This window comes from Tubulanus polymorphus, chromosome 8 (genome assembly GCF_964204645.1).
Source record: "Tubulanus polymorphus chromosome 8, tnTubPoly1.2, whole genome shotgun sequence".
Classification (NCBI taxonomy): Eukaryota; Metazoa; Nemertea; class Palaeonemertea; order Tubulaniformes; family Tubulanidae; genus Tubulanus; species Tubulanus polymorphus.
In genome coordinates, this window is record NC_134032.1 from 4,197,634 (window position 1) to 4,269,722 (window position 72,089).

At 37.1% G+C, this 72,089-nt stretch overlaps 6 protein-coding genes across 6 annotated transcripts; 4 read left to right on the forward strand and 2 right to left on the reverse strand.

The window, feature by feature from the left end:
* Positions 1-374: 374 nt before the first annotated feature.
* On the reverse strand, positions 375-1,388 carry LOC141910062 (allatostatin-A receptor-like). The gene has a single exon (XM_074800773.1). The coding sequence runs from the start codon at positions 1,386-1,388 to the stop codon at positions 375-377; it is 1,014 nt and encodes a 337-aa protein (XP_074656874.1).
* Positions 1,389-11,405: 10,017 nt separating this feature from the next.
* LOC141910063 (uncharacterized) lies at positions 11,406-19,257 on the forward strand. Its single transcript, XM_074800775.1, has 7 exons — positions 11,406-11,420; positions 17,426-17,463; positions 17,557-17,632; positions 18,091-18,188; positions 18,806-18,896; positions 18,990-19,177; positions 19,252-19,257. The coding sequence occupies exons 1-7, from the start codon at positions 11,411-11,413 to the stop codon at positions 19,255-19,257; spliced, it is 507 nt and encodes a 168-aa protein (XP_074656876.1). The 5' UTR covers positions 11,406-11,410.
* LOC141909902 (P2X purinoceptor 7-like) lies at positions 13,206-14,247 on the reverse strand. Its single transcript, XM_074800586.1, has 2 exons — positions 13,887-14,247; positions 13,206-13,629 (listed from the first exon to the last, which is right to left on the reverse strand). Exons 1-2 carry the CDS (start codon positions 14,150-14,152, stop codon positions 13,206-13,208), a joined length of 690 nt encoding a protein of 229 aa, XP_074656687.1. The 5' UTR covers positions 14,153-14,247.
* An 11,522-nt stretch (positions 19,258-30,779) lies between the features above and the next one.
* On the forward strand, positions 30,780-35,801 carry LOC141910064 (uncharacterized). The gene is made up of 2 exons (XM_074800776.1): positions 30,780-32,279; positions 32,403-35,801. The coding sequence occupies exons 1-2, from the start codon at positions 30,780-30,782 to the stop codon at positions 35,799-35,801; spliced, it is 4,899 nt and encodes a 1,632-aa protein (XP_074656877.1).
* A 3,090-nt stretch (positions 35,802-38,891) lies between these two features.
* On the forward strand, positions 38,892-46,440 carry LOC141910267 (uncharacterized). Its single transcript, XM_074800993.1, has 6 exons — positions 38,892-38,943; positions 39,663-39,748; positions 40,448-40,618; positions 40,962-41,179; positions 41,692-41,807; positions 45,445-46,440. Exons 1-6 carry the CDS (start codon positions 38,927-38,929, stop codon positions 45,473-45,475), a joined length of 639 nt encoding a protein of 212 aa, XP_074657094.1. The 5' UTR covers positions 38,892-38,926; the 3' UTR covers positions 45,476-46,440.
* Positions 46,441-58,652: 12,212 nt separating this feature from the next.
* LOC141910065 (FMRFamide receptor-like) lies at positions 58,653-59,633 on the forward strand. The gene has a single exon (XM_074800777.1). The coding sequence runs from the start codon at positions 58,653-58,655 to the stop codon at positions 59,631-59,633; it is 981 nt and encodes a 326-aa protein (XP_074656878.1).
* The last annotated feature ends 12,456 nt before the right edge of the window (positions 59,634-72,089 follow it).

Consider the following 72,089-nt stretch of genomic DNA (forward strand, 5'->3'; position numbering starts at 1 on the left):
TGAACGGGCATCGGGTGCAAAAATTAAACTAATAGGGAATCTATTCTGGTGAGCTTCGAACTCGCAATAATTCGTACAGCAGCGTATCGCCTATACCACCCGAACACCGGGTCCAGTCAGCAGTAGTGATGATTGGCGCTTTTATACATGTATCGCGTGTGTCTTATATGCCTCTCATTTGTTGGTATTACCCCCAGCCTATAACTCTAAACACGTACGCATCAGTCTGAGTTCGATTCGGATGATTCGATTTTTTTCTGAATAAGCTACTACTTCCGAGGTAACAGCCTCTATGGCACTTTATGAACGGTGCACATCCGCGATTTTACAGCGTCCACTAACGACCAACTTAACAGGCGAATGCGACGAATAGATTATCTTTTCGATGCATTACAAATAGTAGTTAAGAGATCTTTTCTAAACTGTTCGCTACTAGCCAGATAAATAAAACCATTCAAAACATGATTCGCCCTATATAGTAGAGTTGCACCCACGTGGCCAAAAAGTACAAACCAAGCGTATGAGCCGAATAGTCTACAATTAGGGACATAATATGTGGTGGTTTCCTCCAACGAGCCTTTCTCCAGAACTAACGTGTCAAATAGACACATCGGGAAAGTAAAACACAGGAACGCTAACGCTGTTGTAACGACTAAAGCTGTGATCTTATTCGACGCTCCTTGTTTTTTATAGGATGCAGTACCTTTGGCGACAGGCAGTTTAGCTGATTTTCGAACTGATGAAATTATTATCCAATTAGCTACGGAGATAACGACAAAAGGAACATAAAGGGATATAGTATTTGTAGTTGCGTAGTAAGCAAAAAGTACATATTTTTCTACAATTTGACAGTTTGTCCAGATTCTATATTTAATTGACTCAAACTGTGAACACCAGCCGAGATTCTGCACCGTCAATAAAACTGCCGTAACGAATAGCAGTTTGCAGCTGCGTTTAATCGTACAGATAGACACTGCTTGTAGGGGTTTAGGCACAGCTTTAGCGCGATCTATAGTCATCAACACTAGAAACCATATAGCGATCTGACTTGGCCCGATCTTGTGGAACTGCTTCAAAACGCATTCGACATCGTTGAACGGGTGTCCGAAGTAGTTCATCAGATATTGAGTTTCAACCGATACAATAGCGTACAGATCGGCGACACCGATGACCAACATGTGGAAATAACTGGTACTAGACGCCGAGCGTTTAAAAGTGCCCAAAAGTACGATACCAAAGTTAACGCATCCAACAGCGGGAAAAACGAACGCCAAATACCAACGCATGTCTCGACTGATATCGGCCGCGTCGTTAAACAATCTGCGTAAACGTTTACGAGCTTGCCTACGAGCCAACTTACTGGACATAAGTGAATCCGTTATATTCATCGTGGTATTGTTGATAAGTGACGCACGTCACAAAATCCTCAAATAGCACGGAAGAGTTTAAAACCATGGCGGAAAACCGACACTGCTCCCAGCAAAGATACTAACGATAATGATAATTTCCTTCTTACATAGCACTTTGAATATAAAATCATTACAGCGCTTTATACCAAATTGGAAAGCATGTCGATCAGAATGAACTGCCATCTCATAATGTTATTGAACTGAACATGTCTCCTCGCATATCAGAAAATCAATTCCGATTTACTACAAGGGATATAATAGAAATAATTTAATATTCAGTCTTTTATATTACAATCACAATTTCATTTGCAGGATGTATTACTTACAGCTAATTGAAAATCAACTCTCACAAACCTCACACAATTTAATTAGATAGGCCTTATAGCAAGCGTTTGTGAATGTGTAAAATATAAACGCAACTATATTGAATATCATTATTCTTTGTCCAAGAATTCATCATAAATTGTGAAAGTAAAACTTCTGAACTGGTTGGAAAATATATTCATCAATTATATACGGGGACACGCATGTCGAAATATGATCAGCTCATTAGAACCACGTATTTATAATCAAATCCATAAGAGAAACAAGTGTTGTGATTACTTTATAGTACAGCCCTATCAATGATATTAGTCATAATTAGAAAAATAGATAAAATGCATGTACGAAGATCTAGTTATTGAGATCCAGAGAGAATATCCAGATTAAGCTATGGCACTGACATGGGACATGCAACCATACGGACCTGATCCGACTGACGAGAGACAACCACAATAAACAACGTGCATTGGAACTAAAGTATACAGAAATCAGTATCAGTTATACTAGGAAGAAACATGGTGAAATAGCATCACATTATCCGGTTTGCTCGACTACAGTAGTAGAAATTGGGCTTTTCATACCAGAGGTATGAGGCATGTTGTAAGTAGGTTTTGGGTAAAAATACTATGTAAAATATATTAATGGTTTTTGCTGCCTTGCGACAGCTTATAAACGTAATTTTCAATTCTGTCAGAAATATAACTCAGCGCCTGACGATTTCGAATTTGCGAATAGTAATTTATTATGAATTAATCCAGCGTAATTACCGGGTCTAAACAGCGACAAGAATAACGCAAAGAATCGTCATCCATTGATAAAAGTGCACCACGAAAAGCCTTAAATTTACCGGGCGACCTTGAGCGTCAACTCAACCGTAAATCTCGGATTCGAACTCCTATTAGTCCGGACACGTCAATTCTCGCTATCTGATTCATATATGAGCGATTCAAAACGCCTCTATTTTGTTTACGCAAATCACGTAATCGGACTGATATAAGTCCCGATGCGTCATTTCCCGTTTCTGTTTCATATATCTCCACCATTTTGTACCATCATCCGTTTGGCAGATGAACTCAACATTATCTAGATCGCTTCAAAGACATCGACGCAGTTGATGCCACATCATGTTCGAATCCATCCCGACATCGCTATGATTTTGTTACCTATAATTCCATATTGAAGTAAATTAATGTTCATTGAGTATACGTGGTTAAGTTAGTTTTCAAAGTAGATTTAGTTCAAACTTATGTGCAATATGTAAACTGATAAATGGAAACAAAAGCAACTTTTTAAAAAATCGTTGTTTATTTCTGAATGCAAATTCCTCAATGAACAATTGATGCATAAAGGTAGATCAACCTAGTATTAACGAAATTATCGAACAAAACGCGCAAGGAGAGCATGTGCGACGGACTAGTTCATGCAACTGCCACCAGGGGACTTTGAAAAACCATATCTTGGGTTAAGCCATTTTGGTACATCGATACTTTCACGCGAAAGCCCTTATATGTAGCTGGATCCACATTATCCAGCATATTGTTGACCCAGGTTGCGCTTCTCGGAAATAAGTCATATGTTATAGACTGTAGAATTATTTCGATGACACTTCCCAGTGAGATAAATGAACCAGTTAGGCAGAAACCCGCTATTGCTGCTATGCAGCTATATTTGGTTAAGTTTTATCTATATAAATGGAGAATGATAATGCAAATCGTTGGGGCTTCATACCAGAAGTATGAAGTATGTAGGTAGGTTTTGGGTAAAAATATTAAGTAAAATACATTTGGTAAATTCCTGCTATTTGAATGCAGAATGATAATGCCCTTAAAATTTCTAAAATTTCAAGAATTTGTAAATGTTGTATTGAATTTAATAAATCTAATTCCATGTAAGAATATTTAGGTAGAGGCACGAGAAAAAATACACGTTTCGCACCTAAAAAACAGAATTTTCATCTAAAAAATTAAATGAATTATCAGAAGACGGTGAATATCATATAGATAGATTAGAAAAAAAATTGATATTTAATATGGAAAAAGAATAAGCGCATATTTAAGTCATACAGGATTAAATAGCACACATAGATGTAGACCTATATTACCTGAAAGATACATTCAATTATCAGATGAAGAATTAGTTGATAATAATAATTAATAATAATGTTTATTTAGGATATAATAGAAAAAGGAAGATGGTTGTCATTTAATAGAATTCATTGAATCGGAATAATATTTAATAATTAAAAGAAAATAAAAAAAACAAAAAAAAATTGAAATCATGAAACCAAAGATATATTAAGCGATTAAAGGATAAGATATGATTCATTATCAATAAATTATCTGGACGGAATTATTTATTGCTCTGCATAGATAGATAAACATAGTGAGATATTTAATCACGTGAATATTCTAAAGTATTTATAATATATGTATTACAGTAGTCTAATTGTTTTTTTTTCAAATTGAAAGATGACAGTACATAGAAGAACGTTTTGTTTTAATTAATGCACATTTAATTAAAACCATTTATTTTAATCGATAATTAATTCAATTTTTAATCAAATCATAATTAAGCTGAAAATCCTCAATTCAATAATAAGTTTTCATTCTTTCATTCTTTTTAATCGAAATAATATAAAATCTCAAATAACGTTTTCCTAGGAAACAGAGTTAATATTGGTTTCGGTGTTTTGAGCTAGTATGTATACATATATAGTAATCTGTTTCACTTATAAAATTGGCTGCCCGGTCTTGCAGGGCTACACGTAATAATAATTAGTATACCTTTTAGAATAATGTAGATTTAAAAACAACATTGAATCGGCAGCTTCTATTCACTACGCCTAATTTACAACTTGATCGTCGAGTTATTTACCTAAGGTGAAGGTAACTTTTTCCTTCATGGAAGTCGGTATTGAAATAAGTAACACATCTTCCGAGATATAATGAGAGGTCATCTGTTGTTTTATTGGACTTTTTCACTACTGAGGGATGCGTGTTTACTAAAAACTACGAGATGTTGAACCGATTTAGTGGGATTCAATAATGGTAGAGGTGAACAAAATAGTAAAATCTTGAACGAGTAACCGAATCGGGAACAAGTTATACGTATTTCTTAATGGAAGGTATCATTTGAACAAGTAACCGAATCAAGAATAAGAAACGAGTAACTTACTTCACTTGGGTTTTGTTTTGGTGACAAATCGCGGATTTATACGAGCAATTCACGAAGCTGAAATAGGAAAAAACAAATCGGTGATATTTTGACTGATTTTCAAAAATATTCTATTGCTCATAAAGGCTAGTAAACGTTAGTAGAGAATATCACAGTCCTACAGTTAGAAACAAGTTTTATTGGTACCACATTCAAAATTGTAGTCGATAGCTATCAGGGTGTGATTTGAATGATGATAGATGTTTACAGAATGGTGACAGAAAGACCACTAGTTGTACGACTTATCGATGCGAAACTAGAAATGGATACATCATCCACTGATTAATTTCAACAGATATATGAAACATGTTACTGAGGGTCTTACTGTTGATTACTGATTAATTTGAACAGAAATATGACGTATGTTACTGAGGCACTTACTGTTGATCATTTTCTTTCATATTCCAATGAAGTTCATGAATATAGTCAATTTGTTACTGATAACACTATTCAGCCGTTGAGACTGTTCATAAGAAATAAAAACCCCGTAATATCACTGAAACTATACGATATACGTAGGTCTAGCAATAACTATCGCCTAAACCTGTCAATGACACCAACGGTTTCGATGTTTTTCAAACTTTGTAGCGGCTCGAATTAAACTTTATAGATAAATTCAAACCTTTCTTTTGTCCATTTTTATAAGCCGGACATTCTAATATATCTGAATGCTACAAGTTTCAGCTTTCAATGTTCTGTCGCCCACTGATTAAATTATTCATACTGTTTATCAATTCAGTTTGCATGGCTCTGATACAAATTGGTTGGAATTAGAATAAATGCGAGTGTTTCAGTTATTGCAAAGATAACGGACTCACAGAACTGCTGCATGTCATGAAAAGAATGCACCGTAGAACAGACAGCGACTGGAGCTAGCAGGGACAAATACCTCAGATAGATCTTTTCCCTTGGTCTTATTGATTTGAATGCGGAATAAAATTGAATTTTCTGAAATTTGCTCAATTAATAAAAATGGATTTGCTGTCTAACCTTGTTCAATAAAGTAAAATTGAATTGAATTGGATTTGTTTTTTTTGCAGAATAAAATTTCATTGAATTTGTAGTTTGAGCACATGGCTAATTAGCATATCAAGGTCATCCACCCGATTTGAGAAAAAGCTATTTTTCCCGGAATTCTGTGGTGCTAATAAAAATATTCCTCCCAGAAACCAAATCAACTAAAGATTTCACAGAAATCGATATTGAAATATAATTTTAGATCATAAAATGAAACCCAGAATTAAAACGGTAGACAATACCGCGGGTTCACGTGAACACCTGCTGATCTCTACGGCTAAGCCAATCATAGAGGAGTCTTTGCTTTCTGATTGGCGTTTTTAAACAGATATTTTTGCGATCAGATTTTTCAGATCAGAAAAAGCTCATACAAATTTTAACGAGGCCTTCTTTCATGGATGATAATGCTTAAATGAATGATTTGTATGAATATATGCCCAGTTGCACTGTCAAAGAGCCTCATCTGGAAACCATGTCATTCAAATTTGCTCCATTTGTAAAGTAATAGTCTCAGCCTACGGCCTTCCTTTATTGCACACTTGCACACTCACCCTGCCCCCTTTTTGGTATAATAATGTAACTTTATTGTTTATGTCCGGCATGTGCATTTTGGTTTCGTTCTTTTTGTAAATTTTCCTAAAATGTGCATTCGTGCGCGGTGGCAAATCATTATGTAATGTATATAATTTCATAAAGGTAATAAACTTATGCTATAAAAAACGAACTGATATATACGGAACTGACTCTGTCAACACTCGTAAAAATACGTCAATGTTACATAAAAAATCTTTTGATTTCTAGTTCTTCCTTTATGTTCTTTATAAAAACTTTACTGAGATTCAGTATTTTCTTGTTTACTGGAAGTTTTCTAAGAACTCGCTCTGGTGAGCTTTGAGATCATATTGTAAGCAGGACAGACAATCTTTTATTTGTTACAAGAAAAGTCTACTTTTCTTATCTTTTTTTAGATTCCGAAATCATAAATCCGAAGCAACGTCACATAGTGACTGGTCGGTCGAGATTTTGTTTAAATCAAAGTATCTATTTGTAGGTGTAGACCTTGCCGAGACATCACTATCGAGTCCGCGCATGCGCTATGGAAGTTGAAATTGTTTTGAAGGATTCAATACCATTATTTGTTAAAGGGTAACTGACACTTTTTTTTTATTTCAAAATTCGATAAGTTCTATCGAACTAAGGAAGACTTTGAAATAGTTCTGTTCAAAAATGTGTAGTTTCCGCGAAAATCGTGATTTTGTAAGACAACTTTTGACCTCATTTCGTTGTATACATCGCGTTAGAAATCATCGGCAATTTCCGTCGATCTCCGGCGCTGTGACGTCAATAAAGTGAGCACTGAAAATTTTCTTCTATGAGATAACGTTGCGTTTTTACTACTCGGCGTGTTTTCACTGCTTTTTCTCAAATGCCAAATCGTTGTGTTTGCTTTGGGTGCGATTATTCGGATAGGGGTATATTTCTTTTTCCGAAGAATCCTGTTCTTCGAGAAAAATGGGCTTCTTTTGTAGGTTTAAAGCGATTGAATTGGAGCGGCCCAACGTCGAATAGCGTCGTGTGTTACCGGCATTTTACCAACGATGATTTCGTTAATAAAATGCAGTATGATTTCACAATTTGCAAAGAGGTAAGTTTCATTCAGTCATCTTAACATTTATTCGAGACATGGTTTGAGAATAATTATTGTATGGGCTTGAAAATCACTGTTAAAAGGGTCGCATTTTCAAGTCCAATTCAAATCAATAAAATTTATTTTTTGCACGCGCGGTATCCAATTCATAATTTTTTATGTCAAAATGCCGTTTAACTTTTGTTTGCTAAGCGTGATTGTAAAACCATGCCTTCTAGGTCAGCTTACATCGTGTGACAATAGAAACATCTTTTCATTGAACTACTACTATAGGCCACAGTGCATTGGCCATCGTACAATAGGCTTTTATTGTCATTGTGAGTGCCTTACTTCACTCACTAACTACAATAACAAAATGAATATTTCACGAGCCTTGTGAATTAACGGTTGCCTTTTGCTTGAAATAGATTGTTGCTGAAACAAGGAGCCGTGCCATCGATCCACACTGTGATAGAAACCCCTGAATCTACATCTCAACCAGAGGATTTCTTCTCGCCACCACGAAAGCCTGGACGAAAAGTGTTTGAGAAGAGGGAGAGACGGCGAGTCATTGCTGAGACTGAGAGCCAGGTTTTGCATAATCTTCAACCAAATTTGGTTGAAGATTATGCAAAACCTGGTGAAGATGACGGCGGGGAAGTGTATGCGGAACCCGGTATCAAATCAGAGTTCGAGGCGACAAGAGAATTTGCTGTGCAGGCTGAACCGGATTGTAAATCTCGAGGTAGGATTTTCATGATGGTATGGTGTATCATTGTCATTCAGTTTTGAATATATCACTGTAATCATTGAATTTCATGTTATTTAATGATAATTTTTTCTAGGGATGCAAACGCTGAAAGAAACTGCACAGGTGAAGACCAAAATTGTGTACCGCATCAAACCTAAGATTATCTACAGAACGCCATTTAAGGCTCAGCGTTCAGTTGGAATCCAGGAAAATGCATTGAGTGAGTATTCTTTATTCAGTCTATATCGTATTATGGTACGGCTTGTATTATGGGGTTTTTTATGATATCATCTATTCTCCCTATCTATTTAATCCTACTACTGTGATTGGTCTGTTTTAGCCCGAAACATTGGTATTCAATGTAAGCGACCTGCTGAAGAACTTACAAATACCTCAAAAGCCATTTGTATTGGAGAAGAATCAGATTTAGGGAGTGACAGTGAAGATGATGACTATCATCCAGATTCGGCAGAAGAGTCAGAGATGGACAGTGACTCTGAGGATGATTCTGAAGGCAGAGTTATGTTTGAAGAAATGAGGTTAGTAAAGTATAATATTTTAATCATGAATGAACGTTGTTAAAAGTAAGTTCAAAAATTCTTTGTGTAGAATTTACATATCACTCACGGAATCAAAAATGAGACGAAATACTAATTTTTCATTTCAAGGTATAACTAAGAAACTAGAAATAATGTCAAGGAAAAAGGAATGTGAAGAAATCAAGGATTGGATAAAGTCAATAAAATGTCATTTGTACTGGTGCGCTGCATCATCATCACCCAGGGATAAAGAAGGCATCAGTAAAAAATGGTCATCAGCAGTCAAACACATCCAAGACAATCATGAAGACTGCAGCCATGAACCCATAACATCAGAAAAGAAATGGCTTTATCCAGGTAAGATATTATCTATTGCAACTACTGAATCAGAAATTATATCTAATTTCATGTGATGAAACATTTGATGTACTATTTACAGGATCTTTGGTTGGTGATTCTATGCAAAAATATCTGACGAATACACGGGTTATAAATAAAGTGAAGATGATGTCACCATACGGCCAGACCAGTAAACTGGAGTGTCTTCACAGTTTATTCAATCATTTTGCCCCGAAGATGATTCAGTTTTCTTACAATGGAATGACAAGCAGGTAAGCAAAGTATATAACAATTGAGTGATTTCTATTTTTTCATACATATGTCCCTGCTAAGACTTATATCAATGTCTTATGTCTTCTCTTAGGTTACAAATAGCTGCCCTACATTTCAATGAGAATAGTGACAGAATACAAGGCACAAAGATTGATGGGACAAAAAAATATAGCATTGTCTATCCAAAATACAAGGACACCCACACATTACGAAAACTACTCACTGATGCCACTTATGGTGAATATTAAAGTCATTAACTAAACTTATGTAAATAATTCATTACCAAACACATTGTTGGCTAACAGTGTTTTTTATTTCAGAATATGTCGACATTTGCTGGAACAAGATACTCGAGGACGTGGAAGAAGCAGATAGGCCGAGGAAAATAATCACAGTACCACCAAATCTCACATCAAACAAAGAAAAAATCACCAAAGAGGAAGCCATCGCAATGCACAGGACAAGATTCAAAAAAACTAATAGATGATTGAATGGTAAGTCTCTTGACATTTGTATTGAAGGTATAATTTCATTTAAAATTGTAATACATGCACATGAAAACATGACAATTATATTGATTTTCTTAAAAAATACATTCTTTTTAGGTCTGCGGAAAAAATGATGACCCGAAGTGATGATTTAATTCGAAAAATAATGTACGAAGAAATATATTTGAAATTTGGCAGTTCAAGATACCGAGTGCGTTTTATTTCAACATCAGGAATCATGATATATCTTGTATTCGTTTTATAATTCAACCTAAAATATTTTTCATGTCTTTTTCAGGTGATAAAGACAAAATATCTACATTTGCATGGGAAGATTAATGGTGAAACTACAAGTCTAAGTGAAAGTTGTAGACACCAGTTCACTCAATAAATGATCTGTAGAAAATTGATAGGAAACTGAAAATAAAATTATTGATCTGCTTAAGCATAACAAAACTGCTCCTTACTTGAACAATTAATTGCGATCAGATGTTTAAATTAGAACTCAATGGATTGAAAGCAAAACGTTTTATACATTATAAATATGCAATAAAATTTATATTTTATATCTAAGCGATGTCATTGTTTTATTAAAATATCTGTAAGAAAAGCACAAGTTAAGAAGAATATATAAACATCGTTAGAATTTTTAAGTTGAATTCTTCTATTTTAATTCATTATGGTCCATCTGTGACAGTGGTATTATTGAGTTTCAACAGCAGTCTCAATTCATAGGCAGTGCTGCCATCTTCTAACGATATCATAAACTATTCCGCATTCATTATCCAACTCATTCAACAGTGCCATCTTTCGTGATAAAACTTTCGAACTTTGTTCCAGCGTCAGCTTTCATATAACTTTTTGTACTGAGATTGAACCTTAGGAAAATTACGACTAATGCGCGTCAGTTGCTCGTAAGTATTTGCTTCTGCGAGCAACGACTGCCGCTGAAGAACATAATTCAAAGTTAATGTTACATTTTTCTGGGAAGCTGTCACGTATAATGTCCTTTTGTAATTATTTCGGTTGAATAATGATATTTTTATGGGCAACGCTGTTGCGCTAACGACAAATTAACGGGCTTTGGCAATGTCGTTCGCTAATGAGATGGGTTGGAGAATTGACTATATATACTGGGGTTTTTTGGACCGTGGGGGAGACCGCTAGAAATTTTTAGATCGTTGAGATCAGTTCGTGAAATAAAAGTAATTTTGAAGACAGGAACTCTGTGTGTTGCGACTCGTTTATTCTTGGACGTTTGTTAACATTCTATCACTCAAGTGGAATTCAAAGATCCCGATAGTGACAAATGGTGGAGAACCTGGCGGGCATTTTACTTGAGTGAGGTATCGAGCTATTTAACAAAACCAACGGAAACAAAGATAATTCACTGGAACAATACACGAAGTAGGAACTCGAGAAACGCACGGAAAATGGATTTTGGTAAATATTGAACAATACTTGTTATTTAATTTTGATTTCGTCGTGTGCGTAGAACAATTTTCTGTGGATAGACCGAATATTTTGCTGTCTCCTCCGGTCTATCGTACATTTAATTGACTTAATATTGAAGAACCTAGAAATTATTTGATTGAATTTGTGTATGCCGGTCGAAACGAGGTCTGGAATGGACCGCGCTTTGGCAGATAGACTAGCTGAAATGACAGCCAAAATTGACGATAAGCCAATGGGCATGACTCGTCTACAACCGCCACAGTTTACCGGTACGGTAAGCGAAGACGCTAATATTTGGTGGCGGCGGTTCACCCAATATTCTACTTTCATGGGCTGGACCAATGAGAAGAAACTTAAAGCAGTGGGGCTGTTTTTAGATGGACTTGCTTCGGCTTGGTATTGGACCGTGGTCGAGGCAAGCAAGTCAAAAGACGCAACCGTTAAGACAACGGCGAATAGTATCTTATCAGATATTGACAACTTTGAAAGGGAATTCAAAAAGAAATTCGATTCTGGATCAATGAAATGGGTGCGTGAGCAAAGTTTAATGAACAGAAAACAATTACCGGGGGAATCGTTGGACGTCTATCTTCAAGACATCCAAATACGTTCGGCGGCTCTTGAAAAGAACGATCATGATTTAATGGTCCTATTTATCAATGGCTTGGCGGACAATTTGAGAGCGTTTGTCGTATCTAGATCACCAACAACTATGGACGAAGCCGAACAATACGCGCGCTTGTATGAATCCGTGTTGGCGCTGCAGGCGAAACCGCCTCCAATTGCCGGCATCATATCATCCACTGAGAACCGAAATGAAATTTCGGATCTCAGGGATGAAATCAGGAATTTAAGCCGGGAAGTCTCGAGACTTCAGGTACAGGTCCGGAGGCAGGATAATAACCTGCCGCCACGAAACTTCAGATCTGCTTCCGGATCTGTAGTTTGTGGTAGATGCAATCGAGTTGGGCATCACGAACGTAATTGTTTTAGGCAGAACGGTAGTTATCGGCCGGATAGACGGTTTAATAATTCTAACAATAATTTCGGTAATCGTTCCAACGATAATCCTAATAGATTCAGGCCGGGAAACAACCCCAGGCCCGGATTTTAGGGGATGATTCCGAGCCAAAACATTCGTTTACAAAAGGTTGCCTAATATATTCATCAGAGATTTTACTGTTTTAATTCCTGCTTTGTTTCTCGTGTTGTTGTTCCTATTCTTTGTACGTGAGTCTGTCACGATGTCGTTAATCGTTCATCTTCCACGCGTGAATGGAGAATTCGAGGCAGGCATAGCAGCCGGCGTCGATCCCCGTCTCGCCGACACTGACAAGCTCCCGATACATAACGCTGGAGATCACCAGGAAGCAAAGTCCATCGCCTGTGCATGGCTCTACCACAAGTATCGAGCATCAGCAAGCGATGAGGTACTTGCAGTTTTGATGGGAGGAGTCATAGGTGGTCTGGACCTAGGGCTTTTCTCTAATGCGGATGGAGACGTGCTTGTGTCCAACCATGCTACTATATCGGCAACCGCACCAGAGCTGGAGACGTTTGTTAAGGATAAAGTTAGCATGGACGCTGTCCGTAAAGGAGTTACTTTGGCCATAGCTACAAAGGCAACTTGGTGGGCCATGAACCACCACACAGGCCAGGGCCGAGCGCAGGGCTACGCGAGAAAAGTGATGAGCACCTTTTTTGGAGAATCCAACGTAGATGGCAGCACTGCCTATGAATTGAGACTGCTGTTGAAACTCAATAATACCACTGTCACACATCAATCGACACATTACGAAATCCTTTATATACATGGTCCTCCTCATAACCGTCCTCAGGGAAATGTGCGCGGATGCACGAAACGACACAAGCAGGCAAAATTCTCCTATTTTCCTTGCCCAAATATCCCCAACACCACCGAACAAATGATCTGTATGCTACATGTCTTAATTTCGCATTTGCTGGCCCTTCAAAACTTTTCCGTCCGTACTGCCGTTTAAATTCGGTCCACATCAGCTGCAGGACCCAAGGGTTCAAACAGATCGAAGCGAAAGCTGCTGTGTCCGTCATGCAGGTCTCTTCATTTTGTCCGGACTCCTCCCAAACCCATTCCAGTCTTCTTTTCACGACATCAATCTCCATACAGCACACACACTCTTGCTCCGTCTCTAAGATCTGACAGTGTCCACATTGGCACCTAAAAAGATTATCCATAAAAATATTTTTAAGGTATGGATATAGGTATCTACTTGTTGTAAGCCTATGCTGATGCAATGCAGTGCAAGAATAGTCCAGCAGTGCCAGCACAACGACGTTGAATCGCACTGAGCTTTTGAAACGAACATGATAAGATTCTCTCAACTTCGCCAACAAAGCTCAAAAACCCATAATTAAATCTACGGCTTAATGAATCTTAAAATATATATTTTTAAGTTAATTGTTATATGAACATACCACTGATTCAGATTATCCAGCTCCAAACGGTTTATTCGGCCTTCGTCGTCGTCTCCCTCTGCCTCCGGTCTGGGTCCATCGCCGTTTCGCTTCGGTTCTGCCTCTGGTTCGTATAAATACGGCCCGATCATTAATTCCTCTTCGTCACTTGTTTCCTGCCATTCAAAATCACTAAGCGATTTATCTGAATTTGATGCCGAAGTGGCATTAAATTCAGATGAATCGCTCCCATTGTCCGATTCTCTATTCATTTCTATAGACGCCATTATTGAGTCGCTGCCTTTAATGACGTAGTTCTATAAATAGCCCGCAGTACACGTGTTTTTCCGGAACGATGTAAACAAAACGAGGCGCGCGAAAATCAAAATCATCAAATATCATTATAAATTGAAATTTTTTCCGATCTTTCAAATTGTCAATCTCAATAGTATACTATAATGAATCATTTTATTCCAAAAGTAGAAAATTCTTGAAAAAGTGTCAGTTACCCTTTAATTTGTCCCTTGTTCAATGACATGCGCGCAGCGCACGTTATACCTTAAAATTGGACCGAGTCATTTAAAACTCTGCCAACTTGTAAATTCTACAGGAAGAACACTTTTAGATCGATTGTTATACTGCCATCTTGTTGAAAGCAATTTTCGCGAATTTGTACTTTTTGCTCGACGCAAATTATTTTTTTTTGTGCAATAGAATATGAATAAATGAATGAACCGCAAATATTTCAGCTTTTCAACATCGATGGTTTTGCGTCACCGTTTCCATCGTTTGCTATTCAGAGGTAACACTTTTCATCGTCGAATATATTTGTATAGGGACAGGGTGGACCTATCCAAGGTTTTTGATTACTGCTTAGCTGCGGAAGGGCACCTTTGTCATAGAAAATTTTGGGGCTCTGAGAGGCAATCTGAATCAATTTGGGGCATCATATCCCTTGTCTGCATCCACTAAATATGACATTTTGACATGTTAAAGACAAATCATTGATAAAAAAAGAAGTTTACCCATTTTCGACTGTTCACATTTGTAATTTTAAAATCTATTCTACCTGAACTTCAAAAATAAAAGGACACTTCTTATCTTCAATCATGAGTACCGTTCAAGCGGTAGTAGCGGTAGGCTGGATCCGTCACTGAGGTATTATCCCCGACCCTTGACTCCCATTCAGTCTGTTACTTGACGAATTTTGTTTTGTAATGCTAAGATTTCATATGGGGAAGTACCCGGTGTAGGTTATGATTCTTGCGAGAAAAGTGATCGCTGATGACATCTATATCAACTGCTGCTAATAAAGCGAATTCATCCTGTCAAATCAGAATTGATTTTGCTCTTTGCTGGCCGCGTGTCATTCGATCGAATCAGATTTGCACAGCAGGATAAATTTTACGATTTGTTAAAAACGACGGACAAGAAAATACTGTCCCTGATTTTCTATTATTATTACTAGTACGGTATTTCTATTCTATTATTACTAGTATTTCTACTTATGCATACAAATCTATATAGTTCTATCTATTTGATTCACTTGTATTTCATCTGATGAGGGGATATGATCTCGAAAACGTTCGTGTTTAATAAACCATTTTTACTCATTAGAAAATGAGGTTTTCAACGTTACCGCTTTTATGGTTGTTCGGATACTTGAACTCTTTACCCATGATCAATTTTCTAATACCGCGTGAGTATCAGTTTCACTTTGAGTTTTGACCATTCGGATCAGTTTTACAAGTTGAGCTTTTCATGTTTTCCATTTGACAACCGTAAACCTTTGTAAGTACCTAATAACCCAGATCACGACGAACTAAGACGCACTTAAATATCCCTCCAGGTGATATGAGTCAATACTGAGATATTGAATTCGGTTTCTAATGACTATTGAAAATATGATCATCACGTAGTTATAATTGTTGTCTCACTCGGCTGAGATTCTAACAGATGGTTTATATGGATCTTTAATCAATTAAAACACCGAATATTAATGCAATCATCAGCGCACAGGGCGCGGATGATTAGTCAGAAGTCCCGCGGTATTCGATGAGAGAGGAGATCAGTTAGGAGACCGAAAGCAAGTCTAACTTATCAAATTTCGGAGCCGCCACGCATCCAGACTGTTGTAGCTATAATGAAATCAAACTCAACGATTGATTTTCTCATAAAAGGTGCGTCAATTTTTTCCACTGTAAAAACCGTTATTTATGGTGGATGGCATGTAAAAAAAAATGTTTACGTTTGCTGGTTTTTGTTCTCACCCGAGCATTCAAAACTTTTTGGATTTCTCACACGAGAATTTGAAGATAATGTGGTTTTCTCGCGCGAGCTTTCGAAACTGCGTTTTCTAAAAAAGAAAACATAAACGTTTTGTAATTTAGTAAATGATATCATTTTTTGACGCCTTATAAAACGTTACCATTATGAAACCTAAACAATGATAACCATTCAGCGTCATTTTACAAACGACAACCGTAAATCGATGTGCAAAACGTCACAGGTTTATGTGTACACATACAAGCTATTTGGCAAAATATTATTGATACAGATGTAGAATGGCTCCCTGGGATTATATAATGACCTCTATTTGAACGTCGAAATGTTATATCGTATTGAATATCATGAGAAGACGTATTGTAATAGTAAAGGATGTATGATTATATCAGGGGCGGCAGGGATAAATAGAAATGATAAGTTAATCGGATTATTCGGTTAAATGGCGGATGTATACACGATTTGGAAGTCTGATATAAAAGTCAGACCCTGACATGGGGATGCTAGTGGAATGACGAAGCTATCTACGATCTGAGTTGGGCCGGCGTGAATTTCATCGGCGGCTACAAGCGGTCTATATAAAAACGTGTAAACATATAATTTCAATATTCAAATGTTTTAGAAAATATGTTCGATATAAGACGAATGCAGGTTTCATGAGATTAGCAATTTATAATAGCATAGCTGTCATATACGGCTCCGCATCCACTGATGGCATGTGTATAAGGTGACAATTAAATTCAATACTTTATTGATCCTTATTACATTGAAATTCCGGGATAAAATTCCAAAAATCAATACATTTACAAATTTTAAAATAAGGAAATACAAGACACACGGGTAATTCATACAGAATAACATGAATAAGTTAATTATATGACAATGTCTACTTCAACCCAGACTCAAGTCTAGGATATCAAGTGACAGCCAGACCGGGCCCCAGGACCGGGCTGGCTGGCTACACGATATGCTCAAAGTCATGATGAAGCAGACATCAGAAGAGCTCTTTCTTCAACCATGGAGGCAATGAAGTTTCAGACCAGCTTAGAAGCAAAAGTGAATCGAAGTCACAAGTTGACAATTTTTTGTTGTTGATTAGACCAGTCGAAAACTGTATCATCTACCCAATCGCCAAATCTCATAATTCCCGAAATTTCTTAAAACTTCGTTTTCAAATTTGCAATTCCACATTAGCTTATACCAGAAATTCTACATTTTTCCGCAGGCGTCAAATAATTTATTAAAGTTAATTTTCTTGTTTCCATTTACCTCCAAAGTCTCGCTGACGGCTGGTTATTTGATTGAAGCGATTCGGGTAAGAAACGCAATCCGTATAGTGATACCTGGATGATTATTCGAATCCATCAAAACTACGTTCTAATGAATTGTCCACGTGACTGGTTTTTAGGGTACGACTTGTGATGCGCGATTCGAACGTTTCGCTACCGATCACGCCATGTGTCTGAAAAGAGGCGCCGACTCAGGTAAGAATACCGCTAAATCGATAAAAACAGAAAATTCTGTAAACTCGACCGCCGATTCCACAACTATGTACTTCTGTAGGCCCCTACTTCGAGATTTCCGATTTCAAAATCAAACCCACTGTTTCGCTCGCGGCAGCAGATGTAGTGGGTTTGTAAGGGACACCAAATCAAATCAAATCTACGAATCAAATGAATCAGAGGGTCAATCCTTATTTTCAGAACACGTAATAATAGCTTAAATGTTTAGAGTGTTTTCCAGATGCTGTTTCCAGTTGTGATGAACTGAAATAGCGTCAAAATAATAACGAAGATTGTAATGTTTGCAAGATTGGAATTTCAGATAGATTTTTATTTCGGATATCCAATTGATTTCATTTAATTGTTCCTTTTCTCGTCCTGTCTAAATTTCGATGAACATCCTCCGGGATCGAATCCCCCCCTGTCTGGTTTTGTTTCAGAAATGGACGGCGCCTCACGAGACGTTTTGCCAAAAATCGTCAACAGTTTTAGAACTCTGAAAATGACCCGCGATCGGAACAGATACATGTTCCGTATGGTAAGCTAGTAGTAACAATGACAGAAAATATAATAATGATAATTATCAAAGCGATTTATAAAGAGCTTCACCAGAGCGATTCACATGTTAAAAATGCCTACACAAAGAAAGCATTTTAACTGCTCCATCGATGGAAGTGACTGCCCGGCTGTGATAGGAAACTCGTCCCACTTAGGGGCACTGTTGGAAAATGCACGACCACCATTATACTGTGACTATGAACAACTTCGAGCAATTATCTGAAAGATTAGATAATTGCTCGTAGGAACAACTAATGAAACTTGATTAGCTGATCGAATTGCACGTGTGTGCTGCTTGTTATAGTTGGGTAGTCAGTGTTAACTAATGATGTTACTCGCAGGTCCTAAGTAGAGCCGGTTTTTGACTCTAAGTGACATGTTTTGTGCTGGGTGTCAAATCCATTGCATATGGAAGACAGACGATGGAAGTCAGATCATGTGGACGTAACGCTTAAAAATGGGCACATTTCGCGCGCGTTATGAACAGCCCCCGATTTTGTTAGGAACCATTTAATAACCGGGAGCCAGACACTTAAATGATAATTTTCTCTTCTCATTACACGTAAAATCGATATTGCCGATGTTATTGTGTTTCAGTATTGGGATACTGTATTGAGTCGTATGGCTGAAAACTACGCGTCCACTTGTCCCGATACCGTCATATCCGAAACGAGGAACTATATACCAGGTAATACACAACCATCCAGAAATAAAACAAGAGACCTCCCTCCGTACAACCCTAATGACGTCATCATCCAATAATATAATCTATACGATTCAGGTCGAGGTCGCGTGGATCAGTTGGTGTTAGTAATGGCGGATGAGGTGATGAACGTCTACCGGAATTACGTCACTGCGGCCGAGTCACGTGACTACGCGGGTATTCTCATGGATGTGGCTGGAGAACTCAGTGACGGAACGACGAATCAGTTTCTGTCGATGTTCCTCTCCCCGGATAATGCCGTGAAAGTAAGAGCTTATAGCACCTCCCGTCGATTCGAAAAAAAAGTTTTGTATTACCAAAACAAATTCGTTTATTCAAGAACTAATTATCTTTTCAATTTTTAAAAGTTTTATTTTAAAGTTTTCCACAAACTCAAGATGTAACGCGCTATGTCAATCATGTCAGGGATTTGATTCTAAAAATGGCTTGATTTCTATGATTATATTTTCTTGTTTCAATGTTATAGTTTGAACATGCTACTGCTATGAAGTTGGGCTGCGGTCTGAAGGCGTGTTCACCGCAAAAGAACGTGCTCGTTTGTAACATAGCCCCCAGGTATTTAGCATTTCACTCAAGTTTAGAATTGATCATGGAGTCACCCGCATGGAGCTTGCAGAATTGGTGTCTAATGTCAATATCAAATTGCTCCGGGTCGGGTTCCTGCTGAGCTGTCTTTTCAGTAGTACATACCTGATAAAGTTGTTTAGTAGGGCAAGCACAGATGAGCAGCTTAACTAAAAACATCGATCATTTCATTGAAATGTTACCGAAAATTCTCCTTTAGAATTGGGTTGTCTTCAAAGAGACTTTTTGGTAATCCCTCATTACAGCATAAAATGGATTTTAAAGGTTGATGTTTCAGTTCAGCTGCCTCAATCTGTGCTGGTTCAATAAACACCTATCAAGTTTGTTCCACTAAAACTGGCTGAGCTAGGCCACCCAACTGACGTCCTCTCACGCAAAAGTTTAAACAAAAATTTACTAAACGAATATTTGAAAAAATCTCAAGAGCTTTAAACCGACCTAATAAGCAGATTATCATAAACAGGCTGTCCCGGGTTCGAAACCGAGTTGATTCCGAGTTGGTCTCAGATGCTGAATCGATGATAAGAGAGGTCCTAGGTTCGAACCCATTGATTGTAAATTCTAATTGGTTCCTAATTAAACATAAATCATTAATTCGGGAATGATCCTACCTTTTCGATTTTCGTTTAACTTAACAATTCCGGACATTCAGTAATTTTTGGAAAGTTCCAAAAGATGGCGAGCTATGATTATGGTCTTTTCGAACAACATGTCTTTAGTAGCTCCATCGGAATTCAGTCAGTTCCGGTAAATTCTGATAGATGACGATCCATGATTCCAGGAACATCTGCAAATTTTAATTCATCCTGATTATTTTTGCTTTACCATAGGAAAGTTCGTCAAAACAGTGAGCGAATGTCGAGTGCGGAACCTTCACTGGATTGTCCCGACAACTTCAACGCAGAATATCAGTTATGCGGTGAGTTTCAAGTAACGCATTGGGCGGGGGAATATAAAATAAATGAAGGACAAAGACATTATTTCTTATGACTGGATGATTCTTTGGTCGTTTTCCTACTCCGATGGACAGGGGTAGGGGTAGTTCAATGTAGACATTTATATGCGGTCATGGGGGAGGGAGGTCAAAACTTTGAAATTTAGCGTGGACGTCTTTTGTTGAAAAACTCCTTAAGTTGTTTCAGTCGGTAGATCACCATTATAAACAACAATTTTATTCTGGTTGTTTTTATTTGATTGTTTTCAGATTGTGGTGACAGGAATGTGTGCAGTTATAACGCTTTGCTTTATCCGGTCACCTGCAGTTGTTGGTGCGATAGAGTTTTCATATATTCCGTCAAACCGTACGTTAACAGAGACGATTCATGTTCGCGTAAGTGTCTCGAAGGTTCTCACGAGATCCCGTCGCGTTTCCCGAAGTTTCAAGCGAGGATCTCGTATGTTCCTCGCGAGAACCTTTGAGAAACGATACAGGATCTCGCGAGATCCTTCGAGAAACGATACGGGATCACTAATCGTTTCTCAAATGTTATCGCGAGATCTCGTAATTTTCTCGAGGGTTCTCGCAAGATCCATCTGTACAAATACAATATTATCCTTAACATACAATTTGTATCACATAATTCGTTATCGACAACATTACGAAATATGTTTTATTTTTCAAGGCGTTGATAAACTTCATTTTCTCGTTTGTTCTGTAGTAAATTGTACAAAAGTGAGAACGGATGAAAGTGTGACGCAACAGTTTGACGGGATCGATTCTAACCTGGAGATGAAGGATTTAGAAGCGTCTTGTATGACACCGGATACATCTCCAACAACTCCAGCTCCAACGACTCCAGCTCCAACGACTCCAGTTCCGACGACCCCAGCTCCAATGACACCAGCTCCAACGACTCTCGTTCCAACATCAACAACGACTCATAATTCGAAGATAACTTCGACTCCAAGTACCAGGACTCCAGCTCCAAGTGCGCCACATCCAGACGAGTCAAACGGTAGGGTATCTCTAGCAGCCAGTGAAGATAGTCACTGAAAATTTGTCAAATGCCTCGTGAAAAAATTCGCTCAACACAACCATTCAGCCGGAGACCGGGTCTCTAGTCGACTTTCCCAAGTGAACATTCAAACTAAAACGGTTTTTCGATTTGTTTCTAGGACGACAGAAATTTGTTATCTGCAAGATACGTTTTACAAAGAAAAATGGCCGCTCTCCGGCGCGTCGCCGCAAGAAGAGGAGATACATGTGTAGGCGGCCTACAAACTCCAGAATATTGAAACATTTATTCGGGCGACTGGCAAATAACACCGCACAGGTGAATATAGCGCCATCTAGTGGACGACTCCGTGACTAAACAGGCGAAATCAAATGTCGTAGATTTATTGATGTAGGCGTATGTATGTATATATGCATATGTATGCCAAATATAGCAAGAAATACATGAACTGCAGCCTACACAAACTATATTAGTTTGATTTCTTACAATGGGCGACTCGTAATCAGAGAGGGTTTAGGTACTGCAGTAACCATAGAATGAGCGGGCCGTACAAACGGCCAACAGTCACCATGCACCAAGTCACTTCATCTGACTGGTCACTAGTCACTTCAATCGCTAGACAAACTTACAAACTTCGTCAGTCACTACTGGTCTATGGTCGAGTGATTAGCGTGCTCGTCTGGCGCGCGCTGGAGGTCGCAGGTTCGAGTCCATCTTAAGGCGTATTTAAGGCGTATCTTAGGGTTATCGGCATTTTTTGTCGTTTATTTTATTCTCGTGTTCCAACCTAGTCACTCTGGAAGGTCTAGGATTTTTAGGAGATTATCCCTCATGAAATAAAGAAGCGTCTTTAACCATTTCTGGTCGTTGATTTTACAACTTATGACGTTATTCAATGAAATTAATTAATTGCTAATTTCACCGATCGATTCCGGCGCCCAATTAGCGACAACGGGACGAAAACAAAACAGGGAGTCGGATCACAGGAATCAATTCTAATTCGATCGCAGCAGCAGCAGCAGCAACCTCCTCTTATCGTCGCTTTTGTTAGATCTTCGGCGCGACTACGCAATCTATTATCGGGAGCGTTAGATTGGCGGCAGCTCGTCCAGTTATATATAATTGCTGCGAGGTGACACTAGTGCAGATAATTGAAAAGAAAATTAGCAACTCGGGATGCAACACTGTTTGTTGTCTAACGATCTGGAGCAGGTTCTTCACCTGTACCACTGAAATACTGTTCGTTCAGAATCGTCGGTGATTGTCAAACTCTCTGAAGTCGTCATCGGATGAGTCACGTCGATTGAAATCGTTTGTCTCATCGCTCTTAACTAACTGTAAGTCGTATTTTCTTTTCTCGATACACTCAAATTCACCACTTCTTCCAATTCAATTTATTAAGTGTATGTTATACGCATTTGGATTAGTCGTCATATTACTGAAGTCATCCGATGGGTTTCCACCGCTGCCTGCGCGTTGCAGTTTTGGCAAGGATGTTATTAATCAAAGAGATATTGACACCAGAGATATTGTCAATGGCATTTGTAATTTCTGACTGGATATCCGCAGCAGAGGGAGCAGTTATATATCTTGCGACATCAGAACAAGGCTCACAAAAAAATCCAACGGGTAGGGCGTTGTCCGAGATGGAATTGTAAGCAACCGTGAGGGGGATATGGAAGGAACCAGTTTAGATTAGAGTAGATAGCTTACAATGGATAGAGTGCGCAGATGTTGGATTTATATACAACATTTCAACATTACAAAATATTCTCCCATTCCAACTAAATAACCAATTGTACTTGGTGCACGCACCATGGTGGTTGTAACAAGCAGATTTACCCGTTTAGTCAGCTGAAACACGACCATTGGTGATTCTGAAGTTTTACATAGATCTAGGAGCTTTACCCCAAGAGCATCAACAGCATGGTTGCCACTTGGGTTTCCCAGTTAAGAGGCTATCACACCCAACCCATAAACTAGATCATTAATACTATAATTTAATACGATACATGAATTGTCCATTTTGAAAATTGTTTATATCTGCCAATTAAAAAATTTTTGCAGATTTAAATAATGGTGAGGTATGGGCTCTAATATCGGTCTTAAAGATAATGCGGAACGCTTTCTTCTGGAGAAGTTCCAGCTTTCATAAGTTTGAGATGGCAATAAATGAAAGAATAATACAACTGCAGTAAAGTTGTTTTTGACAAAATTCCATAAAGTCTACCCATTATACAAATGAACCGTAATAGTTTAGTACAGATGCCATTCATTTGTGACTTCCAAGTAAGCTGGTCGTCAACTTGAACGCCTAGAAATTTTGTTGTCGAAACTTGTGATATAGACATATTGTTGATTTTGATAGAAATTGAGTGTTTATGTTTAGCACGGCTGAAAAATATGAAATGAATCAAATTCAATGAAAGCCTGTTTGCCCGAAAACAGATATTCAGTTTGTGTAGTTCTGTATTAACTATCATAGTTAACTCGTTAAAATATTGATATGAGAAGTGAATACACTGGCATCATCAGCAAACATGATAAAATTAAAAACGCTTGATGCGTTTACAAGGTCATTTATATATAATAAGAAAAGGATCGGCACCAAAATAGAACCTTGGGGCACACCACATAATACATGATAGGTAGTGGTAGTAGTCTCTTTAAAAAGAACAGTCGGAAAACGGTTTGAAAGATAATTTCTAAACCAGAGTAATGGCGTACCTCTGATGCCATAATGGCAAAGTTTTGACAATAAAATTTCATGATTCACTCTATCAAATGCACGCGAAAGATCTAGAAATATTCCTATAGTAGATTTGCCATTGTCTAAATTATTGATGATTTTATCTATGATAACAGTAATTGCCATGTTGGTGGAATGGTCTTTCCTAAATCCAAATTGACATGGAGATAGCATTTTATACTTGTCGAAAAAACTTTTTTGTAAACTACTTTTTCTAAGATCTTGGAAATACATGGTATTGATATTGTTTAGGTCTGTAGTTTGAAAAATGTGAAACATCTCCCGATTTGAACAAATGTAATATCTTTGATATTTTGAAGCATTCAGGTACTTGCCCATTAATCAAACTTAGATTTAAAATATGAGATAACGGCAGAGATATAGCGTCAATTACTCTCTTGAGGATCTTTTGATTGATACCATCATGACCAGTGTTATTACTATTTTTAAATTTTGAAACAATATTTTTAATTTCTAAAGAATCTGTGAGAGAGAAAAAGATATCATTTTGTTGTGGCGGACCCAGAAAAGAGAAAAATGTTAGTAGGTAAAATATCATTGGCTAAATTTGGACCCGCTTGTGCAAAACACTTATTAAATTCATCGGCTATACTAACATTATTTTTGTACATCACACCATTCTGTTCAAAACATGCGAAAATTTAGAATTTGACGATGTTATATTAATAAGCTCATTAATTAGGGTTTCTGCTGCTTTCGCAGAAACCCTCTTGTAATTCTGTTGATTATTATTATTATTATTATTATTATTAATTTTCCCCTTTCCAGCCAAAAATTTTTCATAAAATGTAACTCCTCTCAGATTCGACTACTAGCAGCTTATAAACCTAATTTTCAATTATGAAAGAAATATAACTCAGCGCCTGACCATTTCCAATTTGCGTATTATAATTGATTATGAATTAATCCCGCGTAATTATTTGGTCTAAACAGGAAATAAGAATGTCGCAAGAATCATCATCCATTGATAAATGTACATCGTGAAAAGCCTGCAAATTACCCGACGACCTTGAGCTTCAAAATAAATCACGGATTCGGATTTATAAATCGGTGTTCGACCTACGACATCCATTCAATGTTTTCAGATTTCGTGCGCATGCGTCAATTTAGCTCGGACGCCATTTTCTTTATTTTACAACGTGCGACGTCACTCTACGTTACTTGCATTTTTACGACTTTGTTGTGTGTTTCTGTGACCAATCTTCAGAGAGGTATGTATATATAACGGTTAGGCCTAATATGATGTATTTTTCCACGTAATCTGACGACTGGTATTAAAAGCCGACCGGAATTCGTCTTGATCCGCGCGTTGTGGTAGCAGTCGGGTCTGGTTGGTGTGAGATCGATATCGAATCCCGCATGACTTACAGATAGAAGTAGCTTTTAAAAGGCCAAATTTGGGCTAGGTGTTAAGGTTGACCCAATGCGTATGATTTAATAATAGTGTTTGTGGTATGGGTAGAAAATATTTAGGCCTATATAGACAGCAGCTTAAATATTGAATAATGGGATTTGAACTGCACTAGTGTGTGTGTGTCTGTGTGCGAGAGCAGGGAGCACTCCATCTCCCTGACCCTGTGACTTATGATTAAGCCACCCGATTCTGCTGAATGCGAACAAGTCATCAGGTTTTCGTGAATGTGAATAAATACTATAAGAAGGGACTGCCAATTTTAATGAACACAGAAATATCTTAATTGAAATCGTATGTCAGCTAATTTCAAATTGAAGGCCTATTATACATAAATTACAGTACACTCCGCCCACTCATGTCAGACCATTTGGGAGTGTAAAAATGTATCCTGCTTTTCGGATCTGATTCAAGCTTAAGTCTACTGTTTGTATATTCAATCTACCTAGGCCCATAGGCCTAATTGTGCCTGCCTAATTATTGGGGAAATCGACAATGTCAGGTTCTTGAATTTCTCGACTGATGGCGCTAGTTAGAACTGGATATTGGTACCTAAATCTGCCATGTTCTAGTTTATTTGCAATAAAAATCTGGCCTCTCAATTTTTTAGTAGGCAGTAGTTATTTTACTGGATCTGGTCACTGACTTCTGAACGCTATTTTGCCAAATATTGTCTCTAAATTGGCTGATTTACTACGCACATGCGCAAAGAGGTGCGCGGCTTAGATAATTGGAAGGAAGTGTGGAGAACAGAGTTTACCCGGACCAGTGAATTACTAGCCTAGCGTCTTCCTATTAGATCACAGAGCTCATTGAAAACCATCCGAATGTTTTAGCTACATTTAGCCTCACCTAGCCCTAACCCTATCCCTACTTGTGAAATCGAACCCTGTGGACCCTCTTCTCACCCTCTTGACACTAACCCTATCCAAACCCTTACCCTAAACCCAATAAAATGATTTAATTGTTACATAATAAATGGATTTGGCAAAATAGCGTTCAGAAGTCGGTGACCGGATCCAGGTTAAATATGCACTTCCTTTTTAGTAAGTGTATTTTACGTACATACATCATCACGTTTAATCCTTTAAGTATGATATCCTGGAAATCTGTTAGATTGGACAAAACGTTACCTCAACTGTCAAAAATTTTCCAAAAATCACAAATTTAGTGAAAAAAAATGCTCATTAAAAACTTGAAGCGAGAGATCTTTATTGCAAATCAACAAAACAAGGTGGATTTAGGTTCCAATTTCCGGTTCTGACTAGTGCCATCATACGAGTAATTCCAGAACTTGAATTTGTTGATATTTGTATTGGCATCATTCCTTTTCTAAAACGGAACCTGACGACCAATTATTCAATTTCCTATTTATTTATTTTTTTAAACAAGACTCATCATGCAGGTATTCCCCACAACAACAGGTTTCAGAGGGAAGACCACCCTTTTATTTTTGTTTCAACCCATCTTAAAATGAGCCACCAATCGGTAATCGGGCGAACCATAATAGTGTTCACTGCCTGTTTTAATACTCGTCGTTGCACATTTGTTCAGGATACTACGTCTAGCCTATGTGGGTTATAGGGTTTATTCCAAAAGTTTGCAAACAAAATCCAGTTAATTTGTTTAGTTTTGGAGACATTTTTGATGCATTGTTTTCAACACATTTTATTCAATTTTCTTCCAATCTTGCCATCAACCAAACCCAGCGGAGCTATCACAGCTGACAGGCTGCTTGTTTAACACACCATACCTATTTGTAGCAGGTGTCACCTATTGTTTCGAAATTTTAGAGAAAGTTCCTACAGGCTGATTAATAATGCTGTGATAATGTTTCTTTTGTGATAGGTCACATACTTGATACTTGTTGATACTTGAAATAGGATATTGATCAGTACATTACTCATCATGCCTAAAAGGAAAAGAAGAGCTGGTAGCTTTCAGCCGAAGAAGGTAAGACCCTCTTTTCATAGGCAAATGTTAATCTTCTAGTAAGAAGTATGTAGGCCTTTTTTCCGAGTAAAAAATTCATTAAACTGTTCATCACATGTGTTAGCTGCGCAATATTTTGGTGCCTGATTTTGGTATTTTATCAGAAAAAACCATATCAGTAAATCATAAACCAGTTGCTTAGAGGGTGTGTAACTGACCAGTGTCGTATCATCCCTGGTTCTTGTTGAGATAATTATAAGCTATTGAATTGAATTGAACTCATTAGAAAATTCTACGAACGTATAGTGAATGAATTTTTTTTCTATTTTCAGAAGGTGGAGGTGGTTGGAGTTCCCTCAGCCCTAACTGGACAAAACAGAGATGAAAAAAGGATCAATGGAAAAAAATTATGAAAAATCTCAATATACACAATATACATGAAACCTCATCGAAAATGAAAGCTGACTCATCTATTCAACCAATTTCGAGTATGATTTCGTGTAGAGATTGTGATGGCAATTTTGGTAACAGTGAGTCATGTTTAAGTGCTGAGAATATGAGATGTTCATCAATTCATGGAAATTTCCACCAGGGTCATCCAAAATACGGTATTCATTCAGGTAAGCAATGTGTAACAAATGCATTAGCTGCAATGATTCATGCATCAAATAAAGCTGTATGCCTCATGATATTGATTCAGTATTGAATATTGGAAATGATTTATACGCAACATTGACTAATATGAATACAATAACAAATATGTATTTATTGATCAGTGAGCTACCAACTGCTGTTGAGATTGGAAATTCCATTTATAATGTGACTGTTGGATCCCCTCAAGTTGCTATATCTGAATTATCTGATGAAATGAGAGCTGGAAATTTTGGAATTATCAGTGAACTACATGAATGTTTGCACAATAATCTGCTTAATTACGACACATGCTTTATAACATTTGCTGGAAATACAAATACACGTGTTTTAAAACAGGATGACATGTACTGGGTATTTGATTCACATTCGAGAGATGCATCAGGAATGATGACCGCTGATGGACATGCTGTATTAGTAAGGTACTCTTGTGTTAATTGTATTGTCAAACATTGTCAGAATCTTGCAGCTTCAATGAATCAGAGGCAACCAATACAGTATGAAATTACAGTGGCTTCTATCAACCATGAAATTGAAACTACTGTAGAGAATAGCATTATCGAAACAACGACTACATACTCTCCAAACTACCAACAAACAAGTAGTGAAGATGAACTGCCCTATACAAACCCAAAAGTAGATGAATGCGATGTAATTGTTACTAGTGAATCCGTGCAGCATGATGATTTAATTTACAACCCACTAGAAAAAGGTCAGTGCAAAACATTATGCTCTATTCTAGGTATTCATTGTCGACCCTCAACTCTCGGATATGAATGTATGCCCAAATATGATGGACAACTCTACTCTCCATGTAATACGCAGAAAATTAAAGGCGATGGAAGCTGTTTTTTTCGGGCAATTTCATATTCAATCTGTGGAACTGAGCAATATCATCGGGCTATACTCACCGAAGTTTTAAAGCACATGCGGCAGAATTCCGACAAATTCCAACCACATCTGAGAAATCCACAACTTACTATAAATGAGTATATTGATGAATCCCGTATGAAATATACAGGTACTTGGGTGACAGAGGTTGAAATTCTTGCAACAGCTGATTTACTGCATGCTGATATATATACATTTGTAGGCAATGGTTGGTTACGATTCGCTGGTTCTACTTTCAGTGCACCAAATCGTGTGTGTGAATTAAATGGCAACATTTATTTGAAAAATTGCAGAGGTGTACACTATGAAGTTGTGTCATGTGTGAAACAATCTGAGGAATGTATTTGCTCTTGGTGTGGCAAGCGACGAAATACTGAAAAAACGGATGATAAAAAAGCCCTGAAAAGGCAGTATAATTATCAAAGATATCATGAAGATGAAGATTACAAACAGCACAAACAGAAATTAGCATGTATGAAATCAAAAAATGACGAGGCCTATCGTTTAAATCAAAACCAGCAGAGGCAAATCAGATACAATGATGATGACTCGTCTTATCGTAGAACGAAGATGTCTAGTACTCTTAGAAGATACTATAATGATATCAATTATAAGCAAAAGGTAAATAAGCGAACATCAGAGAAATACAAAAGTGACGTTGACTTCAGAAATAAAGCTAAGCTTTGTAGTATTCAGAAATACAAAAGTGATGAGCAACATCGAGCACAACTAAGAACTAACAGCATCGAGAAATATCATAATGATGAACAGCATCAAGCCCAAGTTAAATCTTACAGCATTGCAAAATACCAAAATGATGAACAGCATCGACGCCAAGTTAAATCTTACAGCATTGAAAAATACCAAAATGATGAACAGCATCGAGCCAAGTTAAATGTTACAGCATTGAAAAATACCAAAATGATGAACAGCATCGAGGCCAAGTTAAATCTTACAGCATTGAAAAATACCAAAATGATGAACAGCATCGAGCCCAAGTTAAATCTTACAGCATTGAAAAATACCAAAATGATGAACAGCATCGAGGCCATGTTAAATCTTACAGCATTGAAAAATACCAAAATGATGAACAGCATCGACGCCAAGTTAAATCTTACAGCATTGAAAAATACCAAAATCATGAACAGCATCAAGCCCAAGTTAGATTTAACAGCATTGAAAAATACCGAAATGATGAACAGCATCGAGCCCAAGTTAAAACATTCAGTGTTGAAAAGTATCAAACCAACATGCAACATCGTGATAAAATGAAAAGACTAAGCATCAACAAGTATGCAGGTGATCCTAAAATCAAGGAAATGGTTGTTGCTTCCACAAGATCACGTCGTGAAAATGAAAAATTGAAAAAGAAAGACATCAACTATGTGATCAGTGAATTTCGACGTGTATCTAAAGACGGTCCTGAATATGTCTGCTCTGTGTGTCATCGACTCTTGTTCAGAAATCAAGTTAAAGATCTTATTGAAAACAATTACACTACTCATGGACCTACACATGCTGAAATTGCTCAAAAATGTATAACAAATACATATCTACATGTCTGCAATGAAGATTGTCCAACACCATGCACCTTGTAAACTGAACCATCAATTAAGCAGTGGATTTGTCACAATTGTCATCATAAGTTATTGATGGCTAAGATACCATGTGAGGCTGCTTGCAATAATTTGCAGTTAGATAGAGTTCCAAGAGAATTATCACATCTGAATCCACTGGAGGAGCATCTTATTGCGATAAACATTCCATTCATTAAGATGATTGCTTTGCCGAGGCAAGGACAGCATGGTTGTCATGGGCCTGTTGTATGTGTGCCAAGTGATGTTAAAAAAACTACTACAATATTACCTCGTGATTCATCTGATGATCAAATGATGAAAGTTAAATTGAAACGCAAACTCACGTACAAGGGTCACTATCAGTATCAGTTTGTTGACCAGAAAAAAATCATGGATGCTCTTACCACTTTAAAATCAATTAACAAACACTATCGTGACATTGAACTGAACCAAGACTGGACCAATTGTCTTGAAAAAATTGATGAAGAATCAGAATCTGAAGTGCTCTCAACTGATAAATCGTCGTCCAATATAGATGAAAGCTGTGTGAATTCCTTACCTACTGCTAAGAGTGAAGCAGATAAGGAAACAAATGGAACTGATTCACAGGAAGAAACCGAGGCAGAAAATCTACACGAAATGTATATGAATTCATGTCTACAACCAATTGATATTGGTCAAGAAATTCTTGATGCACACTTTAATGATATTTTGTGTCTGGCACCAGCTGAAAATAACAGCCCAATACAAATATTAACCGACAAAGAAAATGAAGCCAAATCATTCCCCACATTGTTTCCTACTGGAAGATTCACTTATCATGCTGTTCGTGATGAAAGAATCACTCTCGCACGATATTTACATACCCGATTGATGAACGCTGATCCAAGATTCTCTCGAAATACTGACTTTATTTTCTATTCACAATTTTTGTCAGAAATTAATCAGGTTGCATCAAATGTATCGATAGCGCTACGAAAAGGAGTGAAAGATAGCACTCGGCAATTTCATGTCGGATTGGATAGTCTAAGAAATCTCAAAGACGTGAATGATATCTTCAAGTATAATGATGGCTACAAGTTTTTGAAACCAATACGAGGAACACCACCATTCTGGCAGGCTGCTCAAAAAGACTTATTGGCTATGGTTCGGCAATTAGGTGTCCCTACATTTTTTGTGTCATTTTCAGCCGCTGAAATGAGATGGAATGAACATTTAGAAGCTATAATGCGAATCGATGGATGCAATAAACCAGTTAGTGAATTGTCATGGTCTGAGAAATGTGGTATTTTGAGACGCAATCCTGTCACTGCTGCACGCATGTTTGATCACAGATTTCATACATTCCTTAATGATGTTATCAAATCCCCAGCGCAACCTATTGGTGAAATTCAAGACTTTTTTTATCGAGTAGAATTCCAGATGAGAGGCAGCCCACATGTACATGCACTGATATGGGTAAAAGACGCACCGAAATCAGGAATTGATGACGACGCTAATGTCACCTCGTTTGTAGATCGATATATCACCTGTAAATTACCTGATGATTCTGAGGATCCTGAATTACATGAAACTGTAACCAGTGTCCAAATGCACAGCAAAAGACACTCAAAAACATGCCGCAAGAAAGGTACTAAATGTAGGTTTAATTTCCCAAAGAATCCTTCATTACAAACATTTTTCACTCAAGAAAAATAGGAACCCCCACCACCACCAAGTACTGATGAATCGAATAATGAAGAACCATTAAATGAACAAATTGAGGCAGCTAGCAATGCAATGAGTCCCGATCAAGCGAAAGAAATATTACAGAAAGTCTGGGAATTGATGAACAAAGAGGATACTGATTTATCAACTACAGAATCACTGTACATATCAATTGGAATCACACAAGATATGTTTGAAGAAGCTTATCGTTGTTTATCACGTAAGAGTAGTGTCGTTTTGAAAAGGGAACCAAATGAATGTTGGGTAAATCAATACAATCCTGCATTATTGAGAGCCTGGCAGGCTAACATGGATATACAGTATGTGACTGATGCATTTGCATGCGTAGTATACATAGTATCGTATATCTCAAAGAGTGAACGAGAAATGGGTCTTTTATTAGAACACACAAGAGCGGAGGCTGCAGATAATAATCAAAGCGCGAAACAAGCCATGAAATCATTAGGTTCAACTTATCTCCATAATCGTGAGGTGTCAGCTCAAGAAGCAGTGTATCGAGTTTGTAATCTAAAAATGAAGCAAGGATCTCGAAAAGTTCAGTTTATTCCTACAGGTGACAATATCATTAAATTAAGTAAACCACTGAGCGTATTACAATCAAAAAGCGCAGATCACGATTTGACTGATGATGATGTATGGATGACTGGCATCGTAGAACGATATCAAAATCGACCTGATGATGAGGAATTTGAACAAATGTGTTTGGCTCAATTCTGCTCTGAATATAGGATTCTCGCAAAATCTCAAGTGAACAACAGCAGCATAGCATTGAAAAATGAGAGTGGATATATCAGAAAGAGAACCAACACAGCCCCGGCAGTTGTCAGGTATGCTAGATTTTCAAAAACAAAACAACCTGAAAAACATTATCAAACAAGTCTACAATTATTTCTGCCATATCGTCAAGATGAACAATTAAAACCACCAGGTTTTGAAACATTCGAAGTTTTCTATGAAACAGGGCATGTATGTTTAGGTTCAGCACCATTAACGGCTGTTAAACATATTGTAGACAAACATCGCAGTTGGTTCGAAGCCGATATTGAAACATTTGACATGGCGCAAGAAATGTTGAATACAAATGATGAGTACGAGGATGCATGGGCTCAAATTGCACCGGAATGTGAACATGAAAGACATGAGGCTATTGCTGAATCACAACCTAATACCCACGATGACAATGAAAATGACCCTAATGATATACCGGATTTGCAGTATACCGCAGAAAAAAAATCACCTGGCAACTATGCAATTGAAAATTCAAATGCAGCCCTATCAAAAGACGCTGCATGGAAATTAATTCGATCATTGAACAATCAACAGAAAGAGGTATTCTATAAACTGAGACAGTGGTGTATTGATATTCGTAATGGTCATAACCCTAAACCATTTCATATATTTCTAACAGGCGGAGCAGGTACAGGAAAATCACATTTGATAAAGGCTATCAAATATGAGGCATCAAGAATTCTTGCACCAACTGCTGAAAACCCAGATGATGTAACTGTTTGTTTGACTGCTCCAACAGGTGTTGCCGCATACAATATTGGTGCGACTACAATTCATAATACGTTTGCTATTAACATTGGAGCAAAATTACCGTATGTACCTTTGAGCGATGACAAAATATCTGAATTACGTGTGAAGTTCAACAGTCTCCAAATAGTGATAATCGATGAAATATCTATGGTTGATCATAAAATGCTTGGTTATGTACACGGCAGATTGAGGCAGATAAAACAATGTCCTGATTATTCTCCATTTGGTAATGTCAGTGTTATAGCTGTCGGTGATTTCTATCAACTGCCTCCAGTCAAAGGCAAACCTCTGTATTCACCGCCTGATAATGGTGTTGATTTATGGTCTAATGTATTTGAAATTGTAGAATTACAAGAAATAATGCGCCAAAAAGGTGGTGAATTTGCAGCTATGTTGAACCGACTAAGATCAAAAAAGAAAGAAGATATGCTATCAGATACAGACGACGCAACCTTGAAAGCAAGAGTTACAGGTGAAACCAATGCAACTGCTTTAGGTATATACTCTACGAACAAACAAGTAGACGACGTTAATACAGCCATGTTGACAGAAAACTGCACTAACATTGTTGAAATTGCAGCACATGATTTGACTAAAGATCCAAGAACTGGCAGATTGATAAAAAAAGTTAATTACCACATAAGCAATAAGAGCTTGTCATTGGCAAAAAGCTTATTGTTAGCCTATAATGCAAGAGTTATGCTGACTAAGAATATCAATGTTTCAGATGGACTAGTCAATGGAGTTCTTGGCACTGTGTCGCATATATCATTTGATGATGACATGGAATGTACTACAATATATGTGATTTTTGATGATAAAAAAATCGGTAAAGAACTACGTAATACGTCTAATGTTTCTAATGTGCCAGAAAATAGTACACCAATAGTACGAGTTGAGGAATCAGCGATGAAAAATAAAGGCGTGCGTCGACAATTCCCATTGAAATTAGCTTGGGCCTGTACAGTTCATAAAGTTCAAGGAGTTACAGCACAAAACGCAGTAGTTTCGTTGAAAAAGATTTTCTCACCTGGACAGGCAGACGTAGCACTGAGTCGAGTGACATCTATTGAAGGTTTAATTCTTGAGGATTATTCACCCAAGGCAATTTTTTGCAATGAGCTCATTAAACCAAGCGTTGAAAATATGACTCCATTCATACAAACTGAAAATGATCTATGTAACGACTGTACCCTCACTATGGCTCTACATAATACTGAAGGTTTACCCGCCCACTATAATGATATTGCTAATGATGAAAGGCTTTCGGGAATAGATTATATTTGTGTCACTGAAACCTGGTTAACTGATGATCACAACAGTGTCGACATTCAGGGATATAACTTCCACCATCAGACAAGATCTATGAGTTATGATATTGATCATGAAATGGTAACACAAATTCACGGTGGTGTAGGTATTTATGCAAAATTAACATCAGATTATGACCAGATTCCGCTACAAACAAAGAATATTGAATGTATGGCCATAAAGGATCACAAATCCGGAATAGCATTTGCTGTAATATATCGTCCTCCCTCCTACAATGTAACTCCATTCAAAATAGCTCTGAGAGATGTTATTTGTGAAATACGATCACACTCTGATCAAATAGCTATTGTTGGTGATTTCAATGAAAATGTATTAGTATCGTCGAGTGTTGCAAATATGCTCGAAACATTTGGATATGTACAATGTGTTACTATGCCAACTACAAATGCTGGAACGCTTGTAGATCATGTATATGTCACTGGTTTTGCACGACCGCACATTCATATAGTACCCACTTTCTACAGTCATCACGATATAGTTTCGCTAGGATTCCACTAATTATAAGCTGTAACTTTTCGTATACAAAATTCGAATCACCTCGACAAAATATCCCACTGACCTTCCATATATGCATGTATTTGATAAATGTTTTTTCAGACATAACTGTTGATATTACCAGAAGATATTGAGCTAATACAGGATGTTGGTTAATGGATCATGATCGCAAAGAAGAAGAATATTCAAGACATGAATGGGATTTACTCGTCAACAAATTAATAATTATTGGTAATTACAGATACTTGATCAATAATTTCTATGTTTATACAAAAGAAAATAAGGCTCAACAAAAATGATACCTTGTTTCTTCGCAGCGGTCGGGTCATATTTGTAAAATATGGTAAAATTTGTAAACAGTTCATTTCTATAGCGGCCGGGTCTGTTGTGGTAAAATTGGTCACGTTTTTAAAGATGTAATGTATAGGGTAGATAGGGGGCTGGCTTGGTCAAGTTTTAAGCTCAGCAGAGCTGAAAACAAGGTATCAATTTTTTTAGCCTAATGGGAAATAAATAATGTATATAAATATTTTTTAGATGCCAATATTGAGAAATGTTTATAAATACACAAATTTTCATAATGTTTTACAGTAAAAATTATGATTTATATGACTGGCTATGAAATTTAAATCTGTGATATAATTCCAGGAATGATGATGCACCATCGTGCTAACAAATACAACAAACCAATCAACTATTCCTGGCCCCAGATTTAGTATCTAATGACACTGCCTCATATGGGATACTACCTGAACTAGAATAAAATAGATACAGTACATTGAAAAATATATCAACATGATAAAATAATAAAAGTATAGATACCAATACATGGTCAAAATTGACAAATGACACTGCATTTGATCAGTACGCAATGTGTATGAGTATCAGTGATGTGTATCAGAGCATGAGTATGTTAAAGTGGATTCAATTGATAATCGTTTAATAAATTACCAATAACTTTATACTGGTATTATACCTCTTGTGATTGAGGCAATCAACTGAATTTCAAATCGCTGCTCTATCAGAATCTCTCACAAAACCATATGCAGTGATTTATATTATGATATCTTCAATGGAGACTAGATTTTTGGTTCATATCTCAGAATCATGCGATCTTATAATAGGACCCCATATTGCATTGGGATATCAAAAGTGATGATTTATCTTCAGTATTTGCACCCATGAAATGACCAATGAATAAAACAATGATTTTTCCCAGACTGTGTGATACGAAAATCATGAACTAGTAAACAACCTGTGAAATCAAATAACATCACGATGCCTCAAATCAAATAACATCAGGAAATCAAATAACACTAGGACACTTCAGTGGACAGAAACTGTCCATTGAGGTGTAGCTGTCCCACCTTATATGGACAGTTACACAGCAAAAGTTCTTCTATATTGAGGAACATGCATTGATATTACTATTTTTAAAAAGGTAGGTTACAGAAAGGTAGATGTACCTCCATGAAAACGTATCATTAAGAACAATTACTTAGAAAATTATTTAACTATTTTCAGGCCACGTAAAACAAGAGGATCCATTGTTCGTATCATGACTGGCTACAGTATCTACAAAACATGCCATTAAAACATATGAACTGTTTCAACGATGTCTCCACAAGGTAAAGTAGCAGGGATGAGATAAATGCATGAGAAAAATGTGAAAACTCCTGAAATTGTTAGAAATTACCAGTAAGATTTTATGTGGTTTTCCTGATGGGCTGTTTAAAATGTTTAGAGTATGGGTACTTTTTGACCCTAGATAGTTCATTATACATGTACATGTTCTAAATGTAGTGTCAGTCATCCATTTATTTACCCTTACCGGACAGAATTGTTTTATACTGTATCTTAAAAAATTTAACTCTGCAGTTCTCGCATGTAACTTTGTTGAAATTGATGAGATCACATTAGGTATATGTCCCCTTTGAACACAATTCTGTTTTTGGGATGAAAACATTTAAAATCTTGTTTTTTGGTGTGATGATAATAATATGACAAAAGTTAATAATGACCACATCATTAACTGTGAAATTTTCACATTTTTCATCATATCCTTGAAATATTGAGGAAATTCCTTCACACCAATAACTGATTATAAATATCTTTCTCACTTTCAGAAAAGTTATGTAACTTTCTATTATTCAACATATTCCTCTACTTCAAACATGTCTACTTCAACAAGTCACTTCGCTTATCCTGGCAAAATACAAAATGCCTGCAACAACATTACACTTCGACACCAACCCAACAGACCACACTTGTACTGAGGCATTAATGCATGTTCTTGCACATACCAGTATTCTCAAGATGGAGCCATTCGAGTCATATGTCTGAATTGACAATAAATCAGGTAACTTATAATGTCTGCTTTGATGTACACTATTGTGTATTTTAATTTCTCTGCTATTTCTCTGCTATTCAAATAATAACTTTTAAATTTAACATTTCAGCAATTAACAAGCTTTATGTATATCACTGCAACATTCACTCGCAAAAATGGATAAAGAAGCGTAACATGAACTCTTATAGACTTATGCAGCTATCAATGTTATGTCTGACCCCCCCTAGTTCAGCGGTCGATGCAACATCGACGTCGAATTTTGGCGTATGCCTGACGTGGCGGCAAAACGCTGATGTCGATTGTCTGGCTATCATTTTTTTTATATTGGGTGAATGACTGACGAACAGTTGGGGGCTATATAATGATGTTCTGGCGAATAGTTTCATGGAATGAGGTGAAAACCTGACGTACCGGTACCGGATTTTTAATTATGCGCAAGGAAGTTAAATAACCCGAACCGAAAAAAGATATATTACGACGCGTCTGTTGTGTTCTGCAGATAAATATAGCCTGCATGGGATTCGAACCTAATCACCGCGTTTGTATTCTAAATAGACTGGTTCCCTGCCCCAACGAGTCTATTTTCTTACTCGAGTCAGGTAACTTCGCTTGTAATTGGTGTGAGTAAATGTTTTTTTTTCATTGTCTATGCAAACTTTATTCATGTGTGTTACGCGATATTTTATATGTAGCAAATGTTAATAAATATTGAATTGAATTGAATTGTAAATAAAGAATTTGAATTTTCGTTTATCGATTGGCGAACGAAGAAAAACGGATGGAAAAAATGCCAAGGTATTTATCAATCAGTTTATCTTATCGTCTCAGCAGGCCCCTATCTAGTATCTATATGACAATCTATACTAACTATGCCATCAATCACTTCCTTGGCTTGTTGGAGTTGTATCTAGCTAGAACGTAAAATTTCAGCCTAGGTTAGTCTGAGTAAAAACGCTCACAAAAAATTGATTGAAATTCAATTCTGTAGGGCCAGGCCTAATCTGCTTATATGGCTATTCCATGCTTCCACAACAAAGCCTGTCATCTGAACACCATTATTATTTATTCCATTGCCGTTATATTATTACTAAAAATTCACCCCCTCCTAATCCTAGGCGCCAGGCTGCTCTTGGTCTTGGACTTGTACTCTAGGCCTACAATATACAACTTGTATTTTGTAGTGTATGTATGGAAAGAAGTCAGTGAGACCTTCTTCACTCACAATCACGTATTCTGCTATTCATTACAATTAATGTGGATGCCGTGAAGAAAACTCAAACTGTTGTCTATCAGTGTCTTTTCAATCCAAGGGACACTGCCTACAGAAAGCACCACCTCATCATGATCTGTCAAATTTTAAAATGTTTTACTTCTTTCGCGATATGTGACCTAGTTCCCATTATTGTGAAACTTCATTAGAAGTGATCAGGCTAACCAGTAACCTATCCTTTACGAAGCGTGCCCTTGCTCTTCTTGATAAAATTAATAGGCCTATTATAATTTTTTATTTTCAGTCGACCCTTTAAATTACTCGTGGGCAAAGGAACCCAAGAAAAAGTTCCAATAATAGCAACATCGTATGAGGATTTATTACAGAAAGGTGAGTCTATTTAAGTCTTGATTCGTGTAAGGTCAATGAGGCCTATAAAGGTAAAATTCACCTTTCCTGATCTCACGATTAGTTTATAAATTCTTAGCATTTCTTTAGCAGCAAGGGTATTTCTTTTCAAATGAATAGAAATCAATCTTTATTTAATTAATTGTAAAGCTTTTGTACAATATTGTTTTTATGGTAATGCTGCAATTGGGACATAAGTTCACAAAAATGAATATAAATCAAATGTCTATCTTCCTATAAAATGATACTACGTAGGATATAAGTTAAAAACCACTCTTTGATACTACGTACTGGTAGGGCTTGAAATTTTTGAAATTTCATACATCATCGATCCACATTGGATACTACTCAACCAAAATCTCGATCCGATATCCAAATCATGGTAGGCCTACCCCAAGTTCAGAGGTTTACTGAAAATTTTGGAAACCCATTTGGATACATAGACATCAAAGATCTAGGCCTAGTAGGCCTATCATGTAGAAAACCCTCAAGTTTTTTTAACAATTTTATTTCCGACGTTTCGACACACCACTGTGTGTCATCAGGGTAAAGTTACAAGTGACCTAGTAGGCCTATCCTTTGGATATCAAGATACTGCTAATTTCAAGCCCTGTATGACGAAATTAATTTGCCTAGGTGCACGAAGCACTCCTAGTTTGTAAAATGGTATTTGTATTTTAGTTTGTGAAAAATTGAACTGTGAAGGTGTCCTGTACACAGAAGACCACACAGAAATAACTGCTGAATACTATGACTTTCTTGAAAACTTCACTGTTGTGTATTTGAAAGCTAGTCCCGATGTCAGCGAAATAGAATCGATCGAGAGTGAACCTGATATTGCAGCTGTCAGAGGTAACTATTATTTCTTATGACTTCACCCTTCAGCTGCAAGAGATAGTTAACCCTTTCCTAAATATATTTTCTGCTTTTAAGAACTACAATAGTGATAGATGTCCCACTGTGATAGCCTTTCAAGGCTGGGTTCAAACTTGTGTCTGCGTTGAACTCAAGTGTGACTCTCTTACTTAAACATAACTTACCGTACTTGCCGTATCCTGGCAATATTGCTACCCCAGTAATATTGGATTTCACTTGATATTTTTTATATTACTTTACTATCATTTTAAAAGCTCAGATATAGAGGACTGTCATTGTTTCTTTTATAGTCTAATGAAGTTGTGTAATTTTTCCACAGAAATTACAGTTCAGAAAACTTTAGTTGATTTTGGCACAATGGATACAGAAAAACATAAAGCTCATATTCAGCGACAGACAAAGATTCTGGCAGAGCATGGGAAAAATGCTAATTACAACAAGGAAATAAATAAAACATGCTATAAGCTTGTTTTAAAAACACCGGAGCTGTTAAATAAAGGCAATAGAGGAACGCTTCTGAAAAATGCAAGACTTGAGGTACATGTATAAATTTGAAAACCAATGATTTTAAAAAGTTTTTGATTACAGGTATTTTTGAAAGTCTACGCTACATTATCCGCCACCCTCACTATCTGCCAATACATTTTACATACGAATGGATTTCTACAACATATTTGTTTGTTTACTGATTAGCTCTGCTGTGACTGAAGTTCCCAGTTCAAGATGGCCGACAGGTGGCCATGATTATTTTAGGTTTTATTATCTTATGACATAACTTTATAAAAACCAATTGAGGTAATTTCATTGAATTTTTTGATGGTAGGTGTATATTAAATCTGGGAGGTGGCTGACAGTTTGTGTTGGCTTTTATGTATTTTATGCCATAACACTGATGGACATAATTTCATGAAATCTTTATGGTGGGTGTATGGTAGTACAAAGAGGAATCCTGTTTACATGAATTTACAGGACAATTGCTAATTCCCCAAAAATACTTAAATTTTCCCACCAGAGCTTTATCCATAGAGATTTGTTATATTTCTTTTCAGGTTAATAAAGTGTACCCTTTTAAGAGAAAACGCAGACATGCCAACGCTGATTCTGGTCCAAAACCGAAGCTGTCGAAAAAGTGTCGTCAACAAAGGATCGCTGATATAAATGATAGGTTATTGTCAATCGAATCTAAAACCGGCATTCTGCTCATTCAGATACGCACCAAAACTTTATTGAATTTAACGGAAGAGGCTGATGCACTTCAAACCCAATTAGATAATCTGTATGCTGAAAAAAAGGGCTCAAAATTGAAAAAGAAGATTTAAATCGAAAGGAAAATAAATCTGGAAGGGACTCTCGTTATCATGCATCACAAAGTATAAAGACTTCTCCATCAGCTACTGTTACTTACTCAACCGATACATTTAGTAGTGCTACAGAAGAAGTGATTTCCGATGCAGACACTGTCATCCTTTCTGATGATGAACAAGTTAATGCCACAATTAGTTCATATAAGACTGTTCCATCAACTAATGTTGTTACTAAGCCCACCGATGAAGATAAGAGTATTAATACTGAAGAAGTGAATGAATCTGTATCTCACAATTCAGACACTGTCATCCCCTCTAATGATGAACAAGATAATACTGAAATGAGTTCAGATGTTGGTAATGAGATCAGTGATGTTACGAGTAGTATTAAAGATAGTATTCAATCAGTACCAGATAATAACAGGTATTTTTCAGATACTTATAGGTTGTTTATTTCCGAGAAAATGGTAGTTGATAGTAAAAAGGTTTTCTTCTTGAAAGTGAATGACCATGTAAAAGTGTCTCATTATTCAAACCTCACTCTTGCCGATTTTAAAATCATTCAAGAGAACTGCCGTCATACTGATACAGATAACTGTTCATGTCAGCTTGATGCTTCGATAGCCAGATATGTCTTGGAGAATGAACCAGTCTCTCTTCGACAGATACATGATTCTTGTTTCCCTGCATCACACAAGTATTGTAAGCCCAATGTCTTAAGAAAAGTTTTCCAAATGCCTGTTGTTGCCGTGTTAATGGGTAGAAACCTGAAAGGAACACTACGGTGTGGTGGAACTCAGCTGTATATTTCACAGAAATTGAGTGGTGTCGATTATGGTTCAGCTTTTAATATAGGTGTCAAGTTTGGACTTTTCTCTGAATCAGAGTTTGGTTACAATTATATTAGCAAAGATCGTCTAAAGTTGCTGAAATCGTTGTGTTCTACTGAGAAGGACAAACGACTGGTCACATTTGCTGCAACAGATTGTCTATCTGGTAAAAAGTGTAAGGCAGCTTATGGATCTAACTATAGGAAATTACGTGATGATGTAGAGGAAGCTCTATCACGGATACAAGTAATTCATAGTGTATATACAGATCTGGTGCAATCGAAGGATAAAGCTATGCTAGAAGAGCTGGGGTTGTATGATCATTATGTTGACAATGAAGCAGATGATTTAGATGAGGAAGAGATTGATGAAGACGAATTGAGTAATCTTCTGCCATGTGAAAATACTCCTGATGACACTGAACCATTGGAGATTGATAGTGATGACGATGATGATTGTGATACTGCTGAGAGACTAGTGAATGTAAAATCTGTTACAGATCCTAAGTTTATTCAGTTAATTAAAGAAAAGAGACAGCATTTACAACGACAAAAGAAGGTATTAATTGCTAAGCAAATGGCAGAGGAACGATTATTACAACGAAAAGTCACTAAATCTACTAAAACTTTACTACAGAGCCATCCAGACATTGGGAAAGTCATGGAGGACATTGTGAGAAATGCGGGTGTGGGGGCCGATAAGTGGCGGTCCTCGTCTAGTTTGACATGGGAGCGCAAAAAGGTCGGCCAAAAAATGACTATGGAAAGGTTGCGAGATGAACTGTCAAAAAGAATTGGAAAAAAAATCAGTTATGGCACAGTATTTGAATTATGTGTTCCACCTAACAAACGGAGAAAATCAAGTTCAAGGTACCGTGGTGTTGCAAACATTGTGTCTAAACGTGCGAGGAAGGGCTTTGACATCAAAATTAATGTAGATGACCATTGGTCGTCGGCCTTGTATAAAGGTCTTGATAAATTACACTCAACTGACAACAAGAACATTCTTCTAATTAACAGAGATGATGCTGCTGGCTTCCGATTAAATACGCTAGCAACATCAAATCATTTTAAATCGCTTATGGTGCGAGGTGAAGAGGACCTGGCCACGCGTACCGACTTCACAAATTCTGAACAGTCAATACTACAGGTCACTTCGTATCATTTCACCGGTAGTCCAACTACTATAGAGGACTATGCTGGGATAGTGAAACCAACCAAATTAGTTCCTAAGACACCTAGTCAACATGCAGCGGATCTACGTATGTTGTCAAATGTTCCACAACTGAAACATGTTTTCTATCGAGAAGATGGTCATGTGAAAGAAATTGATGCCATCAGAGTAGATGGGGCGGGGGATGAAAATCCCGACCATGTAGAACAGAAATTCATGTGGGGAGAATGGCACTATGAGCAAAGGAAACTAGCCACCTTCGTAACGACACGGTTTGCTGGCGGGAGCTTCTTAAATATTGTCGAACATTTAAATGGGCAGCTCAAGCGAGCTCACGCAAACTTGTTTATCCCATCGACCCTATTGGGTCCTAATAAAAATGCTGGTGTTATAGATGAAACATTGGTTGCAAATAATCTAAATGCTGCTGTGGATGTTTACCTATCCAGAGTAAATGGAACAAAGTTTAACAATAACACAATTAAACTATTCAAACATGGTGAAAGACCAGATTATGTAGATAGGAGAGAATTGTTGCTGTCTTATCTGAAAGCCAATGAGAAGAAACGAAGTGATATAAAGTACCAATATTCAGCAGAACCAGAAAAATTCCAACAGTTGCAATATTTTGACATGATATTGAGTGTGATATCTAATCATCAGATTGATACAGTTAAGTATGTCTACGGATTAGTGTGTTGTTTCAAAGATGGATGTCCACACCCAATTTGCCAAGAACGGAACAGGAGGAATGAAGAAATGGTCTGGTTCCCAAATGGCCCACTTCTCACTTTTATTCCATGGCCATACGCTGATCCAGAGAGAAAATGTGAATGTGATAATTGTGATGGGCACTTTAAATCATATCTTGATCTTCTGGAACTTTCGAAGTCACGAATCCTTGACCCTGGAAATTGTCTACCTTCGAAACTTATTGCTGAAGAATTCTCCAAGAAGAAGTTAGAAGTAAAAAAAGGTTCTGAAATGGCTAAAGCTGGCATGGTTCCTCCGCTTACAGAATCTGAAGTGAAAGTTCTTTCGACGCAGCTTTGTCTTTCTATTGATCGTGTGAACTATTACTACAATCACCTTGCTGCAGTTCATAAAGCAAGAGTTATGGGTGGCCAAAAAGCTGCTGCCACAAGACAGAAAAAAAGGCTGGAGGAGGAAAATGCCAGTGTTGATTACATAAAAAAGGTTCTTCATTGACATTTTCTGTGTTATGAGTTGCATCAAGCTGACACAAAAATCTACAGAGGAGGATTTGATATAGGGACTATTAGACAATTTCAGAAAGTCGCAATCCTTGCGGCAGGTGCACGTACATGGTGGATAATCACAAAGCCAAAAGAATTCGATTCATAGTGATTATCCACCATGTACGTGCACCTGCCGCAAGGATTGCGACTTTCTGAAATTGTCTATTGAATACATACTTTAACAAGTATTGTTCTATGTACATGTATTACATCAAATTGTGTCTTTTTTTTTGTAGGTCAGCCACTGATCCAGTGATCAGATACTGATCTAGAAGATCAATGACAGAAAAGAGTGGCACCGACATTTTGTTTTAATTAATAATGTAGAGTGTTTAACATGGCTCTTTGGAAATTTGTATATACCTGGTATTAGCAGCCACTGATCAGATACTGATCTAGAAGATCGATGATAGAAATGAGTGGCACCGACATTTTGTTTTAATTAATAATGTAGAGCGTTTTACATGGCTCTTTGGAAATTTGTATATACCTGGAGCCAGTTTCATATACATAAATACACTCCTGGTTAATTAATTATATGGAACATTTTATGGTTAGACCATCAAGACCGAACTCCAGGTACAATATGAACAGGTCGATCTCTGATTGCCCTAATGATATCTGAATTATGATCAATTTAAAAGTCAGGTACTTATTCCATCTACACGAAACTGGCCCCTGGGTAACAGTATTTTAACTTTGTTGTAATTCTTCTGATGTTTATTAAGTTTTGTTGTTATTTTTCCGAGGTTTATATAAGTAGTTCTTTTTTACCTACCTCAGTGGCCACTTGAGGTAATACTTAATTACTGATTTTTTGTAATATCAATATGACGGTCGGGTAATTCCACATGGGGCATGTGTCAATAATACCTACCTCCAAGACTGACCTGGTCAAATATTGAAATAAGTACAACATGGTCACCATGTTGTATTTATTTCAATATTTAATATTTTCGATGAGAGGGATTCCGAAGTCATTCCGATTTGTTGAATTGAACAATAATCATTTCAAGTACTTAAGATGAAGTAGGAAAATGACTCCCAGGAACATAAATGCATTATTAATGTTTCCATACACATTTTGCATTAATAGTAATAACTTGGTTATTTTTGAAGCTCAACTATTTGAGCACTTTATTTTTTATAAAATGGAAACCAAATAACACCAATTATTTTAACAAATGTATATTGCATTGCAATAGGCTTAGGCCTTGTTAGTTAAATAAAGTTTACTGATAATTTGTAGAAAATTTAGTATCTTGAAAATGCTTAGTTTCGGACCTTGGTCAAAAACTATTTTTTGTTCACGGTTTTTCGAAAGGTGAATGTCTGACTACAGGAAATATGTATGAGGTGAATATCAGGCGAAGCTCTGACATTCTTCATTCTGGAGTAGGGTGAATTCTTGACTTATGTATTCTTCTTCTGAGGCGAATATTGGTCGAATCCTAGACGAATGACATCATTGGAAATGTCTAATAGATGGTGATGTGCTGAACTAGGGGGGGTCAGACATAACATTGATAGCTGCATTAATGTTACTTTCTGGTTATGACGACATCTTGCTAACTAAGAGCATGACTTGTCTATGAATTCATCAGACATTCATCCACAATCTAGCTTGCAAGATGTTCATGTAAACTTTCATATTTAAAATATATTTAATCAGATATACATAAATTACGTCATGTTCATGTTTCATATTATATATCTGTATTATTCTCTGCATAATTGATTCATAGTAAATAAGTAATTTTTGTTACCTATGTGTTTCCTACTAAAGATCATATATGTAGATTAGTTGAAATCCAATGATTGAATGAAATAATTTTCAATATTACTATATCTATAAACAACATATTTGATGCTTAATTACTGATTTTCCCATGGGATTTTCCTTAGTCACTGTGCATGTACAGGTCTGCAAATTGTAGACTATTTGATTAAATATATGTCTCTTCCTAATAAAGGTAAACTTAAATTGCTTCCTTGCTTCATTTTTATTAACCATTTGAATTTGGAAAATCACAAAAGAATATACTTTTTCACAGCTTAAATAACTTAAGGAGATGAGATGGTGACTGCCCAAGCCTGAGTCTGACATGCACCAGTCAGTGCTGCCACGCTGTGGTCAAATAATTATGATCTAAGTTATTTTGGATGTGATGTTTACTCGTCTCCGTATATTTCAAAAAGAGGATTGCACCGAGAGTATTAAAACCATCGTAGTGTTGACCGTTTCATTTTTCCCACCGATTCTGCTTAATCCCTTTAGGTCACATATCGAAGAGCCCGTTGTTATGCAGCTATAGGCCCTATTTAGGGATTTCTGTTGTTACACAGAAAACCTTCATGAAAGATTGTCTGACATTATTCCTCTTCAGTTAGATGCCTTGAATCCTAGGACACCACTTTTGCAGTTGCCCTCGGGTTATGAGGATTAATCGAGGATTATCGTTTTAAATATGATCCCCCATGCATGTGGCTAAAAAGACGTTGCTCCTCATTGAAAAACTAGTGATTAATTCCTGGGCCCGGTTGTGCACACGTGACTTAAGTCCAAAAGTGGTTTTAAATCATAAACTGGTCTTTACTTGTTAGATTAGCTATAGAACTAATTTGGTCTTAGACTGGTCTATAGACTAAGCCATGACTATGCAACCGACCCCTGAATTTCTAAGGTATGAAGCCTAGTAAAGGATCAATCAATGTCTAGTGGCGAAGCAGCGATAACCGGGTTTTCCGCAGTCTTGATCGTATTATTTGGATACTGTGTCGACCACGATCGTGGTATCATGTTGACGCAGCAGCACCATGCTATTCAATTGAGAATGCATGGAATTTAACCTATATTTTTTTGAATAAAATCACAGTCACTACCTACAAAATAACAGTTCATTGATACTAAATTAGTAACTACAGAGTGATCGCACAACTGGAATATCACCCCAGACAATTTTCTTAAATTAGGATAGCCGAGACACAATCAGGCCATGAGCAGAGTACGATTATGTACTGCAATATGCAATCATGATAACAGATTTTCAAATTTTACAATAACACTAAAATTACTGATTTAACATAGACCATATTCATGTATTCATATTCGTGCCCATTACTTATAATGCATCATAATTAATGATAAATAATGCAAACTGAAATCATGATTATAGATTACCCTATACACGATTACAACATTTCTGATTTTTATCGCTGACAAATATTATTTAATTTTAGCCCAATACATACATTGCATTCATGCTACACAATAAAACCATGATAGTATTTATCACATACAAATATTACATCATGTGATAAATATCAATGGCAATTACTATTTTGTTCCATCCAATTACATCTAATGCAACATAATCATCGCTGACAAATATAATGTTATTCATGCAATACAAAGAAGTCCTCGTCATTAGTGATGGCTGGTATTAATTAAAATCATGACAATACATTATCAAATACATTAATTGCAATATCAAACATAATATCATATATTTATCATCAGCATATATTTTCATATTAAAGCCCATTACAAATAAAAAAAACTCGCAGCTGATCCCCGGAACGACGATGTAGTGACACACGTCGATACGCCGATGATTGATGAAAAGTGACTACAAAATGGAAAACTAAATCATCACGTGAAAAACGAAACACTATTAATGTAATGAATGTAAAAAGGATATAAATTAATGATGAAAATACATTTATTTGATTGTCTATTTTGGGAAGCGTTACATAAGTTTCATTAAAGTGATAACATGTTATAAATGGGGTTATTATTGTTAGGAGTTGTTTGGTTTTCTAATGCTTGATGTAAAGCGATGATTGTCGTGGACTGTGTGAACACAATAGCGCAGAGGAAGTGTTACTGGCATGGTGATTGGGTTGTCTAATTGTTGTGATAGGCATTCATTTAGGGGATAATGCTCTGGTAATTAATAGGCCATGCAATGTTAATATAATGATGTAATGGTTGTATAAAGATTGCACTGTTTGGTTTAGAAAACAATCGGAAAGAAACTGTGTTTGGATGGATTTGTGGGCTTTGGCAAAAAGTGTGTGAATGGATGTATTGTATGGGTGGGGTCATGGTGTAATTGGGTGCGTTAGTGAATAGTGTAATGTTTGATGCTAGGTGTGAATGTGCCTGGGAAAACTGTGTCATATATGGTCGAAAAAAATGTGTCAGTGTTGCATTACTGATTTAGTAAATTTCACGTCAAATAACGCTTGAGAACAAACTAAGTATTTGTGTAAAGTGCTCATTAACCATAATATAGAATTCATTAAGGTTGAGTGAATAGTAGGCTTAGAATTTTGGCATTAATTATTGCTTCCAATTGAGAAGATATGATCTTAATACATGGTTTCCCAATGTAAGTAGATGTTACATTTATAATAAAAATAATTACAAGTGAGGGAGAACCATTTTGTCGCATACGGAACGTGGAACACAGTCGAGGGGAATGTTGTTAATGTCACATGACATTATCAGGAGTGATGAAGCAAATATTTGTGTCAATAGCACAATAAACTATGATATATGAATCATGTTCTGGCGTTGGGAATACGTGGATGTATATTTTATCGGGTCCCTCGCAATTCATTTTGTAGGTTACCACCTTGTACGATCGCGCAGTTTTTTTGCGGTTGTCCTAGGCCGATTTGGTCCGGGGATGAGTCCGCGGCCGTGCGCGTGTTGTGTGGTCGCGGCTGTGGAGGGACATGGCGTGTTGTTGTGACAACTGAGAACACAATGGATGAAATGCGTGCGTGTGGAAGGCAGGCTTTGGCGATTGGTTTGGTACTGCAATGGGCGGGGCGTGACGTCAGGGCGCGGGTAATATAGGTGTTTGGGTGATGTGTGGGTACTAGCATTGTGTATTAATAAAAGGTCTGCGGATTTGGTCTTTAGTATATAGTCGGTGTTGTTTTGATTGCAGTGATTCATTAGGCGCGCGGATAGATACGGATAGTGGATTGTTGTAGATAAAATAGTAGATTGTTGATCATTTGGAGTTTGTTCTTAGCAATAAGTGTTTAGTTGGGTATAAGAGCTGATCTGCACCTCTTTCGTGATGGCAATATACTGAATTGCAAGTCACTGTTCTAGCATCAGAATGTGTAATGAAATCCTATGCAGTGATTTAGGTGCGATTTAAGAATAGGGGACTATAGCAATATATATATATGTAGTGATAGTAATCAAATAAGTAATAATAATAGTAATTGATAATGATGATATATAATGATAGTAATATATATATAGTAATTAATGAAGATTAGGGAACTAAACCTAACCCTAAACCTAACCACTAGTCCCCTATTCTTGAATCTTACCGTGATTTATATGATGATATTATGAGTAGAAGAAAGTACATTTGTATCGCAGAATCGTGCGGATGTTTCAACAGGAGACCCTATTGGATTGGGGAATGTTTTGTGATAGTTTATGTTCAATATTCGTTTACGGTTTTTCTTACAGAGATGACGTAATTTGTTGAAACAGTGTGTGCATGCAACTAATGCACTTTCAGCCAATGGTAACTGCCCCTAGGCAAATTGTCTGATATAATTGTAGGAATTGTGAAGAAATGTTATTCTCTGGCTCAAATTTGTTAGTCATGAATGATTGTTTCATCAAAAATTCTGATATCATTGCCTTTAGTTTGACGCATGTGATCAGGTGTTGTTCAAAGATTGTGGAAATTTGAGATATAATCCAGGCTACAAATCTACGTTCTTGTGGAGTTATCATAAGATAAACCACCGTAATGTTTTTGTGAAGACATTCTCAGTCTGGAGCAGCGATTTTGGATTTGAAAGTGGACAAATCATGCATAGAAATAAGCTCTGCTATGTGTTATCCTGCTGTTTTCTGCTTTGCAGTAGGAATTATAGATATTGCAATGTGACTGATTGTGAATTGTTATGTTGTAGGTATGTCTTGCAACAACAGCACTAGGGTGAAAGTGATCGGAGGCCCGGAAGACCGAAAGAAGTCTATGATGATAGCTGTTATAACAATGAGTAATGAGGTCAAGGAATTGATTCTCACAAAGGATTTGGCATGTAAATTGGTTGTTGGTGCATTCAGGACTGTAACCAATTTAAAATTTACAAGTGGTCCTGTATGTTATGGGACAAAGAATTCCAAGGTATGTAGTGTTCGTGTTGAAAATGGTTGCTTAGGTGATTCTATAATGGGTGGCTGGGTAGCTGTTGGTTGTTATTGCATGGATAGACCAGATTCATTTTTTGGATGGTATAATGTTATGTGGAATATCTTTAAAAAGATAGTATGGGGATGTTGTGAGGTTGACAGTTATTTACGAAAGGATGTTGTCATGATTGAAGAGGGAGTGGTTGATTAGTGCGGTGTTTTGTAGTAAATAGCATGGATGATGTGTTTGGTCATACTTTTGATTTATTTCAGATATTTAAGACTAAAGACTTTGAAGTTGACAGCGATGTGGTGTCAGGATATCTGCATGCCCCTAAGGTGTCTGTCGCTGATGCTCTGCGTTCCCCGAAGCGACGCAGGGTTAGTGTAAAGGGCAAGGTGACAAAGGTAAATGCCTATTGTTGTAGTTGGGATGGGATGCGTAGGACTTGGTAAGGATTTGTTGTAGCACTAGATGCTACACATATGTAGTACCAATGTTGTTGGTGCCGTATTGAAGTAGGACATAAATTGATTTGAATGACAGACTCCCTAAGTTGGTATTGCCTGGATGAATGCAGTTACATGACGCAGAGTTAATCCGTTGAAAGTGAAGAGTTAATTCTATAACTTACAACTGTGAAACTTGGATCCTGAGTTCAGAGTCTAAATTCTTGATGATCAAATAAACTTGAGTTAACTCACAACTGTGGAACTGGATTCCGAGTTCAGAGTTTAAATTCTTTATTGATGATATGAACTAAAGTTAACTCACAACTGTGAGACTGGATTCTGAGTTCAGAGTTTGAATTTTATATTGACCAAATGAACTAGAGTTAATTCACAACTAAGAAACTGGATCCTGATTGTGTGATGTAAATGTGGTTGTTGAGAGGGCATTAGGATGTGTGGCATGTAGTGGCATTATGTTCCCAAAATAATGGTTTGTTGTATTAAATTTTAGGTGTATGGTGTAACATCTGGTGTCAGCGGTGACGATGTGGAATGGAAGCGTCGTGATGTGCTTATAAGTGATGAGGAGACAAGTTCTTCGATACGATTAAAATTGTGGAACGAAAATTATGGCGTTTTGGGCGAAAAAGACGAGGGTCGTGAAGTAGTAATTGAAAATGTCGTCGTTAGTGTGTTTAAAGGGATCAGTTCGTTAGATAGTACAGGGATGATTCATGTGGAGGTATGGCCAATTGTGCTGGATAGTTTGTGTGGGTATGAGGATTTATATTTGAATTCATAAGTGTGTAATGTGCTATTGATATATGTTGCAGGATGTAACAGATGAGGAATCTAATATTATTGAGTTACTTGTAGTTGGTGTAGACACGCAGGAGGACGGGTATGTAGAATAATTGTATTTCATGATTTAGTAATGGTTGTGTTAGTTAATATGGCTTGCTATAGATTTGTGGCTGTATTGCAAATGTGGTGTAGTTCTGTGTATAGGAATGTGCGGGCATGGTATAATATGTATAGGTTGTGTATGGACACTGTGTATGGGTGATATAAGTGGCTAGTAGTTGAGGTATTTATGTCATTATGTGTGATTTCGAATTGCAGGAAATTGGTTGTGGTGGCAGATAGCGGCAAGGAATTTGTGTGTGGTGCTGGTGTGATGATGACGGAAGATGATATTTTGGAGTGTGTGCCATCGAAGATGATGGCAATCATAGAGAACAATGTTGTTGAGTCGCTGGCCCCTGCTGAATAGTTGTACGTATGTGGTTTGAATATTTGTGGGTAATGGTTATGCAATGAGGGAATTGTGTGATGAATGTTGTATTTGTGTTATTGCAGTGGTGATTGCTGTGGTTACGGACATTTTGGGTGATAGATGTATGGATATGAATATGTAAAATATACCAATCATTGGAGCGTGGTATGCGGTTGTACTATGGGGAGGTGTGTTAATGTTTGTGGGAGGTTGATTATTTCCACTTGTGTAATTATTGTGCAGATTTGAATTTCAATGTTGTTTATTAATCATGACTCATGTGTAGGAGGTTATGGTATATCAGAGTTTCTTATTTGGATGGGTCTTGCAATTTCATAGTGTCATAGTGTCGTCAGTTGGTAATAAGTTAATGTCGTTTAATGCTGTCCACATGCGTAATTATTGTACAGATTTGAATGTCGATGTTGTTCATTCGTCATGACTCATATTTGTAGGAGCTTATAGTTTGTTATGTAACTGGAGTGGTGTGTGGATGTATAGGTGGTTTTTATTTTATAAGCGTACGTTATGTGGAATGTCCTATGTGGATATAGGGTCAGGGGGTGTTATTAGTGGGGGTGATGTGTTTGTAGTGAATATTTCGATTATCAGTGTTTCCTATTTGAATGGGTCTTGTAATTTCATAGTGCGATAATGTCTTAGTTAGTAATAGGTTTATGTAGTTAATTCTGTCCACTTGCATAATTATTGTACACATTTCAATTTCGATGTTGTATATGTAGGAGGTTATGGTATGTGCTGTTATTGGCGTGTGGTGTGTATGTTTAAGTGGGTTATAATATTTCGTTATGCGAAGTCTCCTATGTCAATATATGTAGGAGAATCAGGCGTGTTATTTAAGGGGGGCGGTTGTGTATGTAGTGAATGTTTTGATTAGCAGATTCTCCTATGCAGATATATATAGTAGGGTCAGGTGGATATGTTTGTAGGGGTGTTGTGTATTTGGTGTGAATGTTTCAATTAACACAGTCATAATGTCATAGTGTAGTGTGTTAGTGTGTTGGTAATACGTTTGCATAATTATTGTGCATATTGAATTTTGATGTTGTTTATTTATAATGACTGAGATGTGTAGGATGTTATGGTTTGTGCTGTTATTGGCGTGTTGTGTGTATGATTAAGTGGGTTATAATATTTCGGTCTGCAAAGTCTCCTATGTGGATATATGTAGGAGGATCAGGCATGATATTTAAGGGGTGTTGTGTATGTAGTAAATGTTTATATTAGCAGAGTCTCCTATGCAGATATATGTAAGAATGCAAATGTAGTGAATGTGTCGATAATCAAAGTTTCCTATTTGAATGAGTTTTTTAATTTCATACTGTCATAGTGTCGTAAGTTGGTAATAGGTTAATGTGGCTTAACTCTGTCCACTTGCATAATTATTGTACAGATTTAAATTTCGATGTTGTTTATTTATCATGACTCATGTGTAGGAAGTTTCGATAATCACTGTTTCCCATTTGGATTGGTCTTGTAATTTCATAGTGTGATAATGTCGTGAGTTGGTAATAGGATTATCTTGTTTAATTGTGTCCACTTGCATAATTATTGTGCAGATTTGAATTTCGTTGTTGTTTATTTATCAGGACTCATAACTGTAGGAGTTTATGGTATGTTATGTAACTTGGGATGAATATGTGGGTTATAATAGTTCGTTATGTGGAGCGTCCTAGCAGATATATGTCGGAGGGTCAAGTGGATTTGTTTATAGGGAGTTGTGTTTGTAGTGCGAAAGTAGTGAATGTTTCCATTATCAGATTCCTATATGGATGAGTTTTGTAATTTCATACTGTCATAGTGTCGTAAGTTAGAAATAGGTTAATGTCATTTAATTGTGTCCACTTGCATAATTACTGTAAAAATTTGGATATCGATGTTGTTTATTTATCAGGACTCTACGTAGGAGGTTATGGTATGTCCTGTTATTGGCGTGTTGTATGTATGATTAAGTGGGTTATAATATTTCGTTCTGTGAACCTCCTATGTTGATATATGTAGGAGGGTCAGGCAGATTTAGATCTTAGGAAGAGAGTTCAAGTATCCGAATAACCATAGAAGCGATAACATTAATAACCTCATTTTCTAATGAGTAAATACAGTTTATAAACTGTATTTACTCATTAGAAAATGAGGTTTTTAATGTTATCGCTTTTATGGTTATTCAGGCAGATTTGTTTATAGGGGAGTTGTGTGCTGGTGCAAATGTAGTAAATGTTTCGATTATCAGAGTCTCCTATTTGGATGGGTTTTGTAATGTTATAATATGATAATGTCACAAGTTGGTAATAGGTTTATGTTGTTTAATTCTGTCCACTTGTACACATTTGAATTTCGATGTTGTTTGCTTATCATGACACATGTGTAGGAGGTTATGGTACTGGGTTGTGTAAATGTGTATGGGAGGTTATAATATTTCGTTCTGTAGAGTCTCCTCTGCGAATATATGTCAGAGGGTGACGCGTATTAATGAAGCAGGGTGTTGTGTAGTGGTGTGTATGTAGTGTATGTTTTGATTTCGATATGTGGAAACATCTATGTGGATGTATATAGGAGGGTCAGGTGTGTTACAAAGTGGGGTTTTGTATATACAGGCATGTGTAGTTATGATTTTAATTTTATGTGACCTTTATGTGAATTCATTTATGAGTGACAGGGTTTATATTTGCGTGTTTTTGAAGATTGTGTGACAATAGTAAATGGGTAAATTGATGTACCTAGTTTCTAGGGAATGAAACAGTGTGTATTTGGAATTGATATGTTGTTAAGTAACAGTGGTATAAGCTGGGGAAAGTATGTAGATAGTTGTAATGGGGCATGAATGATATTTGACATTGTGATTGATATGTAGCAATGTAACAGTAAGATATGGTGGTGGATGTATATATCTAGCTGTCATGGGGATGAAGCAGTCACTGTGTGGAATGGATGTGTTGGAATGTAACAGCTATGTACAGTGTACAAAATGAGTATTATTTCATGCTGGGGGATATTGATGCGTTGTTGCCATAGGTTTTGATGTGATAACACTGTACATATATTACCACCATTAATATTACTAAACACATATGTACAGTCTTATGAATGATTATGTATGGAACTGTATGAAGGATTGTATTGAATATATAGGAAATGGTAATTGATCATGTAGCAATCATTTGTGGCGATGTATGTATTTTGTATTGTGCAGTGAGATAGTATTCAGAAATGTTTGTAATCAATGTTGTGGGATGAAATATAAATAAAAGGTGGATGGTATGATGATATGTGTTGTGTATAATTATTGTTTCCAAATTTGGTGCTTATCCCCATATGCTTGGCCAAGTTCTGATGTCATTTACTACATTGTCCCTGGCAAGGATTTGAGCTTGATGGCATGGCGACTGCCACAGTACAATGGGGTTCCTGCAGTGCTGCTGTGGCAATTGAGGATTCCACTCATAGCTAGTGACAATCCGCCAGGTTGCTAGTAAGTAGTTCGTCATTCGCCAGTGCGACATATGAAAGTTAGGCAGAAACCCGTTATCGCTGCTATGCAGCTATATTTATTCCTTGGAATCTCTCGCATTGCTTAACATAGAGTTATAGTGAAGCCTTTTAGCCTTTTTGATACATGTATTAAAAAAGTTTCTATATCTATTGTAGATATTTCTATCAGTTTGAAATTTACTAGACAGGTATCTTCTATAAAGAGAATCCTTCTTTTTTAAAGACATCAATAAACCATTAGAAAACCATTCGTGTTTCTTGTCCCTATATATCGAAAACTTTCTTTGATTATAAGGAAACATTCCGTGTAATATTTGTAGAATACAATATAAAAAGAGTAATAGGCCACATTAGCATCATGAATATTAAACACATGAGTCCAATCATGTGCAATGAGCTTTCGTTTAAATCGAGCGATATCATGATCTGACATTTTTCGATAACTAACCGTCCTAGTTGATGTAAAATTGCAAATTGTGTTAATTGGATTTCTATGAATAAACTTTCGAATGTGTCATTGACACATGTAAAATCATCCAGTACCCTAAATCTAATGGTGCTGCTGTACAAACTTCTCTAAATCGGGCCCTTCGAGACCAATCCTTTTCCCGCATCAAAATAATCGGTAACACCAGACATCCTAGTTGAATTTGTCTTGTCTTCACAAGAAAACTCACAACACCGTAACAGACTTAAAACAAGAGGCTAACTAATAATTATTCAACGATACTGGTTGTTCCTTACCCGACTCCACGACGTTATACGTACGTAACGAAACAAACATACCTTCAAAACAAACGACCGGTATACCGGTATACGTACGTTACTATTATAGTCTATACTAACTGAATAAACTTCATCCTACGAGAGTGTTTACCAACTAAGGTATACTTGGAGTAAACAGTTGTAAAATATGTATTATTTCCGACGTTAGCTATGCTACAAGTTAGACTGGATAGGATTTGCAATTGACAATCCCATCGCTGCCACCAAAATGTCATAGAATTGCTAATCCTCCCTCAGTCTCCTGCAACACCACCACGACAGGAAATAATACAAACGAAATTAAACTTTATAATTGGTATATATATTTCTAATTTTGTAATTCATTTCACCGTATGATTTCAAAATCGGTTCCGTGGTGATCTGAGATCCTCTCACACACTCGTTCCCATAGCTAGCCACTTGCACAACAACACACACTCTCGTGTGCACGCCGGGCCTCAATGGGCCCGTCTGACCTTACACACCGGTATATGTGCATTCGACCCAACCTGGATTAATCTCCAATCACAATACCAACAATTAAGGGATTGCCGGGTTTACACTATTCAAAAGCCAGTATTTCATGACAGTCACTACATACTGGGATTGGATGGCATTGTTTTAGTGTTATTCGCCACTGTAGGACACATCCTCAGTATCGTCGTTCTAAAAGAACAGCACCGCGTGGCTGCAAAAATGTAATCTACGATTCTAACTTTATTATGTCTGGTGATTATGGACACGATCACACTCGATCACGGTCTTCTCCGTCTAGTTATTCGCTATACAGCTGTTGGTGCAAGTCGTGGCAAGTCCGGATTCGATATTCGTAGAAATCTACTGCCAGCTTCTGGAATCTACTGGGATTTTAGGGATTCGAATTCGGGTGGAATTAGACCATGGATCCAAATGCAATTTCCACGAAAATCTATTCCTCTGTGTGCATGCCAAGTTTCATAATCAAACAATGAATAGGTTTTGCGCAAACTGGTTATGAAAAACTAGTTTACCCTTTTTAGTATAGATTTTAAATTGACAATATTGGTGTTGGTTTTCACGTTAAATATTCCTCAGATATCATTCCTACTTACATTAGAACATGTTACATATACACCCATTAGTTTTAACACTTTTCTCGAGTGAGATTTCATTTATGCATATTGCACTTTTACACAGTTAATATCGCCGGCAATAAATGCATTTCATCGAATTTCAACACATAACTGATATATTCACAACGAACTGCGCCGAATATTATAATGAACGGTAGCGAAGTAACGAGAACGAATCGAGTAGGTCACTACATACTGGGATTGGGTGGCATTGTTTTAGTGATATTCGGCACTGTAGGCAACATCCTCAGTATTGTCGTTCTAAAAAGAACGGCGCCGCGTGGCAGCAAAATGTCATCTACGATTCTAATGTTATGTTGTCTGGCGATTATCGACACGATCACACTCGATCACGGTCTTCTTCGTCTAGTTATTCACTATAACGCTTTACTTGCACATCCTGGAACATCAGGATTCGATATTCGTAAACATCTAGGTGCTACTGTTAGCGCGTTCACGTGTCCCATCTCCGCGTTTCTGGCCATATTTTCGTTGCACGCGGGCTCTTTGTTAATCGTCATCTTGACGCTTGAAAGATTTTGTTGTGTCACGTTTCCGTTGAAGGCTTCGACGGTAGCAACTCGCCGAAATTCCGCATTAGGGATGTTGTCCGTTGTGATAGCCACGACCTTTATCGACGGCCATATTCTGTTTGGTGTCCGGTATATGAAACGCCCCCCGCTACTCGGCTATCACTGCCAAACAGTCTCCGATTCATATAAATATTTCTACATCAATGTATTCGTTTGGATGGACTTAATGTTCGGCGCTCTCTGCCCCTTCTTAATTATCACGAGTATGAACGCCGCCATCATCCGACGACTCATATCAGCCTCGTCACAACGACAGACGATTTCCAAATCAGAAACATCTTCGAAAGCAGAAAATAACACGACCAAAACGTTACTAGCAATTAGCATCGTATTCATCGTTACGACGATGCCTGATAAGGCTTTACGTGTTTACAGTGATCGAAACAACGGGGCATTTTATGGCGGATTCGTTGAGGTTTTGGGGCCGCTCTTGCGGCTACTGGAGTACACGAACAGTGCTATCAATTTCGTTCTGTACATGCTGTGCGGTTCGAGATTTAGACGGGAATTTGCAAAAATGTTCGAACAGAAATGACCACTATTTGTAACGCCCGAATCAGAAATTTAACGTTGAAAATAAATGGTCACAGCCAGACGAGACAAACGTAAATCCTTTACAATATGATTTTCTCCTTCTAGATTTTGACACATGAAACGACAATATTAGACAGTAATGGACTCTTTGTCCTATCCTTCTTCAAAATTAAATTTCCGAATAGAAATTCCATATTTCGAGACACGTGCATAGACTCAAACATCCCACGTTTTCTAGGACAAAGTTCTAGGATAAAATGAATGAATCAGATAGAGATATAAATCAATGAAAAGTTCTCAATCAAAAGCTAAATAATCTTTTTGTTAAGCGATTTTCAGCATTTTTCCAGCTATATTAGGTACACACAATAGATATTATACATTGTACGTCAATTAAAGGTATCATCCGTATCATGTCGTTTTCACCACTTGTAGTTTACTTCTCTATGTCAAAGCTGTTTCAATTTAAATGAACAGCGGCCCAATTTCACAACACATGAAGTCGCACTACCGAATGAAGGAGACATAAATAACGAGAGAGATTATAAACCCAGGGCAATATACACAATTTGTTACGTGAAAGGGATACACTGAATAATCAGGAATTCCTCAGCAAATAATAATAAGATAATGAACTAATAATCAAATTTTGAAATAAAAACCAAATACCCAATAATAATAATTTATGTAATAACTTCAAAAAAGATGAAAATAATACGATAGTAAGTCAAATCCATTCAATGTGACCGCAAAATGTTGTTTCAAAAAGCCTTCTCTAATATCAATATCTTCTCTTCTCTGAGTGTTACTAATACATAATTTTAATTTCATAGTGTTAGTACGGCTAAGGAAAAATTCAGTTTTTTGAAAAACTTAACATTCGGAGACTCGCTATGAACTAATTCATCGATTTTGTAAAAGTTATACATAGAAACTTTATGTCATATCCTAATGTCGGATTTCGTGGACAATCTTGTAAACTTTGGCAATCGGCGGTGTTGTCATAACACGGAACAACAGAATCGCGGAATTAAAAAAACAGGGAATTTCTTCATTTTCGCTATAAAGAGTACCGTGTTTTCCCGTGGGGATACCCATTGTCGGACAAGGCACCGGACCGATCGATGCACTGTTAGGTTCGAATCCCATTATTTGCAGGCTATTTTATCGGAAATAAGTTGACCCGTTGACTGGCTGTCTGCTGCTACCCGCAGCAGCAGACCGAATCAAATAGGAGAAAGGGACAACCTAGACAAACATCGGTTATCGAGGTTAGTCGACTTTTTGCAAACTTCAGAACGAATATTGTCAGTCGAATTTGAGCACGTTCGCGGTAGGTCGGGCCGTATTTCTACGTGGTTGCAAACATGAGATTCTAAGACCAAACAAGTACCGATTTAGTACCAATAAGATACTTATTATTTGATCCAAATATTCAGTTCGTAGGACCAAATATGAAATAGCAGTCATTAAGAAAACATCTTAAAAAACGAAACCATTTTATAATTTCTAATATCATTTAGTTTCCATAAACGTTCCCAGATTCACTACTTTTGCTTATAACAATGTAGAAACACAACACGCATGAATAATCCTAAAACCAGAATGAAATATACATAACGTCTATTTATTCATTTACCAACATTTCATTTGATTCCTTCAGTATAGTACAATACGGCGATACTCTGCATCACAGATTAAGTAGTTGACTGGCGATATAATGAATCATCACAAAGGCCTACTGGTACCCGTTTATGAAAACATGTGTCCGATGCCTTGTCCGACAGTGGGTAACCCCACGGGAAAACCCGATTACTATTTATAGTGAAAATGAAGAAATTCTGTGTTTTTGAAAGATCCCGCGATTCCGTCGTTCCGTGAAATGATAACACCGGGCAATCGGTATGGTTTCCAGGGGGTGGCGAGATACGAAGCATGCACCGAAGATTGCTCGAATGAATGCAGGCCGAGTAGATTGTGTCATATTTCAGGATCTTCCACACGTACTTCGCTGGTAGATTCCCGTTACACCATTACACGAAGCACACTGCATTCGAAATTGAATTCTAAATCTAGGTGGTCCATATATTTTCCACGGATGTTATACACCTGTGTGCCAGAATATCGGCATCCAAAACAATTGCCAAGGTATTTCAACATCTATTCACCAGTAATACTGCACAAGGCAGACATGTTTATTAGTGTGACACAGTCCAATCTTGCCTATCAAAATCTTTATTTATATTACATTAAAGTGTCGATAGTAGTACATATAAATGATTGTGACATTAGATGATGGCAGTGTGCACTTGTAGGGTTGTATTTCGAATAATTTACATCATTATCATTGTTAGGAAGATAGATGCAGCGATTACTAAATCTTTCGAACCATCTCCTCGTTTACAGGTTAAAACATCGGTCTTTCCGGTTCTGAGATGAATATGAAAATGTTAGCTAATGTTCGATGTAATGATTTTTCTTTTTGCGTATATTTACAATTATCTGTTCTTCGAGGTCCTGTATTTCAAATTTGATACCGGATAGACACCAGTTTGTGTTTATCGCATAAGATATCGCATTCGCAGCGTTGCTGTGAAGTAAGGTCCGTACTGTGCGATCAGTGATGATACCGGGATGGAAAATGTCTGTTGTGTTTATATAACCTTTTAAATTTTGCTGTAGATGTGCATGCCCTGATTAGCTCGTTCACCGTTGAAAAACCTTTGAATGTCGTCGACAGTAACAACAGCTGGCTGTTGGCTTTCTTTTCTACTGTGTGGATTTTGCAATGTGACTGCACAATGTATAATTCCATTGCTTAATCAGAAAATTTATGTTATTTGCAGTTTAAGAAGGCATCCATTTTTTGCTTCATTACAGCCTACATCACAAAGTTAGCACGATCTACCAAGTGGTCTTTGTCAATGCTTGCTATGATTTTCTCCAGCAACGTGTGTAGTACTTTGTCACCCACGTTTTGCATAGTTTCGCTGGCGAGTTTTTGTCAAAGTTTTACCATAGGCCGCATCACCATTTCAATGTGACTTGCCCTTTTATCTGCAAATTATATCTCAATTATAGCTCAACATCTCTCTCCACGAGATATATACGCAAATCGGTTTTCAATCCATCTATAGTTCAAATTCCATCTAAAGTACAAACAACACACATCATTCTACAACACTACTTAATAATTGGACAGAGAATAACGATGATAATCATTTCGACAAGTTTCTACAGGAAATAACTGCACCGAAATATTCACGAATTTCTCGTCCCAGTAAAAGATAAATGTAGAAATTAACGACATAGTTACAAATTTGGATATGGGTGCAGATATCAAACAGTAATTGTTTTTGGTCCACAGGCATTGTTTGGAATGCTGTAATAGAGGTCGGAAGAGTGAATATTGCTAATGCGAGTGAAACTGTTACAAGCATAATTGTTGTACGTTTTGCTTTTGTAGTTTTCTTGTCAGACGAAACCATTTTCGTACCTTTGAATAACTGAAATATGGTAACAGAATTTGATCACCGCTAAAGGCACAAAATAAACATGAACGACAAATGTGGTGAAAAGTTTGGCTTGGTTAGAAATTTCTAAGTAGCATCCGGTAATTTTTTCCGAAAACTTTATTAATACGACTTGAAAAATACCCGCTACTAAAATATTCATGATGAATGATTACAATGACGCATCGGGCGAATCCAGGAGTACATATCAAACGAGATGTGAATGGGAAGAGCACAACTGCCGCACGTTCAATAGATATCGCTACTATAAACCATGAACTGCAGGCAATCAAAAATGATATGACAAATTCATATATTTGACAGCTGATCAGTGAATTTATCAAGAGCGTAGCGTCCATAGCACTTATGTGAAGATGCCCGAAAACAAACTGTAAAACAGGCATCAGACTTAAACTGACGACAACCACAAAATCACTGATTGACAAAACGATCAGATAGTTAGCGTAAGATAAACTGCGGAATCTGTGACTTATCATTATCAGGAAAGTAGCCGAATTTCCAAAAACGCCTAACAGTAGAAAGATAGGCAGAATGACCAGTGACGCGGTAGGTAGATGCCAGACTTGTTCACGACAGATAAGATAGCGATATAGCTGTTATAAGGTCTCGCAATCTGCAAGAGAGTAGAATTCATTATTGATTGGATGCTTCGTTTAGATGCACGAATTGTCGTCTATTCAAGTGAATTATAAGAAAGGCGCATCTATATATTGATACAATCTTTTGAATGAAAGCAGCCATTCAACAATTGTTCAGCCAGATTAAATTTACTCCCAATTTGACGCATAAATCAAAAATAAATTCCCAGATATCGAACACAAAACACTTAGATTCGTGAAATGCTTATCGTTTGAAGCGACGAATTTAATGGTTCTAGATCAGGAAGTTGGAATTGCATCGAGCTTGACGGGAAAACTTCTGAAATACGAACAAAAAACCGAAGTGATTAACGACTTTTACCAATTCGTGAACATTTGATCGCAATCAATGCCAAAATTAAGATGGCGTTTACACTGACAAGCGTGAATGATACAAAACAGCTCCTGGGACCTTGACCTTCGACCTACAGGACCCGAAATGTAATCGGTTACTCGCAGTCTTTAGGATAACCCAATTAAAAAAATGTCACCAAATTATCTTAAACCATCCTTCCTAAGTGCGAGAATGAATGATTTTAGAGATTAGAGAAAATTTCAATTCTTGTGAAAATCGCAGTGAAACAATGCATCAATTGGCACGCAATTCACAAGTGGTAATCATTGACAACAGGCTACAGAGGAGCCATCGAACGACCTCGCAAAAGTAGAGAACTCAATAAGTAACGGAATAAGGAATAAGGAACACGTAACCAACTTTACTATGGTATAATAATAGTGAGATGAAGAGATACATAAAGATTGATGGTGATGTGATACTAGGACCCGGTCTGGAGACTGTGGATCCTTAGTAATCCACGGTCACAATATCTATATACAGTCATTGAGAGACGTTCATGTTTTACATTGTTTACTAGAAAACCCTGAAAACAGTTTGATTGATAGAAATATCAGCTCCCGGATGGAGGTTACTCTTTCAAATGTTTAGATGTCGACACACGGGGACGCATGTTTATTTACTGTCACGAGACTCATAGATTGTTGTTTCTAACAGCTGAAGCGGAACTGATGGGATTTATCAATATAAAGGATTGTGTATATAAAGGATATAAAGGATCCGTGTGCTGGACGCTCGTGTGTTACTAGTGATGAACATGTATTACTATCGGCAAACTCTAATACTTATTACAGAGGAGCTGTTATTAGTATCAGATATAATGATCACGTGTATAGAACTGAACCCCACAGACAGTATGATATGCGAGATACATAAAATGTGTGACAGTAACACTGTAGTTATTCACTGGGATAACAGTAATAATCAGCACTCACTGAGACTCTACAATATAAACACTGTATTAACTCCCCCGATTTAGAATCGAAGTCTAAACCAGTTGTAGGGTTCCAGAACAGCGTGTATACAATGAAATGCTACTCGCAGTCAGCCGGTCAAATGCTGCCCGGCTGTGAAAGGGCACCTTTGTCACAGAAAAGTTTGAATCTTTAGGGCAATCTAAGTCACTTTGGGGCACCAAATCTATGCATCCACAAAACATGACATTTTGACATGTTAATGGAAAATCATTCATAAAAATAAGAAGTTTACCCATTTTCGATTATTCAAATTGGCTATTCAAATTTACTTCTATAACAAGAACTTGAAAAATAGTAGGGCAATCGTGGGTACCGCGGTAGAAGCGGACTGGATCAGCCCCTGATTTGTCACCAACGCAGAAATCACGCACCTTGTATTTCTAAAAGATAGAGTTGTTTTGAAACATAACCTTGACTTAAGAAAGGGAACACGATTGTCTACTTAACGCAGGTAGTTTGTTAGGTATGATGATAATTACCTGGCAGAATTGTCAACATTTTTGTAAATAGGTCCCCGGCCCGTGAGGCCATTTAGAACATCTTATAAGGAACACGGCCTGTAATTATTACAAGTACGCGCCGTGCGTGCTCCAGTCCATAGTACAGTCAAGTTAAAGACTGTTTTTCTGTTACGAAACTCCCGGTTTTGCGACGATTTCTCAAAAACAGAAATAGGCCATGATATCCTCAAAGAACTCAACTATTATGATTCATTAATAGAGAGGGGCCATAATACTATCAAGGAGAGTTTAAGCTCATTTAGGGTCTATAACCAATCTAACAACTTAGAACCAGTTTAAGCTCATTTTGGTTCTATAAGGCATCTGACAACTAAAGACCAGTCTTAAGGTCTAATACTATTGTTCAACTTAAATCCTAACTTTTCTTTGAATTGGGTCTGGTTCTTCAGTTTCCAGAACTTCAAATGAATTTGTTTCTTCTTATATTTCAACCCCGTGAAAAGTTGTCTTAATTCGACTCATTAAAACATTGCAAATGAATTTTAGGCTAGAAAAAAATGATACTGGTTTTCTCTGTCTGCTGGGCTTAAAAGCTCTGCTGAGCTTTGACCCGGCCGGCCGCTGATCCTATGTGTCCATTTATTGCGGTTATAATTAGTCAAAGAATACGTCATATAACCGATGCGGATACCTACGGATAATTTTTTCAACTCGTCGTAATGTCTTCATATTTGGTTTATACATTTATCTACCCTAGGTACATCTTCAGCCTACAAACTGGCTCTGTCAGATTAAAGATGGCCGACTGGCAGCCATTGTTGTTCGCCAAAATCAGCACTTTTGAAACATTTTCGAAGTTTTCGAGGAAAATTCTGAAGACGCTTTGATCATTTACCTTGATTGTTCATATGTATTTGAATCCCCCAATGGCATGAGAAAGATTGGGTTGATCGGACTCAAGATGGCTGTCCTGTGACCTTTTTGTGCCCAAAATGTCAAGTTTGGCCTGAATTCTAAATCCTGTAGCTTCCTAATGGTTTGCAATTTTTAATTGCAATTTGTGATGGGTATTCTTTGGAAAGGGATGTTTTATACCCAAGATAGATATATTTGATCAGGCAATTATGACACATTTGGCGGCCATCTTGGTGTCATCAGTACTCATTTGTAGGTGGAAAAAAGTTTTTCCACATTATATTCATACGGTTTAAGCACATTGTTACCACAATCAAATGGAAAGTTGTAGCTCATGACATGATGTATGATCGTGGTGAGTTTCAAGGGCATTGGTTTTTGTATATGGCCACCAGGGGGCGTTGAACAATGCAATAACTTGTATATTATATTCGTACCTATGGTCCTACCACAATCATGGGATACCGGCAACACCAGATGGCGCAACAAAACACTGGGTTACTCGTGATGAAAATCAGTTCATTTGCGGTGAAATTTGAACATTATTTTAACCTTCCAAACCCGGAAATTATCAAACGAGTCATCGAATTGATATGAGATTTCCTTTATCTCCCAGTATATGGTATTGATTTCACTGAATATTGATTTACTAGTCAGATAATTTGAAGTTTATAGAAATGTAGAAGAAATTGAAGCGCGGTAGCCCAGTGCTACTAGCGATCCTGGCGGATTATCACTGAATCTTCGCTTCCCTCAGTAGCCTTGCCGGTATCCCATTGGAAAATTGTAGCTCATGACATTCTCTATGATCGTGGTGAGTTTCAAGGTCATTGGTTTTTGCATGTGGCCACCAGGTCGCGGTGAACAATGCCATAACTTAGTATTTCTTTATTATTTTCGTATATATGCATATTTTGTAACCACAATCAATCGGAAAGTTGTAGCTCATGACATTGTCTATGATTGTGGTAAGTTCCAAGGACATTAATTATTCTATATAGTCACTAGGGGGTATTGAATAGTAGAATAACTTAGTATTTCCTTATTATATTGGTACCTAGGCCTATTTTGTTTCCATGACCAATTGCAAAGTTGTAGCTCATGACATGTTCTATGAATATGGTGAGTTTCAAGGTCATTGGGCTTCGCATATGGTCACCAGGGGCGTTGAATAGTAGAATAAATTAGTATTCCCATATCATATTAGTAACTAGCCATATTTTTTACCACAATAAATTGTTAGATTGTTGAGCATCTGAAACCACTTCCCAAGAATTTAGTCCCAGCTGGCTATTTTGCGTCCACTTTTCGTCCGTTATAGCGTTTGTCCGTCCGTAGACAGAATCCAGTTATTTTGGGATGTTTTGAAGACACTCCAATGGATTGTCCTGATATTTGGTTTATACATGTATCGGGCATACTCATTACTCCGAAGTCGCATTACTTCGAAATTGCGTTTAATGCCCAAAACGGTCAAGATCTCCTCATTTGAATACCGCGCACTCGCCAGTAAGTTACGTCGGATCATTGCCGTGCTGGGATATTTTCAAAGCTCGTGTGTCAGATGATTCTGCTTAAGAGAGTAATGATGGACCACGATAAATGGGGGTATTTTATACAATGATTTTCAGACGGTTCAAGAGGCTTATTTCTACAGAACGTCCGAAAGTTCACTTCAACCATCTGCTGTGGACCGCGTGGAATAAATGTAAATTATTGCTGCATACAAAATGAATGGTTGTATACAGTATGACCGGTCAGAATTCAAAATCAACAACACCTCATTTACATACATTTATTCAACGTGTCCACAACATATTGTCGAAGTGAACTTTCTGACTTTTGGGTAGACATAAGCCTCTTAAACTGTCCGAGAATGGTCCCGGCGGGTTATTGCGTCAACTTTCTTCCGTCCGTAGACGGTATCCAGTTATTTTGGGAAGTTTTGAAGACACTCCAATGGATTGTCCTGATATTTGGTTTATACATGTATCGGGGCATACTCATTACTCCGAAGTCCCATTACTCTGAAATCGCGTTTATAGGGATCAATATCAATCACGATATCGATGAAAATTATTAGAGGGGTTCATTGAAATTCATCCGTTCAATCAATGTGTATTGATGAAGTATTCAAGTTTGCAATATGTAAGTATTATTTAAACTTGATTGCAGTGTTAAGTTGATGGACCCCCTCGAATAGCCCGCTTACTAGAGAAATAGGGTTTTGTCGCTAAAGATTATAATTCCTTTATTCAAGTATTGGAATTAAATTGTATATTGATGACTTATGTACGGAAGCCCCTAGGTGACATACTGGATAATTTTTCACAACTTCGACTTGTTAAGTCGAATTTCGACTTATTATCTCGAAATTAGACATAATAAGTTGGAATTCGACAGAATAATTTTGAATTTCGACTTAATCAGTCGAATTTCGAGTTAATTATGTAGAATTTCGAGTTTTCTTTTCATGTCAAATTTCGTGTTATTCTCATGTAGACTCATTATCTCGAAATTAGACTTAAAAATAACTCGAAATTCGACATAAAAATAAGTCGAATTTCGACATAACTAACTCGAAATTCGAGTTAATTAACTCGAAATTCGACATAAGTCGGATTTGAGAAATAGTCATCTCGTATGTCACCTAGGGGCTTCCGTACTTATGATATGGTCCATACGGTAAAAATATCCCTATATGAAGAAAAATGTCCCGGTCTATCATTACTGATTTAGAATAAATTTCACATCAAAATAACACCAGAGAACAAACTTGGTACCGTAATTGTGTAAATAGCACATTAACCATAAACAAATTCATTGAGTAACCATGAGAATTGTAGGCCTAGGATTTTGATATCGATTAATTTTGCCTATTGAGAACATGTGAACTCATTACATGATACGTCTTATTTATGAAGATTTTACTGTTGAATTGAATGCGCAGTTGCTAAATTACATAACATTAATGGAGAAAATAATGAAACGTTATAAAGTAAATGCAGAGTTACTTGAATTAATGAATACATCAAAAATTAACAAGTAAATCAAAGTAGAGCTATTATTTGTTATGAAATGTTTAAATTGTAAATTAAAATGAACTACCAAGTTAGTTCTCTGTGGTGTTATTATGGTGTGAAATTAACTAAAATACCAACTTAGTAATTTTTCCGGGGACATTTTTCCCTGGGACATTTTTCCGGTGAGATTTTTTCGGGGACATATTTTCCGGGGACATTTTTTCCCGGGCATTTTACCTACATCTGGTTCACAACAATGGCCCTGCAGTCAAAATAACAAGTTGGCCGAATATAATTATCGGGGTCATTTTCCTAGCAACTAAATTTCATACAAATCTGTGTAAAAATTGAAATCATAGTCTTCTTCATCGATATCGAATGAGCTAGTTTCCGGATCAACGCGTCGACTCGTGGTCAGAAATTAGTGTTGCTAAAAAGACATAAGTGAGGATGGCGCATTCTAGCTTCAGCCACATCTTACTTCTTACAGAAACCCTGTAAGATCTATGTAAAACTGTAAATTCTTTATTACTGATACGTTATTTGATGGATAAAATATGCCGTTTTGCCGCGTGTGAATATATGAGATGTTGTTGATTTTGAAATAATTTTGACCGGTCATACAAACATTCATTTTGTATGCAGCAATAATTTACATTTATTCCGCGAGGTCACAGCAGATTGGACTGTCGAAGTGAACTTTCGAACTTTCGGTAGATAAGCCTCTTTAACTGTGTGAGAATTATTGTATAAAATACCCCCGTGTATCGTGGTCCAACATCACTCTCTAAAGCAGAATTATCTGACGCACGAGCTTTGAACCCCAACCCTACAAACATGAAGGTATGTACCATGAAACGATTGATAGAACTGACAGTAAGTTCACTGTTCACCTTTCAATCTTTATCATTTTTACAGTTCTTCATTTTGGTTGTCGCAGTCGCGTTACTCATTTCAGGAGTTCTTTCCAGTGAAGGTAAGCGCATTGGTTCTTATTTGGACCCAGTTCCTCGGTTGGGACTTAACGAATTGACGAAAATTATTTTGTAACTGTAGACCCGGGTCCGCCTGCTGATTGCTCATTTTACAAACGACAACCGTAAATCGATGTGCAAAACGTCACAGGTTTGTGTGTACACATACAAGTTATTTGGCAAAATATTATTGATAAAGATGTAGAATGGCTCCCTGGGATTATATGATGACCTCTATTTGAACGTCGAAATGTTATATCGCATTGAATATCATGAGAAGACGTATTGTAATAGTAAAGGATGTATGATTATATCAGGAGCGGCAGGGATAAATAGAAATGATAATTAAATCGGATTGTTCGGTTAAATGGCGGATGTATACACGATTTGGAAGTCTGATATAAAAGTCAGACCCTGACATGGGGATGCTAGTGGAATGACGAAGCTATCTACGATCTGAGTTGGGCCGGCGTGAATTTCATCGGCGGCTACAAGCGGTCTATATAAAAACGTGTAAACATAATTTCAATATTCAAATGTTTTAGAAAATATGTTCGATATTAGACGTATGCAGGTTCCATGAGATTAGCAATTTATAATAGCATAGCTGTCATATACGGCTCCGCGTCCAATGATGGCATGTATATAAGGTGACAATTAAATTCAATACTTTATTGATCCTTAATACATTGAAATTCCGGGATAAAATTTCAAAAATCAATAAATTTACAAATTTTAGAATAAGAAAATACAAGACACACGGGTAATTCATACAGAATAACGTGAATAAGTTATTTAAATGACAATTTCTACTTCAACCCAGACTCAAGTCTAGGATATCAAGTGACAGCCAGACCGGGCCCCAGGACCGGGCTGGCTGGCTACACGATATGCTCAAAGTCATGATGAAGCAGACATCAGTAGAGCTCTTTCTTCAACCATGGAGGCAATGAAGTTGCAGACCAGCATAGAGGCAAAAGTGAATCGAAGTCACAAGTTGACAATTTTTTTTTTAATTAGACCAGTCGAAGACTGTATCATCTACCCAATCGCCAAATCTCATAATTCCCGAAATTTCTTAAAACTTCGATTTCAAATTTGCAATTCCACATTAGGGGCCGTGCATAAAGTACGTACGTCCGTAGGGGGGTGCTTAAAATCCGTACAAAAGCGTACAGGGGGAGGGGAGGGGTCGGCTAAAAACGTACATACTTTCCAATGGGGGAGGGTTAATATTAATAGTACGTACTTTGTGCACGAATCATATGTCTTCCTTTAATGTATAGCAAACACTGCCTTAATTGCGAAACCGTTTCTCGCTGGGTTTGTTGCATTCAGTATATTATATTTGGATCTCGGGAATTCCCCACTTTCAGTCTTTCATTTCGTGGCCATGGAAGATCGTTGATCAACGTCAGCAGGAACTCTGTTGAATCAATGTGGATTTTGCCTTCTTTAAACCATTATCCCTGAAAATTCTGTTTTACTGGGGGGGGGGGTACCCCTAAAAGTATGTACGCAAGAGAGGGTTATAAAAAAACGTACAATGAGCGTACAAGGGGGGGGGGGTTAAAAATACCC

Coding starts and splice junctions, on each gene's coding strand:
- LOC141910062 (XM_074800773.1), bottom strand. CDS start 1,388: ATGAATATAACGGATTCACTTATGTCCAGTAAGTTGGCTCGTAGGCAA.
- LOC141910063 (XM_074800775.1), top strand. Junction 17,464..17,556: donor ATTTGATTGAAGCGATTCGG/GTAAGAAACGCA, acceptor ACTGGTTTTTAG/GGTACGACTTGTGATGCGCG. Junction 18,897..18,989: donor AACGAGGAACTATATACCAG/GTAATACACAAC, acceptor TATACGATTCAG/GTCGAGGTCGCGTGGATCAG.
- LOC141909902 (XM_074800586.1), bottom strand. CDS start 14,152: ATGGCGTCTATAGAAATGAATAGAGAATCGGACAATGGGAGCGATTCA. Junction 13,630..13,886: donor CTGGATAATCTGAATCAGTG/GTATGTTCATAT, acceptor TAATCTTTTTAG/GTGCCAATGTGGACACTGTC.
- LOC141910064 (XM_074800776.1), top strand. CDS start 30,780: ATGGCTAAGATACCATGTGAGGCTGCTTGCAATAATTTGCAGTTAGAT. Junction 32,280..32,402: donor ATCCTGAATTACATGAAACT/GTAACCAGTGTC, acceptor CAAGAAAAATAG/GAACCCCCACCACCACCAAG.
- LOC141910267 (XM_074800993.1), top strand. Junction 39,749..40,447: donor TGAGGATTTATTACAGAAAG/GTGAGTCTATTT, acceptor TTTGTATTTTAG/TTTGTGAAAAATTGAACTGT. Junction 40,619..40,961: donor TGATATTGCAGCTGTCAGAG/GTAACTATTATT, acceptor ATTTTTCCACAG/AAATTACAGTTCAGAAAACT.
- LOC141910065 (XM_074800777.1), top strand. CDS start 58,653: ATGAACGGTAGCGAAGTAACGAGAACGAATCGAGTAGGTCACTACATA.